At 46.7% G+C, this 68924-nt stretch overlaps 16 protein-coding genes across 16 annotated transcripts in view; 9 read left to right on the top strand and 7 right to left on the bottom strand.

Moving 5' to 3' along the window:
- H6S33_003799 (uncharacterized protein) overlaps positions 1-529 on the top strand; it is a gene marked incomplete at both ends in the record, with an annotated part of 1513 nt that extends 984 nt beyond the window's left edge. Inside the window, one exon of the mRNA XM_044835555.1 lies at positions 1-529. This exon is cut by the window's left edge and continues 189 nt beyond it. Within this exon, the coding sequence (XP_044691333.1) occupies positions 1-529 (529 nt within the window).
- A 2913-nt stretch (positions 530-3442) lies between these two features.
- Positions 3443-5124, top strand: H6S33_003798 (uncharacterized protein; the record flags this gene model as incomplete). Its single annotated transcript, XM_044835554.1, has 2 exons — positions 3443-3595; positions 3700-5124. The coding sequence occupies 2 exons, from the start codon at positions 3443-3445 to the stop codon at positions 5122-5124; spliced, it is 1578 nt and encodes a 525-aa protein (XP_044691332.1).
- A 7632-nt stretch (positions 5125-12756) lies between these two features.
- On the bottom strand, positions 12757-13884 carry H6S33_003797 (uncharacterized protein; the record flags this gene model as incomplete). Its single annotated transcript, XM_044835553.1, has 1 exon — positions 12757-13884. The coding sequence occupies one exon, from the start codon at positions 13882-13884 to the stop codon at positions 12757-12759; it is 1128 nt and encodes a 375-aa protein (XP_044691331.1).
- Positions 13885-16083: 2199 nt separating this feature from the next.
- On the top strand, positions 16084-16477 carry H6S33_003796 (uncharacterized protein; the record flags this gene model as incomplete). Its single annotated transcript, XM_044835552.1, has 2 exons — positions 16084-16128; positions 16238-16477. The coding sequence occupies 2 exons, from the start codon at positions 16084-16086 to the stop codon at positions 16475-16477; spliced, it is 285 nt and encodes a 94-aa protein (XP_044691330.1).
- A 2366-nt stretch (positions 16478-18843) lies between these two features.
- H6S33_003795 (uncharacterized protein) lies at positions 18844-20478 on the bottom strand (the record flags this gene model as incomplete). Its single annotated transcript, XM_044835551.1, has 1 exon — positions 18844-20478. One exon carries the CDS (start codon positions 20476-20478, stop codon positions 18844-18846), a length of 1635 nt encoding a protein of 544 aa, XP_044691329.1.
- A 467-nt stretch (positions 20479-20945) lies between these two features.
- H6S33_003794 (uncharacterized protein) lies at positions 20946-21861 on the bottom strand (the record flags this gene model as incomplete). Its single annotated transcript, XM_044835550.1, has 7 exons — positions 20946-20974; positions 21023-21113; positions 21189-21255; positions 21321-21411; positions 21492-21507; positions 21658-21703; positions 21833-21861. 7 exons carry the CDS (start codon positions 21859-21861, stop codon positions 20946-20948), a joined length of 369 nt encoding a protein of 122 aa, XP_044691328.1.
- A 1953-nt stretch (positions 21862-23814) lies between these two features.
- On the bottom strand, positions 23815-26589 carry H6S33_003793 (uncharacterized protein; the record flags this gene model as incomplete). The annotated part of the gene is made up of 4 exons (XM_044835549.1): positions 23815-24656; positions 24745-26047; positions 26104-26338; positions 26390-26589. 4 exons carry the CDS (start codon positions 26587-26589, stop codon positions 23815-23817), a joined length of 2580 nt encoding a protein of 859 aa, XP_044691327.1.
- A 1124-nt stretch (positions 26590-27713) lies between these two features.
- H6S33_003792 (uncharacterized protein) lies at positions 27714-28130 on the bottom strand (the record flags this gene model as incomplete). The annotated part of the gene is made up of 1 exon (XM_044835548.1): positions 27714-28130. The coding sequence occupies one exon, from the start codon at positions 28128-28130 to the stop codon at positions 27714-27716; it is 417 nt and encodes a 138-aa protein (XP_044691326.1).
- Positions 28131-29648: 1518 nt separating this feature from the next.
- H6S33_003791 (uncharacterized protein) lies at positions 29649-34278 on the bottom strand (the record flags this gene model as incomplete). Its single annotated transcript, XM_044835547.1, has 7 exons — positions 29649-31091; positions 31144-31622; positions 31672-32224; positions 32280-32555; positions 32610-33742; positions 33803-34109; positions 34180-34278. The coding sequence occupies 7 exons, from the start codon at positions 34276-34278 to the stop codon at positions 29649-29651; spliced, it is 4290 nt and encodes a 1429-aa protein (XP_044691325.1).
- A 609-nt stretch (positions 34279-34887) lies between these two features.
- On the top strand, positions 34888-36488 carry H6S33_003790 (uncharacterized protein; the record flags this gene model as incomplete). The annotated part of the gene is made up of 6 exons (XM_044835546.1): positions 34888-34918; positions 34981-35040; positions 35103-35154; positions 35207-35260; positions 35312-36256; positions 36314-36488. The coding sequence occupies 6 exons, from the start codon at positions 34888-34890 to the stop codon at positions 36486-36488; spliced, it is 1317 nt and encodes a 438-aa protein (XP_044691324.1).
- A 4592-nt stretch (positions 36489-41080) lies between these two features.
- H6S33_003789 (uncharacterized protein) lies at positions 41081-42813 on the top strand (the record flags this gene model as incomplete). The annotated part of the gene is made up of 7 exons (XM_044835544.1): positions 41081-41252; positions 41309-41316; positions 41372-41675; positions 41731-41885; positions 41942-42146; positions 42209-42628; positions 42686-42813. 7 exons carry the CDS (start codon positions 41081-41083, stop codon positions 42811-42813), a joined length of 1392 nt encoding a protein of 463 aa, XP_044691323.1.
- A 2728-nt stretch (positions 42814-45541) lies between these two features.
- Positions 45542-51207, top strand: H6S33_003788 (uncharacterized protein; the record flags this gene model as incomplete). The annotated part of the gene is made up of 9 exons (XM_044835543.1): positions 45542-45949; positions 46092-46140; positions 46265-47125; positions 47206-47306; positions 47363-48205; positions 48259-48422; positions 48493-48628; positions 48659-50067; positions 50127-51207. 9 exons carry the CDS (start codon positions 45542-45544, stop codon positions 51205-51207), a joined length of 5052 nt encoding a protein of 1683 aa, XP_044691322.1.
- Positions 51208-57256: 6049 nt separating this feature from the next.
- On the bottom strand, positions 57257-58211 carry H6S33_003787 (uncharacterized protein; the record flags this gene model as incomplete). Its single annotated transcript, XM_044835542.1, has 4 exons — positions 57257-57309; positions 57373-57465; positions 57524-57871; positions 57935-58211. The coding sequence occupies 4 exons, from the start codon at positions 58209-58211 to the stop codon at positions 57257-57259; spliced, it is 771 nt and encodes a 256-aa protein (XP_044691321.1).
- Positions 58212-59684: 1473 nt separating this feature from the next.
- Positions 59685-61604, top strand: H6S33_003786 (uncharacterized protein; the record flags this gene model as incomplete). Its single annotated transcript, XM_044835541.1, has 4 exons — positions 59685-60010; positions 60078-60525; positions 60588-61241; positions 61293-61604. The coding sequence occupies 4 exons, from the start codon at positions 59685-59687 to the stop codon at positions 61602-61604; spliced, it is 1740 nt and encodes a 579-aa protein (XP_044691320.1).
- Positions 61605-63597: 1993 nt separating this feature from the next.
- H6S33_003785 (uncharacterized protein) lies at positions 63598-66026 on the top strand (the record flags this gene model as incomplete). The annotated part of the gene is made up of 5 exons (XM_044835540.1): positions 63598-63846; positions 63905-64091; positions 64232-64714; positions 65003-65739; positions 65802-66026. 5 exons carry the CDS (start codon positions 63598-63600, stop codon positions 66024-66026), a joined length of 1881 nt encoding a protein of 626 aa, XP_044691319.1.
- A 491-nt stretch (positions 66027-66517) lies between these two features.
- Positions 66518-68032, top strand: H6S33_003784 (uncharacterized protein; the record flags this gene model as incomplete). The annotated part of the gene is made up of 3 exons (XM_044835539.1): positions 66518-66919; positions 67021-67475; positions 67549-68032. The coding sequence occupies 3 exons, from the start codon at positions 66518-66520 to the stop codon at positions 68030-68032; spliced, it is 1341 nt and encodes a 446-aa protein (XP_044691318.1).
- Positions 68033-68924: the final 892 nt, after the last annotated feature.

Raw genomic sequence — 68924 nt, 5'->3', positions numbered from 1 at the left:
GCCCACTACCACCCTATCTGACCTTCAAACTCGCACCTTTGATGCCCTCCGAAAACAGAACGTCACACCTGTAGTCAACAAAAGCACAAGGCTCGTTCTCTGCGCCGCCCGTCGCTCATTTAGTAAAGGCCGCGGAGGAGGTGACGACAGAGGGCTATATCTTGGTCTCGTAAAGTGTTTGATCAGCCGGCCGCAATTCCTCTCCGTAACGTTGACAGATGCGGAGCCGGCATCGCTGCTATTGCAGAAGGAGATGTTAAGCATGTTTGGGAATGATGATGTCTTACTAGGGTCAAAGGAGGATGTGTTGATCCCAATTGTGCTAGACCTGAGAGGGCTGCCGGTGGATTCAACCGGTATCGTATGTGGTGTAGCTGGAAAGCTGGTCGGTGGGACATCAGGAACCTACTTCGATAAGAACGAGGCCGTCGAAATGAGTTATCTGAGTACCGCAAGAGCGGGTACTGTCATTGTTGCTGAAGAGGACCTTTCGAGAGCTGTTGAGGCATTGGGGTTGTCGCTATCTTGATCTAATCCACCTAACCATATACTGGTATCACAGACAGCATATACTCAACAAAAAAAAAGTTTCAGTTTTGCATTCGTTCTGGACTACAAAAGAGTTACATTTCGGGGGCGGCGGAGTCGTTTTTTTCTTTTATTATACCTTTTTTCTCTTTTCTACTAGTATTACTTTTTTATTGTGTTTTATTTACTTGATGGGAATGGAGAATCTAGAAAAATTGGGTGGGCGGCTAGCTTTGTTTTTTATTGCAGGTGTCATTTTTTTATTTTTATTTTACTCCATTTTATTGCGGAAAAGTGGGTTTTTTCTTTCTCTCTACTCTACGTTTTAACTTGAGGCAATGAAGGAGGGATGGTTGGGGAAGGACGACATGGCAGGAAAGGACACGATGGGTGGGATGGGACAGATGGATGGCTGGGGCTGGAGGACAACATCAGATTTTTTTTTCACGATCGAGTGGGTTTCCTTTGTTCAATGAGAGGACTCTTTGGAGCACATGACACGGTGTTTTTGGTTACATGACCTTTTTTTTCTCTCTCTATTTATCTGTTATAGTTTCAGTTTCATAGTAGCTAGGATAATGTTGGGATAGGAGGCCCTTCCTTCACATTTCCTTGTTTGACGCTTTCTTATTTTTCTCCTCTTGGGATCTGAGGGAGGTGGGGCGGTGTGATACTGCAGCTTTGAAGGCCAAAGAGGATTTGGGGGGGGTCTGCGGAGATAATGCAATCATCTGTTCTGTTTAGCAATTGCAATTGCCTGCCTGCCTTCGAAGCAAGAGTACATTTCGTTATTCGCAATTCTCACGAGCAAAGGCGGAACCACGGTGCGGGAATGACGAGCACGTACGTTATATTAAGGATGTTATTATTGTGCCTACCCTGGTTTACACGAGGCAGGTAGGCATGTAAGGTAAGGTAAGGTAGGCAGGCAAGGACAAGGACAGGACAGAAAGATAGGACAGACAGCTTACAGCTACAGTGGCTCGAGCACCCTATCTATCTACTCTATCTGTCGATATTTTTTTTTTCCCACGATCACGAGCATGGCATGAAAGTGAGTAGAGCATAGAGACTAAGGATAGAGGAGCCACCGCATAGCAAGCACATGATTTTATGCTCTAGAGTAACAAACTATTTGTGCTCTTCTACTCAGTCCCCTTTGCACGCGCACACACGGCAACAATTAACTCTGGAAAAGAGCAGCAGTTAGACGCGCGTATCATACTGTATGTACCTGCTCTACCTAGCTCTGGGAACTCTAGAGTAGGTAGAGTACTTTACGTACAAAACTCTAGTTTCTCTGACTTGCACCTGCCTGCTGCTGCCACTTGCTGTAGGTACATACCGCATATGCCTAGAATAGAGCAGAACACATGCCAGAGTATTTGCATGCTCTAATCTATGAAACCACCCTGCTGCTATGCCTCTAGCTATGAAGCACTGCAAGCAAGCACTGCACGCAAGCAAGCAATGTGTTGTTAATTCCTTTTTCCGTGCAGACCTGCAGAACGGCGGCGGTGGTGGGCGGGGAGGAAGGAAGGAAGGGGAAAGCTAGAGTAGCTTGACGATGATGATGAAGCAGAAGAACAGCAGAACATAGCAGCAGCCAGCAGAGGTAGAGTAGAGTATGATGATGGGGCCAGGTCAGGAAATGTCTCGATGGAAGATTAAATGCACAGGATCGGAGCGTTGAATCGGTTATTAGGATCTCCAGCTGTCGGCGGAGACGAAGAGAGCAGCCGTATGCGTGGGGATGTTATAGTTGCGACCCTGGTTATAGCGGAGGCAAGCTCATTCGACAATGCCTGGTGGGAGATAGTCTACTTTTACACACGATGGGTTTGGAAAAAGCAAAGGGAGGCCCTTCCTTGCCTAGGTCGGGGACGGGAGGGAGTGGAGGGAGTGGATGGATGGATGGATGGATGGATGGATGCGTATTTCTAGTGTTATGGGTACATAGGGAAAGGGTCCATTTCAGGATGCTTAGTATCGTGATTGGATGGAGGGCAGCATCAGGGTCAGGGTCCGCACCCGGAGAGCCCCGGTATCGAGTGTGGGAAACAACCACGGGCATGAGAGAGAGACAAGAGGACAAGAGAGAGAGCAACGAGAGGTGTTACTGAATGCTTGGCATGCCCTAGGCAATCGCTAAATTTTCAGTGAGCTTCATCGAGAAGTGTAGGAGGGATTAATAAGACTTACTTACGTACATACATGATACATCGACAGAAATACGTCAAACCACGAGCAGCAGCCTTATGGAAATGGAGTGGGGACTCAAGTGCCTATGAGAGTTGCTGAACAGAATTAAAGAACAGATCACACTGGTATCAAAGCGTAGTATCGCCCTGTCAATCAATCAGTCAACCTCAACGACAGAACAACGAACCATCCATCCATCCATCCATCCATCCATCATCCATCACCAGAACTCACTCACCACAGAAACAGGTCCAGTTACGAGTAATCTCTCTCTCTCTCTCTCTCTCTCTGTCTCTCTCTCTCCCCTCTCTCGCTCTCCCCTCTCTCGCTCTCACTAGGCACCCCTACATACCATACTTCATACCATACCTCTTTCTGAGGCATACGCCTACTAGGCTCTCTACATACCATACCGGACTTTTCGCTTCATCGCCTCCAGGTCACGTCACGTCGCCTCATAGGTAGCCGACAAATCTCAACAACCCACACCATTACATACAACCCCCCAAATCAGTATCCACCACCCCCTCCACAAACGTTGGACCAAGAAATTTCATAATCATCACACAGATCATCCACGTCGACTTGCTTGTCCTCCTCTGTCACGACCCCTCACCAAAAAAAAAACACACCCCGACCCCCGACCCCCGACCCCTCAAGGACCTCAATCTCGGCCTTCCCCCACACTCTCTCAACCCCCCTCTTTCCTGCGATGGCTGCCGCTGTCGCTGTTTCAATCGCCCGCGCTTCTTTCCGCGGTGGTCTCCTTCGTCCAGACCCCACAGCCGTGCCTCTAGATGAGATCACCCTCTTCCACACCCTGCTAAACAAGGCTCTCACCATCTGCTCCCCATCAAACATCCAGGTTGATACACACAAGCACCTACTACCCTAACCCCCCTCTCTTCGCTTCGGGGTGGTTTTTTTTCTGTCATATCAAGACTAACCGGGTCATCACTCTTCCTCAAGAACTGTAAACGATGGATTCTACGCTACGTGACGTCGCGAGCTAGGGTCGTCCTGCTCGGGAAGTACTTGGTCGCCCTCTCACCATCACTCACCAAGCCTCCTTCAGGACCGAGTCCGAGCCCGAGGAGACAGAGGCTGCATATGCTGTACCTTGTCAACGATATACTACATCATACGACTCGCAATGAGCCGTCCCCAACATTTCCGGAGGAGATTAAAAGTTTTCTCAAAGACCTCTTCACCGCAGCGATCGCCCCTGGAGCCGTAAAGCAACTTGCCAAGGTGGAGCGACTCCTCAACCTATGGAAAACCCAGTCGTACTACCCCGCGCCATTCACGGCCGAGCTTCTCACTGCCGTTCGCGACGCAGCAGCAGGGAACAAGTCCTTGTCCTCTCCACGCGAGAAACCAGCGACAGAGCGCCCACTGCTCCTTCCGCCGTTTCATGGAGACCCGTCGCTTCCCTTTTACGATCTTCCGGCAGCTAACATCCTCCCGCACCTCAAACCTAATGCGCCAACCCCCATAAACCCGCGCCTCGTCAAGCCGATCCAGTTTTCGACCCTCACCCCAAGTGGACCCCTTGCGACAGCAGTCAAGGACTTCCTTGCCTCTGTTGAAGGGATATTTTCCGGCGCGGATATTGGCGCTGGGGATCCAGATGCAGTGGGCGGGTTATTTGGCAGCGCCGGGGAGGGTGAAGGCTACTACGGGTGGAGTCGCAGCTTCTGCGAAAACATGAGAATGAAGAAGCGCGCGGCAGCGGAGGGCAAGAGTAGCCGGTCAGAGGGCAGGGCTAGCAGGAGTCGCAGACGAGGAAGCTACTCTGATAGCGAGCACAGCGGCTCATACTCGCGATCTCGTTCTCGATCGCGATCGCGATCAGGTGGCCGAAGGAGGTATCGCGAGTCGAGAAGTAGATCTCCCTCATCGCGCTCCCGCAGCCGGTCCCCGGCGCGTCCCTCATTTGGGCAATCGCAGCCGCCCCTACACGGCATCCCTCCCCCTCCACCACAGCCGCATCTTAATTACCCACCCGAACTCGCCCAGCAACAACATTACCCACCTCCGCAGGGCTACCCTCACCCTCCCCCACCCCCTCCTATGCCGCAAATGCCGTACGGATACCCCCAGGGACAGTTTTGGCCGCCCCCGCCTCCGCCGCCACCAGGTTTCCAGCAGATGATGCACCAGCAATTTCAACAGGGGTACGGATATCCGTGGCCTCAGCAGCAGCAGCAGCAAGGGTTCCCGCCGTTCCCTCCTCCTCAACCACCGGTACAGCAGCAGCAGCAGCAGCACGTCCAGACTGATGGGGAGCAACAGCAGCAGGGGCAGCATCAGCAAAGCGGACAGGGGGGATATGAGGATTATAGGAGCGTTAAGGGAAGGGAGATAGGGACGCGGAGAGGGTGGAAAACCTGATGTGAACATGCGCACCACGTGCAGGGCGGGAGTGCGTGGAGAGCAGCAGCAGGTACGGGTATGGGAGTTGAGGCTGGTTGGGAACTTGCCTGCCTACTACCTGTCTGTCTTGTTTGCCCGGTCGTGGACGGGAATCTCCCCATCGCAAACCGGCAGACGAGACAGTGGGGTAAAGGTGGGAGAATTTAAAAAAAAATAAAATAAAAAAAGAGAAACGGGAGCAGACATTGATGCGCTCGGTAATTACTTATCACTTTTTTTTTTTTTGTCTATCTCTGTTTCGGTATATCTCTGTGTGTGGGTTGTGTGTCGTTTTTTTGATATGCTTGTTTGTATGCGCCATTCCATTTAATTATTCTCCTCTCTTTTATCAGTGTACTGTACTCTATCTACTCCTCAGCTGCAGGTTAACTAAAAAAAAAAAAAAAAAGAAATCTGTCGGATTGTTTTTTTATCTTTTTTTGTTTTCTATCGTTGTTTGCTACCTCTCTCCACATATCTACAGTACCTACAGGGATCAGAATTCAAGTCCATTGTTTTGACGATCTGCGCATGCTCGCCTTGTCCGTCCGTCGCTGCTACCTTTTCGTTCGCTTGCAGACATCCTTTTCGTTTCTTTTTCGCCCCGTCACTTTTGTGGTAGAGCAGAGAGAGACAGATAGGGATCTATCTGCCTTCCTTCCTGTCTATCTACTCGCCCTACCCTATTCCCGGGGGCGGGGTAAATGAAAAAACGAAAAAAAAAAAGGTGTTGCCATTAACAAAAGTGAAAGTGTAAATAAAACCCAAATTGCAAAACACCATGGAATATCATCGTGATCATCCCGCTCGCTGGCGGTGAAGAGTAAGAGTAATATCCTGAAACCCGCCCGCCGTGCGCGTGTACGATAGCAATGATATCATACCTACATACCTCCAACCTCCACGTTTTGCGATTTTACCCGTGACTGACTGGCCGTTTAAGGGGCCGGGCTGGGCTGGGCTGGGATCGCAGGGTGGAAAAAAGGTAGAGCTACATAGAGGGTAGAGGAGAGTAGGTAGGGCGGTGGCGAATCTTTGCTTTTGCTTTTGCTATTGCTTTTTGGGGAGGCTCATCTAATCTTAAATTCTTTTTTTTTTTTCCCCTTCCGATATTAGGATGTGCTCCTACATAGTGAAATCCTCGAGTAGTATGGTGGGTATGATATCATTGCACATTATTGGGGGGTATGTAGACTCGTAGAGAGAGCGTTCGTCGTCGTCGGTCGGATATATCACATCCATCTCGCTGTCAGACTAACCTGGGTAAAACCGAAAAAAAAAAAAAAAGAAAAGGCAGAAAGAAAGAAAGCAAAGAAGAAAAAGGAATTCTTTCAGCTGCCTGCACTGTCACTGACTGACTGCGCGTGTCTGTCGGAAAAAGGGAAAGGGAGAAGGGAGAAGGGGTGGTTGTTTGAGCTAGTAGGCAAATTAGTAGAGTCAGTAGACAGTCAGTACAAGCTACCGGGAGATACTTCTACCGCGACGCAACGCGGGTAAGGTGGGAAGAAAGAGTAGTAGTACAGGCAAGACAGACAGGGCGCGACAGGGCAAGACAAGACAGGGCAAGAAGGCAGAAAAGAGCAGGAGAGGCACGGTAAATTAAAATTCGCAATGCGGAGTACATCTCCCATGATATCATAGTGTAGCAGCGCCTATTCTCACCTCACTTACCTACTACTCTAACTACCCATCCATGTAAGTACTACATTTGTAGCCACAAAGAGTCGGTACCTAACCCGGGTATATCACGACGACGACGACGACGAGCCGGGAATAACGGTAGTTCTCCTCTCCTCCTCCGCCCATATATCAGCAGAGCAGCAGCAGCAGCACCCGAAACGAACGAGCAATGTTACCAAGTAAAAGCCAGTCATTCATGTAGAGTGTGTATGCGTACCAGGATGGGGATCCGCGTCGAGAGTATATGTGATATCGCTCCCCCCCCGGCCCCGACAAATAACGGGCGCCGGGCGTGAAAAGAAGAGATGGAAGAGGAAGAGGAGTAAAGGGAAGGCTGTGAATGTAATGACGTCTACATATTTTTATCCCCCGGTCCAATGTGACATTTGGATATATCTTCACTTTCTGTCTGTCACCCCCGGGACCCCTCTCTCTTCAAACACTACCCATGACCATAAGGCTACGGCAGTCCCCGGTACGTAGAGCCACATGGGGATGCAAAAAAGTGATACCTTAGACATATGTAGACGACATATCTAGGTAGAGTAGTAGATTAGATAGTATGATACCTCGCAGTAGTAGTTAGTAGTACATGTAGTCACATAGCAGATTTGCATGCGGCGAGGAACGGGCGAGGAACGAGAAAGGAAGCCAGCCACCCGCGGAACCTCTTTCATCTCCTCCATCAAATCATCACCTCTCCCACTCACTTCCCTTCCCACGTGTCCAAACAAAACAGCTCTCTCTCTCTCTCCTTCTCTTTGTTTATTTATGATATAAACTTCCCATGGCCCTCCCTCACCCTTGTTACATACCCAGATGAGACCATTCGTCTATCGTCCCGTTATACGTACGTACGTACGCAGCGCCGACACTCACAAAAGCAGCGTAGCGTTGTGACCGACCGTCTTCTTCCGAGATGCTGTGTTGCAATTGCTGTGTCTGCTGTATGCTGTGTCTGCTGTGTGCGCAGAGTATGATTGATGCTGCAGTGCAACCCTGGGCTCGCTGTAGGAATTTAAGCTTTTTCGTGCCACCCATCAAAGGTGGGGTTGGATTCGCTGTTATATGGTGCGGTCGGCCTGTAAGGTGTACCACAATCCGGGTTGGTTATTCCAGAACTTTGAGGTAATGAATTAAGCTGAGAAAACTTGGAGAGCCTATTTGTAGTATAATAAGAGTTCCCAAGTTTTTATCTGTCCATAATGTTCATAGTTATTGTGGAATAAATACCTATATTTCCGTGTTGAAATCGGGATTTGGAACGTGCTCAGATATACACATCCATGCTCAGATGTACACATTTCCCGGGTGAATTACTTTTTAGCCATAACCCCACCTCACAACCTCCTACTAGTTCATACTACTTTTTTAAAGTCAACAGATATCACCTTCAAGGATGGGCCGCATTTCTAAAGCACAAAAATCCCGCCAGGAAAAAGCTAAGAAGGGAGGTAGAGGCAGGAAAAAGACAGTCATTCCAGATACTCCTATCAAAACTCCATGGAGACCCAAAACTACCCTTTGGCGCCTAAAAAAACATGCTGCCAACGCACAAAAAACCTTATTTGCCAACGCTTTCCAGAAACTTGTCATTGTAACGGCAGCTAGACGGATTGGCTATGTGAGTTGTCTGGGTACAAGGGAGAAGGATTATGCAGTGTGGTTGGGTTTAGTGAAGTGGGTTTCTATTATGTTCTATTTGTTTCTGTTACGCGAGGGTATGAGTCAGCATTGGGATAGGGTATGGATATATAAGGGGGGCGTTGTTTCGTGATTTCTTGTTTCTCTTTCTTTCTCTTTTCTCTTTATGCAACCTCTGTACTTTACAGTCACGAATACTATTTGGTTCGCGCTACGTCATAGGGTTTACCCGGTATACTAGACCAGGTACAACCATCCATAGTCCATAGTCCACAGTCTCCGTTCTTGCCTTAGGTGTACCCTTCGGCCCCATAGTCCATAGTCCACGAACTTCCTACGTCCACGTCTTCGCTTCGGTTGTATTCCTTGGCTTCATAGTTCCTACGCCCATAGTCCCCGTTAGAGTCATGGACAGAAATACAAGACCATTTTCTCCATTATTATATTCCCTAAGCAATTCAACTAGGCCCTCTACTGGTAATAGGAGTACAAGAGCAGTAGCTGGCAGTGAATTAGGTTCAAATACTCCGGCGGAAATACCAGGGGTAGATGTAACAAGAGAGGGGGGGGCATATCAACACCTTAATATCAAATTAAATCCAGAGGAACCTGAAGAGCCTGAGGGAGATTTTGAGGATATTGAGGATGATGTTGAGGCCTTATATATTGGAGAATATGGCAAAGCGGAGCTTGAGAGTGCGGTATTCAACTGGCCTAATGTCCAATCGGTACCAGTTAAGTGTATGATATTAAATCAAGGTAATTCAAATATTTCAAACATCAGTGATTTTTGTGAGAGTTTTTGAGATACTGATATATATTACTTCAATTTCTTATAGCTATTCGGGATATACTTAGAGTACTTAACTCTAAGCATCACCCTAACGGGCAGGACTATATTTGCATCAACAGGTTTTGTTTTTCATGAACTGGCAGCTCACTACACTCAAAAAAGATAACCATAATAAAAATTTAAAAAAAAAATATACAAGGAAGGAGTGTGTTATGAATGTAGCAATATGCTATCAAAAGGGTCGGAAGGTACAGGAGAGAATATTGAGACTGGAGAAAGAGTGGGTGAGGCATCGGAAAATGCCAATTAGTGGTCAGGGAAAAAACTCGAAAATGTTATGCATGTTAGAAGATGAGGGGACTATAATTGCAGTGCAGGAGTTTTTAGCTACTGCAGGACCAGGTAAAAATACTATCATTATATTCATTTACGCATGCTAATTATTGACAATAGATTTAAGGGCTGACATGCTTGTCAAAGCGGTTTCTGAATATTGGAAATCTACACAAATTGATATCAAAAAAGACTCGGAATTGGCTCTGCTATCTAGTTCCTTAAAGGAGATTGAACAGTACAGTACTACTCCTACTCTCTTTCGAAAGAAGCTCAGTATCTCGTCTACCACTGCAAAAGATTGGCTTCATCGACTTGGATATCGTTGGGGAGAGGTCAAAAAGGGTATCTATAAGGATGGACATGAGAGACCGGATGTGGTGAATTATAGGCAGGAGGTATTCCTTAAAACATATGAAGAGCTGTCATCGGTAATGCCTTATCCTGTCAGACATGAAAATGGAGATGTGGAGGTGCATATACCAATTATTCCTGAAGGGCATAAACTCATTATTCCAGTCACTCATGATGAGTGTACATGCAATGCCAACGATGGCCCTCATTATCAATGGGTAAGAGGCGATCATATACCATTGAGAAGCAAATCTAGGGGACAGGGTATACATATTTCCGAATTTGTTACTCCATGGGGGAGATTAAGGGTAGATGAGAAAAATATGTCAGATGGGGACCTTATCAAATATGGCTTGCATAAGAGAGAGGCAACCGAAATTATTCAATGTGGAGGAGCTATATGGTGGGATCAGGAAAAAATAGTGCAGCAGACATTAACAGCTATAACTATTTTCGAAGCAGCGCATCCCGGTTGCTGTGCATTATTCCTCTTTGATAATGCAACTAGTCATAGTGCATTTGCTTCAGATGCATTGAGGGGGACAAAAATGAATAAAGGGCCAGGGGGGTCACAACCACATATGAGAGACGGGTGGTATATGGATAAAAACGGAGTCAGAATGGTTCAGAAGATGTGTTATGGACAGAGGGAGAGAAAAATCCCGAAATCATTATGGGGAGAACCTAAAGGTTTAGAAGTCATTTTAAAAGAAAGAGGCTTATGGCCCAAAGAGGGCCTATATCTGGACTGCACTCAACGGAGTAATGTCCCCAAAGAGCAGAGAAAACACTCTGAAGCAGTAGCCAATTGCTGTGCCCGCAAACTCATATCTCAACAACCAGATTTTCTGTCACAAAAAGGTAGAGTTCAAGAAGTAGTAGAGGGTAGAGGACACAGAGTTTTATTCTACCCTAGATTCCATTGCGAACTCAATTGGATTGAGTACTTCTGGGCTAGGGTAAAGCTGTATACCCGAAATAATTGTGGTTATGATATAAAGTCTCTTAGAGAAATTGTACCCCTAGCACTCACATGGGCATCAGATTTGATACCCAAATGGTGGAGCAAATCGTTGAGAATTATGGATACATATAGGGTGGGAGTTATATATGGTACTGAAGAGTTCAGAGTGAAAGCTTATAAGAGTCACAGGAGGGTTACTAGTAGTAAAATATAATTTCTTGTAGTCTTACTATAGGTGCAAAAAATATCAAAAAATAAACTTGGAGCAATTTGATGAACGGTACCTCTAATTACATACTAAACTCTCTAAGAATCCCTACTGAAAATCCGGAATCATTTGGATCTATATTCATAATGCTAGTACAGTTTAAAAAATCTTCCGTAATGGTACCAAAATGATCAAAAATTAAACTCAAGGAATTTCTTGCTCGAAAGTCTCTATTTTAGCGGACACACCACAAGAACCCACGTTTAAAATCTGGCGAATTTAGGAGCATTATTCATAAAGTTAAAAAATATTTTGTATTTCATGTATTGATGGTCGTTGACCACTTGAAAGTCTTGGCGTTCCAACCCGTTGTCATGGCGGTACACCTTTAAGACCAGCCGCACCATATCTCGAGCGTGATTGGGGAGGGGGCTGCGATCCGATTCGCAAGACACATGGTACAATACAATACATATGTCGAGTACCTAGAGTATAATCCAGTACATAATAGACTGTTTTTTATTTTTTTTATTTATTTTGTTTTCTGCGATAAGGCAACCCCGTATCGCCAAGCAAAATGCACCACGGGAGTGCGGGAAGGGGAAAGGGGGGGATCTTTCTTTCTTCCCTCTCTACACTTCTCCCTACCTCCTCGGGTGGTGGTGCAAAAACATCGAGATTCTTTCTAAAGATCGGATTTGTGTCGTAGATTCGCAGCAGAAGCTGCTGTTGCTGTTGTCGTGTGTTGTGGGCGGGTAATGATAATGCAACGATTCGCCGCGTGGTGATTTGGCCCCGGGTGCATGTAATGTACGTGCGGGGAGGAAAGAAAGGGAGATAGAAGTGAGATCTATTAAAATTCCCGATGAAAGATGACGAATACGATTGATGGGTTTGGTTCGTGATGGTAGACAGATAGGAAGGAAGGAATACTTAGCTTCCGTGTGTACTCTGCCTGCTCGGTGTAATTCTTAATCATGGGGTATCACTCGCTGCAATCGTAGGTTGGTTGTGTGAGTGATTTGTCGTCAGTCGGTTGACCTACAGGGTCCGCTTGTCATAACAGGGATTTGATTGGCTTGAGAGTAACCACAGAAGTACAAGTAACTGTAACTTACCTTTGACGAGCTGCCTTGTACTCCCTATTGCCACTTATCCTATTCACTTATATAATTATCCTCATCGTGAGGCGGGTACATATGTACGCCCTCACGTAATTGCAGGAAAGTACCAGCGATCGAGATGGGCGTAAACGTACCGATGTGATTTAAATCGATTTATCTTGAATGAACGATTTTATCAAGTGCTACAAAAATTCGTTAATCTAATCTAATAACTAGCATTTCTAATAATGCCTCAATAGCCAGCAACGCAAACAGAACGCAAAAGCAACGCAAAAGCACGCAACATAGGAAATATCAAACGAGTGTGATAGGTAAGCAAGAAACAGAAACAGAAACAGCACATTCGAACAGCGCAAACACAAACAAAAACACGCATTACATAGAAAATGAACCAGGAAATGAATGTGGGGGTAATGATCAAACAGCACTTACGAAACCACAGAACACAACATCTAAGATCGCCGCCGATCTCCCTCTCTACCAATCTGGTAATAGCCTAGAATCTCTTGACCTACTCGTCCGGGTCCGAGCTATACCATGAAGGCTTAACACCCGCCAGACGGAGTTGGCGCTCTCTCCGGCGCTTCTCCTTCTGCTCCTGTCGGGATAATTCGTCCTCTTCCTCCGCCTCGGGAGTTGTCGCTGGGGGTTCCACCACTTTCTCTACTTCCTGTACTAGGGCCTTGCCTTTCTTGGCCGGCACCTTTGGCTTTACCGGAAATTTCGGCTTCCTCACAGCTTTCGGCTTCTCCGGAGATTCCGCTTCTGCTGTAACTTTCCCTTTCCCTTTAGTCGGGGCTTTCGGCTTCACCGGGGATCTCGGTTTCTTTGGCAATACCTTCTTCGGGGATTCTTCTTTCTCCTCCTCCTCCTCTACCTCTTCGTCATACTCCTCGGGGGCTTTCTCGACAACCTTTAGCTTCCTGGTAGGTTTAGACTTCTTAGGCGACTCCTCCTTTTTGGTAACTTTACGCTTAGTCGGAGATTTCGGTGCCTTGGGGGGTTTCACTTCCTTCGCAGGCTCCTCCCAAACCGATAACATCATCTTCCTACGAATTCCCTTCTTCTCGTCTAGTCCCCATAGTACGACATACGCCCCTATGAGTCCCGCCCTCTCACACGGTATCAAATGGTAACTCGGCTCCTCCGCGGTCCCAACATTCCCCGACAGCTCATACACACTCCCACCCCCCTCCCCTGTCTCTCTCTTTGTGGGGGAGGACCTTCGGGTTGACACCCATGGGTCTGTATAGCGGTCGATTGGGGCGGGGGTCCTGGAGGACCTGCGGACCGGGCTAGGATTGCCGACCGCTTTGGTGTTTTTGCGAGGAGGCTTTGTTGCGAGGGTGCGGCGGCCGCGGGGAACGGGGGAGTCGGGGACGGGCTGGCTGGTGCTTGGTGAGGCTGGGGTTTTGCGGGCGGGGGTGCCGGGTCTACTAGGAGTTGCTTTCCTGGTGGGTGTAGCTCTCGCAGGACTTTTCCTGGTGGGTGTACCTCTCGCAGGACTTTTCCTGGTTGGAGTGCCTGGGTCGACAGCGGCGGTGTTGGAGAGGGTAGTTTTGCCACGAGGTGACTTGGTGGGGTCGCGGGAGCCTGTGGCTGCTTCGTTCTCTCTATGGGATCTTGTGTTATTAGACATCTTGATCCTGTTTGCAAGTTGGGTTTGTATTGTGAGAGCTAGATAAGTTGCGATTGTTTAAGTATTGAGTATTGAGTTTTGAGTATTGAGTATTGAGTATTGAGTATTAAGTATTGAGTATGAGTATTGAGTATTGAGCTTGTATGCTTTGCAATATCCGGATGATGATGTGGTAAGAAATTCTGAGCAGCGGAGCAGAAATGGCCTTTATACGAACAGGCCATGAAAGCCATATTTCAAGGTACGAAATGATGAAAACGCGAAGGAGTGCTTGAAAATGCCATGATGGTAGATGTTTCTGCGTTGAAAGCGGTCTTGGCCCTTGAGAATGGATGTAGTCATGAAATTCGGCTATTCCCGTAGGAGAGATGATGTTGAGAAAGACAGAGACTAGCTCTCTAAGTAGAAATGTGTTCGGTTGCGGTTTAGAAGCCAAGACGCCCAACACGAGTGATGGGCTGAGACCGAGTGATATTCCGAGACGCAAATTCGCCAAACGCGTGACACGCAGCCTAACGATCGGGAAAGCCCAAATCACTTCGCTACCTTGAAGGCGCGCGTAGTTTCATGTTCATGCAGTCCTAGGATCGGTCTTTCCGGCCGCGGCGTTGTACAATTAATGAAGTAATCAATCAATCAATCAATCAACCAATCTGGCCGCGGCGGTTGGTATGTATCTCGCTTATTACATGTACTCCCCATGACCGAACCTCCCAGGAGATGAGCCTATCTCAGGCCCACTACCGCATTAATTCGAATTCGAATAGACGACCGGTCACACAAGGCGTTGAAACTCCCGTATTTTGGTTATTTGTCTTGAATACGCCCCCGGCCTAATCTCCCCCTCATACTGGCTTGAAAAAAGGCAACTTCGACGTCTTGTGTGACCGGCCGTCTATTCGAATTAATGCGGTAAGAGTTGGTAATCGTGGCCAGGAGAACATTGATATCAGTTTTACCTCGAAAATACTGACGCAGAGGATATCTCGATCGAAAGAGTGTCTTACATGCTCGTAAACCCCATAACTATACAACTACTTGAACCCATCCGCAGCATAAATTGTCGATTGACGGCGATATCAGCGATTTCAAATTCCCGATGTTCTGAAACTCTCCCAAAATATTAGAAGTGGTCTGTAAATTTGTAACCCTCTTTAAAAGTTAAAATCTGTAGAACTTCTGTGCCGAGTCATAAAATCTCACTCGGAATTCGCCCAAATAGAGCTAATCAGCCAAATGGGGGGAGAAAGACGATTCTATGCCCTGGGCTCGCCTTAAACTTTGAACAGGCTTATTTGACTTATTTCCGTGCTCTCCTTTTCCAGTAAACGAAATTGCTGTATCCCGTTGTTTTTATCGGGGGGAGCGGGGTGGTGGGTGCAAGAACTGATGAGTCGCCATGAAGTAAGAGAGGAGAGGGTCTTTCCTTATAATTACGGTGTATAACTAATTAGAGGACAGCTTGCTCTAAAGACAAAACGTACAGGTGCGTAAAGTAATGTTGACAACAACGTTGTTGTCCACAACAAGCTCAACCAGTTAGCGGATGTGCATCCAACCCAGTGGACACTTTGGATGCTACAAGGTGCAGTGAATAAGCTCACAGTCCAAAAAATCTGGATGCTTATATACAAGGCGAGTCGACTGCAGCTGTGCAGCAATTAGCGGTCAGGTTTGACGCTTGTTTCGATAACTCGGCTAGCCACATGTAGACAATTCGCCATATGAGGTTGAGTTAGCCGCTAGCGGAAGGAATCTTTATTATCTCTCCTAAAATCATTTGGTTTCCAGTGTCAATGATCATATCTACCACCCACGAACCTAACTACATGTAGTACTAAGCCTAACATACCCAAAACCTATCAACCTGCTGTGTCTCTTAACAAGAACGAAATCCTTATCCCGCGGGCCTATACATCCAGATCGGGCAAGCAAGGTTCCAGTTCAACTGGCTTCCTCCAAAAGCGGTTAGTCCACCCGCCGATCAGGGCCAGGGTGTGGGCTGGTTGCTGGTGACGTCACACCATTCGTGTTCCTTTATAACACTTGAATTCTGCACCCACGACAGCTCATTCTCTGCAAGTCAAGTCAAGCCATCGTCTAGTTAGATTCCACAGCTCCATCGTCTATTCATCCATCCATCTACTCACCACCCAAACAGCCAAACCCAAACAACCAATCCAACCCGAATCAACCACAATGGGTCTCGCCTCCGCCCTCCTCCTCATCATCATAACCATCATCGTACGTCCCGTCCCGTCCCATCCCCTTCCCTCATCTCCCCTCTCTCCCCAGCCAATCCAATCCAATCATTCCAATACAGTAAAAAAAGAAAACTAACAAACCACCCCAGTTCCCCCCGCTCGGCGTCTTCGCCGTCGCCGGCTGCGGCATGGACCTGCTCATCAACATCGTGCTCACAATCCTCGGCTACCTGCCGGGCCACCTGCACGCCTTCTACCTCGAGTGGGTGTACTACGAGCGCAAGGAGCAGAACCTGGCGGGCCGGCTCATGGAGGCGCCTGCGCCGTTTGTGTTTTCAGAGAGGATCCAGGGGACGAGTTATGGTACTATTGTGAGGGAGCCGGTTTAAAGTACTAGCTATGCAGTTAGTTGAAGGAGGAGGAGAAGGAGGAGGATGAGGAGGGGGGAGAAGGGGAGGGGGATAATGAAAGTATATTTGGCAGGGCGCATGGGACTGGGTTTTTTTTTTGCGTGGGTTGCTTGTGTGTTTTTTTCTGTATTTTTTCAGTTGGACTTGTTTTCTGCTTTCTTGGGTGCGTCAGCTGGGTGTTTGTAACAATGCAAATCAATCAATGGTTTAATATCTTTACTACATATATCTACTTGTTTATGAGAATCAATTAACTCACAGAGCTCTTTCTTTTACATGTTGAGAATTAACTAAGAGCTCTTGTTGAGAATTAACTGCATAGCTAACCATACAGCTAGGAGCTCTTAAACATCCAACGTCTACCCATACCAATCCAGCCAAGCGCGGGGCAATAAAAACCAGTTCCCGAAACCCCAAAAGTGATTGGTCCAGAGCCTTCCACTGCCCGCCTTGACGCGCGTCATGGAATGCTCTCCAACCCATATTCCAGAAACCCTAACCCAACCCAACCCAGCTATATCCACCACCATCCATCCACATCTCTACCCCCGCCTCCACTTCCACCCCCACCCCCATAGCCTCCCAAACACCCATAACAAACAGCCTTCCCAAGCCTCACTACAAGACCCAAAAACCTCGTCAAAAAAGACACATCCAGAGCCCCGAAACCACGATACTAGAATTCTTAAGCCCGGTTTGAAATCCGCCGGTCTGGATTGGAATCTGGGCCGGAGTATTTGAAACTAGGCTAGAGATCCTGCCAGGTCCGCCGTGAGAGGAGCAATGAGAGCTAGAGTACCAGAGTAGATTGTCTATTAGGTTTTCAATACTCTAGTCTCTAGTCGATATCTACTAGTAGTTACAAGTAGGAATGATGATATTAAGGCCCACCGCCCCCCCCCCGGCCAGCTAGGCGCTAGATGGTCAATGCACTAAATATTAATCTATTAATCTATTAATCAATCAATTAATTACCAAAAAAAAAAAAAAAAAAAAAACGATCGAGATGCCTAGAGTACTCAATTAATTATGTACAACCAGATCAAGCATGCCCTTCCTTCCATTATTAAGTCCCATAACCCTTTCTCCCTCGATCCTGCATATCCATATTGTATAATTTGTATTTTACACATGTAGAACGACTAGACTCTAGTAGCTAGCAGCAGCTACATGTAGTATTTCAAAGCAGATGTAAGGGGCACCGCGAAATATGAAGAATCCCTCAACCCACTCCAATTCGTTAATTTCGGCAGTACGTGCCGATCACTCTCACGATACGTGGTACGTTCTTCTCCCTATACCGCGCGGTACCTACATGTATTTCATATGTGTGTGTGTGTGTGTTTGGGGACTGTGTTAAGATTAGGATATTCGAGAGTGATGATGTGGAGTGTCGAGTGATAAGTTTCACAACAGCACTAGCCCCTTTCCACCCACCACCACCACGCACTCCACACCAACAACTCCACACCCCCTGCTGCGGGAAGCAGAAAGTGCGACACGACAAGCGAGATGTGGGGTGCATGCATGCAGGACAGGAAAGAACAGCCACTGATTTGATTGTCAGCGGTTTTGGTTATTGGAGTGTCTAGCTAGACGTACATACAGTACATACATGCAATTGAGGACGAGCGAGAGCGAGAAGCGAATTAAGGAAAGAATGTGTGATTGCTAGCAAGTAGTGAGGAGGAAGGGTGTGAGTGAGCCCGATAAATAAGATAATTATTCAACAGTCAAAAAAAAAAAAAAAAAAAGACTCAAAAGAGAGACCAACACAAACACAACAGAATAGTTAAGCAGTAAGCAGTAAAAGTTACATCAAAACCCAGTAGTAGTAGTAAGTAAGCGCAGCAGAAGCAGCAGTAATAGTCCAACAGAAAAAACGCGATGCAAAAAACAAAAAAAGGACGCCGTCATGGCATTCGTGCAAGAGCGATATGAAAGAAAGAAAGCAAAAGTCTAGACAAAACAAAAAACTCCAGATAATTTTACCCCCCCACTCCAAGAAAGAAAGGAAATCCTAGAAATACAGCCTTAACCTAGAGTAAAAAGAGCACAAAAGCCCCCCGCCCGACCGCCGCCGCAGCCCCGCCAACCCACCATTGCCGGTTTCCCTGCCTACCCTTGCCCGCACATGACTATTCCCGCATTCCGACATATATCCCAGCTGCCCCGTAAACTACAAGAACCTTCCATGCATAGTAAAAAAGAGAGAAAAAAAAAGGAAAATCAAATAATGCACCGGGGTTGAGTACTCAGTAAAAGGAAAACAATGAAGGAAAGGGTCTTTAGATGTCCAAGTGAAAATGGAAAGTAAAAAAATCGCTATTAGTGATATAGCCCAGTTATGTCTCCGAGACATCACCCAAACTATCAACCCTCTGCACCACCCGAATCGGGAACCTTATACCTGGCCCCGAGCGCTTCGATATCTTCCTCTGCATGCCCATCTCATTAACACTGATCGGCCTGATCGGCGGCGGACTCCTCAATTCCCGAAGACCGCTCGGAGATCCCTGAATACTGTCCCTCCTACTCGCGCTCCTAAAGTCCCGCAGCCCCGGCGACCCCTGCGTACTATCCCTCCTATTCAACCCCGTCTTCAGATCCCGGAGGCCAGGAGAGCCCTGGGCGCTCTCCCGCCGACTCAGGGTCGAGTCACTGCGGAGCAGCTGTTTCAAGCCCAGAACCGTGCCACGCCCCGCTGCGCCACCCTCGCGGTACTTCTGCACATACTCCTCCACCAGGTCGAGCGCTGTGGAACCGTTCTCATCCTTGAGTGTTGTGTCGGCCCCGTTCTCGATCAGTATCCGGGCCATGTCCTCGTAGCCATTTACGGCTGCGAGGTGGAGGGCCGTTTGTTTCCGTTTTCCTTGGTGGTTGACGTTTGCGCCGTTTTCGAGGAGCATCTTGAGGATGTCGTTCTTGATGCTCTCCATCGCGAGGGACGCTGCCCGGATGTCTTGGACCGGCTCCGTGTTGCTTCGGCGAGGCGGGAGACGCTCAAAGGACCGGTGGCGTGATAACCTGCTGGAGTTGGCTCTCTTTACCTCGACTGGGTCTGAGCCGGCTGCCACGCAGAGGAGCGGAGTGTTGTTATCTACATCCCGGAAATTAATGACTGTTGCGGCGCCCAGCCGGAGCATCCTAAAGACCGCTTCTGTGTTATTACTCTTTGCCGCAATGTGCAGCGGTGTCTCTCCCCGCTGGTTTGGTATCGTAAAGTCCGCACCCTTCTCTAGCAGATACTTCATCATCTCGGGGGGACATTTGTCCGAGCTAGCGAGGTGGAGAGCTGTGTCCCCAGCTCTATTCTGCGCCTTGTGGTTCGCGCCGTGGTCGAGCAGGAGTACCAGGATGGACTCGTCTTCATTCTGTATGGCGAGATGTACTGCATAGTTGCCCGCTTCGTTGTCTCTCTGGATGTTGACGTTAGCCCCTTTGTCGATAAGGAGCTTCACGATCATTTCCTTCTCACCCTCCACCGCAAAATGCAGTGCTGTCGACCTCGACTGAGCCTTCGTATCCAGCTCCGCCCCCCTTTCCAGCAACACCCTCACCGCCGCCTCCTGCCCCTCCAGTGCCGCACAATGAAGCGCGGTCTCTCGATCCCCCCAGTAGCTCTTCGCCTCTATATTCGCCCCCTTCGCCAACAACCTGCGTATTATCCCATCGTGCCCGTTTGCTGCAGCGTGCAGCAGCGGCGTCCACCCGTTGCAGTCGAGAGCTCCAACATAACTTCCATTCTCCAGCAGCGCCCCGGCAAGCCGCTCATACCCCCTCTCCGCCGCCCAGTGGAGCACCCTTTTCCGCCGGCCGAGGTCCACGGGGACGGCCTTCTTGTCGAGGAGTGGTTGGACCAGCTCGGCGAGCCGTCGGTTTGCCCGCAGTAACGCGTTGAGGTGGGAGCATTCGGGTAGCAGGCTGAGTTGTTCGCCGATGTGAATGAGCAGCTCGTTGGGGAGTTGGAGGAGAGACATATTTGTGTTTCTGTTTATTTCTGTGCTTTCTTCTGTTTCCGTTTACATGGAGGCGTCGTTGGGAGGTTTTGTTTGTTTGTTGACGGCCGGCGTTCACAAAGACATGGAGTCGAGAGAGTGAGAGAGTAAAAAAAAAAAAAGAAAGTGATCAAGGAGAGAGAGAGCAATGAAATGAAAAAAAAAGACCCTAGCAAATTCCCTAGCTAGTAAGTATGGGCTTTTTTGGGGAATTTGAAGGTCGAGTGCGGCGTCCCTCCCCCCGGGCTGACATGCTTAAATGAAATTCACGTTCCCTCTCGTCCGTGCTAGACGGCACATGAAACACCTGAACTTACCGTATTGGGGCTTCCAAAATTATGAAACCAAATGGGGAATGTATGGGGGGAAGGGGAGGGAAGGGGGGGCGTTTGTGACATTGTAAAAAAGAGTATGGCAGGCAACGGTCCGTGTCCGCAATGACATAAGGATCAGCGACTATCATGCAGAGAGAAGGGAGCTTTTGAACATCAGCCAGCTACAGGTACGAGAATAGATTATGACATACATATGCACTGCTGCTGCTGCAGTTGCAAATTGGTTTTTTGTGGCTTTGAGAAAAGACGGCCTCGAAACGCGCGGTAGGTAGAATAGCTAAGCTGAACGAACGCATTTCAACTGTCTGTCAGTCTGCTGTCTGTTCTGTCTGTCTGTCTGTCTGTCTGGATACTCACAGATCGGGCGAAGAATCCAGAAGAGGGTGAGATCTCTTGGCAGCTGAACTGAAAATAGGTTGAGTAACTAGCCACATCGATGTAAGTTGAGGTCGGTGACACCTGTGGACAGGGCAGGGGTGAAAACCACACAGCTCAGCTGCGCCAAGGCCGAGTGATATTCTCCGATAGAAAAGACGGCGATGCATGGTACCATCCAGCTCCATCCATCCATCACTCCCTCCTGAGGTGGCAAGCAAGCATGCAAGCACACACAACTCTGGAGCCGAGAAAGCCATAAAGCTGGGCCAAACAAACAGAAACCCAGGAAACATCCCCTCTAGCGGCCATATGTTATTGATTGGGAATAGCGAGGAGGAAGGAGAAGGGGGCTTTGCTTTTTCCCCAACCCAACCCCAAAGGCCGGAAAAGGGGGAGAGGAGGGAGCAGATGGTGAAATTGTTTTGTTTGTGCGCATCCGAAAAAGTACCTGCATAACATCAAGACACCCAACATCAAGTTCCCAGTTCAGTGTACTTTAACGAATTGTAACACCACTGTGTGTATTGGTGGAAACAATCACTTGACACCAATGGTAAAGAGCATTATCAATCTCGTGCGCAGCTATAATTTGCACAGTGTTGTAGCAGTATGTACATACCTACTCGAGCAGGTCAAAACCAAGAGACATCATCTTCGTGTATCGCTGTCACTTGTCTGCCCAAGAAACGATGCAGGACCGATGTCCGGCACGTACGGGATCATCCGGGCCCAAGGGAAATAAGGAGATCCCCTCGGCCTCTCCATGAACGTTTTTCGAGAAGCTTTACTCCTTCTCGTAGGGCTCTGGGAACCAGGGAGTAGTGAGCAACTGAGCAGCAGGCCTTTGCTTCGGGGCTCCCATCTGAACAGAGCAGGTCATGCACTTTTTCGGGTAGGGCAGACTTACTAGCAGAGTGCTCAGATACACACGTTCCCAGCAGCCAGTTCTTACCTAGGCAGTCAAGGCACGCCCAGACAGCAATTGTTAATATGGGTGTATTACGTAACCAAAGGAGGAAAAAGAAGAAGAGCTTTAATTACATGTAATGTATGATAGATAAACTGGATTGATGATAAGAGAGGAGTCCCCTAACCGAGAAGATATACCAACTAGCCTGGTATATCTGTTCTACTCTCTACATGTAGCTATGAATACAGTGTTGCTAACATGTATTGACTAACCCTTATCGGTAGTCTCGTAATCTATCCTTACAAAGAGGGAATATTCGGCTGCCAGGACTCTGCGAATTGAAGTTGCGGGATTAGTACTCCCACCATGGCCAGACATACATACCAGCGGTCCTGTCCCATCCCCCAACAAGGCCTCCCAACACTCAATAAGAAAGAAACAAAAAAAAAACCCCCATCATACAATCCCGACTCTCCCCTATTAAATAACCCAACCCAACCCAACCAGCACCCATATTGCAGCGTCCTTATTCTTTCCACCCGTCTCATGATCCCAGTCCTGTGCAACGCACCGACTCGCAATCCCGCCAGCATGGCTGCATACATTCCACACCTTATTTCAACTCTCCTGGCCCTTCTTCGGAGTTGGGTGACCGGACATTCTGGCTTAAGAACCAAGAGGATACATTCCTTCACGGCTTCGGTCGCCCGATGCTAATAGAATGTTCCCATCCATCCGCTCTCAGGAATGTTTTTCGACGCTATCTTACCAGCATAGCAAGATGTTTATTATTATGGATATGTTCAAGAATGCAAACCTGGTCACAGAGAAACACTCCACTCCCAGAAGTAAACCTCGGCCGCCATGGCCTAGTGCAGTTGTCTCTATGTAGTGGACATCAAAGACAGTCTTATAATTATCTCTCCGACGGGTTGAACCTAATCCTCCTCCCAAATCCGCGTTGGGTGAGTTTATTGTCCGGTACAGATTCCTTTTTCATAATGGCACTCGATCGTGGCAAGTGAGAAAGTTAATGGTTTCATCTCTACATGTACTTCAACTATTCTGTGGTGTGCCCACAACTTCGGTTGGTACATGTAATCTTAATTGTTAGGTTCTTCTACATACTTTGTGTTCAATTCATGCATTGATTGCTTGATCAATCAACATGCCATTGCGTAGTAACCATGGCTTCGGGGCTCTGATCTACTATGCAACTTAAGATTTGTAAGTTACTTTTATGGGTACTGATTGATACCATATATGGATTGAAGGTGTGTAATTCAGACCATGCAAAACATGGAATCAACCGGACCCGACAAAAAATCACCCTACCGATAGTTACTATATCTTCTTTGTCCAGCCTCAAATCCAAAAGAGAATGGCCTGTAAGAAGATAAAAATCGCCTTTTGAGCCTTCAATTGTATGAACAATACATACACAACCTCAACAGCGAGATAATTGAAACAACTAAACTTGATTCCCATTCCCTCGAAATAGCTGCTTAGCACGCATGCCGCACCCCCGGACTGAAACAATTCGAAACAGTACATACAACCATGTGAATCACAGTCAGAAGGTCCGGAAAAATCAAAGAAAAAGCATGGGTAGAATAAAATGATAACTTCTGCAAGGAAATCCCACTAGTGCCTCATAGGTATCTTCCTCTGAACATGATCGACCCGTATCTTCAACTAATTCTGTGCTCTCGGGGTATTATTTTCATCTGTATTCAAGCTTAATCTTGCAATGCCTTTCTTGTCATTTTCAAGAAGCAACGACAGGTTGTCCCAAGTAGCTTCGTGCTTGGCTAATTCAGCAAAGCAGGCATCCTCAAGGCTCATTGCAGCAGTACTTATTGAGAGCATTCCAGCGATAAGTCCAGTACTGCCGTCGATTACTGTTTTCGAAATCGAATGTGTCCACACGATTGTTCCTTGGCTTTTCAGTTTTGAAAAATTAAACCTGTACTCTTCGACATCATGATATTCGGGATTCATGATTTTCGTAACATCACTGAGAGACGTAGCCTTATCAATCAAATCAACTTGTTCGACTGTTGTAAACCCCTGTGAATATGGGTTGTGCCGACTGGACCCAAAATCAGGAGACATAGGTTGCTCGCTCTCGTCACGCATTATCTTAGTGTAATCAAAGAGATCCCCAAAAATTATTATTGCCTTTGCAATACGCTTTACTTCCTGGAGATTATATCCTCCTTTCTTTCCAATATGTACCGATATCGTGATGACATCCTCGATATCATCATGGAATGTTCGTAAAGATCTCAAAATTTTGGGCAATGTTAGTTTTCTCCACTGAATGCATCGTTGCTTCTCGATACCCAGTCCTAGATAGCCGTGGCCTTCGAAGAAATTCTCATTCTCGAGCATCCTGTCCTTCATTTCTGCATCCGCTGAAAATATAGCTGAACCAAATGAGCTAGGCTTATTTGTCACTATCGACTGTACCTTAACACTTGGTAGCTCGTTGAAAATGGCGGAGATGTCTTCGTAGACCTGATAACCAGAACGACCTACCCCTTTTGTTAATACCAGTCCAACCTCCAAACCAAGGGTGAGTTTATCCCCTTCCTAGATAGATATTATATTAATTTCACAAACATTTAAGCTTCCTCGCACAAACGGGATAACCTACGTATTGAATCTGTTCTAAGTTGTTTTCCAAGGACTCTTCGTCTTTCTCAACTGAATCATCGCTCTCGCTCAAATCACTTTCGGATTTTTCGGACATGACCTCCCAATTACTTATGGATCTCCACTCCACCCCTCCCTCAGGCTCAACGCGAAAAATGATGCTCAACCATTGCTCGGGGTCCCAGCGTAACGAAAGAATACCTTCGCTTTCATGTTTAATCTTTCTCTGTTTAAACATAGGACTGGTACCACCATAACCACCACTAATCACAGGGCATATCGGGATCTGTTTGTCATGATCAATACGGGAGCTCCCATGTTCTGATAGTACTGATGTCTGCTCATCCTGCGCTCCAAAAACAGTCAATTTCATCGGTACGTGACTGGAGCTTTGCAAAAATTTGTATGCTTTATGTTGAACGATTTGATCCAGTGTAGAGTTCTTCTCATATTCGTCCACAGGTAATAAGGAGTCATCGAGCCTTTTGGTAGGGGTTGCCCCCGGAGCTTTATAGGCAGGAACGTATACACGTAAAGTAATAAAGGATTTTAAGATTGTTTCGAATCTTACTCCCCCTGGAAGAGTCTCTGAGGTTCTTGAGTAGATATCGCAGCGAACATCCACGTGAGTACGTTCAGGGAAGTTTGATGCAAGTTTGATCGCTCCAGTGAAGCTCTCTGTATTCTCGTCCCACTCAAGATATGTAGGATAGAGGCCCCAAGTGGTCTTCTTTCTCAGAGAATCATAGTTCTGATGTGGATCCCAGAGCAAAGGTTTTATTGCAACCTTTTCCCCAGAGATGATACCAACCGTCTGCTCAATTGGGACCACGATCTGACGCATGAAACGGCAAAATCTATACGCTTCCCAGCCTCCACAGTTCTCAAAGTCAAATTTGTAACAGCTTTCCGGAAGAAATTCGTCTGACCTTTCAATGGTCGTTTGGATCGAGCGAAGGGAGGTACAGGTGTTCAAAAATTGTTCTTCAAACCCTGTCCAAATCGGCTCAACATTCAAAGAAAGACCTCGGTGGTGTAAATCCAAAAGTAATTTTTCCTTTCTGCAGATGTATGGACGAGTTTTAGAGGATTCTCTAGCTTCGCCGACAAGTATTTGTTCCGCAGCCTTGTACAATTTCCAAATATCCTCGGCCTTAGAGTCGGTAAGTGCCTTCCAAACAGACTCATATCGCACGGGATAAGCGGCCGACCCAATCGTAAAAAAAGCTTTCTCAATTGAGATTTCTCCTTTCAAAGGATAATAGAAAACCTTAAAAATGTCAATAAGTAGATCATGGTAAACCAGTGATAAAGAAAGGGACATACCAGGGGTCTTGACAGATCACTGGGGGCTTCGATGACCGCATGTACCCCAGGCGGGCCGATAATACTCTTAAGCTTGAACGATCTCATCGGAGGCTTTGGAGCCCAATGATTAAACCCGTCAACTAGTTTCATCAACTTGGATCTCAGGCTTTCGCCCCCTCTGTCGTAATGAATGCTGTCGATGTCTTCAACGAAGGTACAGAGCTCCTCGACTAGTAATTTGTGTTTGATAGACCTATGAGGTGAGTTATAATGAACGAAAAGAAAGATATATAAATCAACCTACCCGCATTCTGAAAACGGCAATGCATCGATAGAGTTGATCAATACCCTCATGATACTCTCCGGGGCGAATGTTGGGGGAGAAAGTGCTGAATTAAAGCTAAATACGGGTTCTGGATAAGAGGGTCCACAATATGATGGTTTTGAGCCATTGAAGCGAACTCCTGTAGCAGGCTTGCATACATAGTCGTCCTTAATTGGCATTTATGCGACGATGGCTTGTTGGGATAGTTAAAGAGATCAGCTAAAATAGAAATCTAAAGTTTTGGCGTAGAGAATTTAACGGATGTGAAGGAAGGACCGGCTATAAAACGAAAGCGAGGTATAAAAGCTAGATTTTGACGCTTGTTGGCTTCCGTCGAGACTGCATGCGTTTTTGGATAGGTGTAAAAGAACAACATACGCAGTAGAGAAAGTTGTGTAAGGCAGAAGTGTCCATTAAGTGCAGATTTTTACAAGTCCCAACGTCAACCGCCCCGGCGGGCATGCACAGAATATATGAGCCAATAAAACCAACCTTCCTGAGCATTACATCTCACTCGATTTTGCCTTCACCAATAATCACTCGACGATCCACCAATCCACACATACCATATTCCAACTCCACCCCTAGCACACCATAACAAACCTCTCCGATATAATACACCCCATCTGCCGCATGAATTATAAACACCAAATATACCTATATATACCCACACGGGCAGCTACCTTCACTTTAAACCAGGTTCATCTCACCACTATGCATCAATTAATTCCTGCCTGCATTCAATTGCAAGTGCATGAATCAAGGAGTCATAGGTGAGAAAATTAACTACTATGAGTGTCGAGTATCCGAAACCTCGGCAACTTGTCACACACCCAAGGCCTCTGTCACCGTCACTCGAGTATCGTAACTGTGAAACTGTTACTTAACTGTCTCAAAGTGCATTGTGTACCCTGCTTGGCAGTTTCTTGGGAGAAACTGCAGCCGCGAGGCATCTGCTCTAGTGATGTGTACCGAGATCAGTCTAAGATAAAAACGATCTCGCATATAATAAAAAAAGGGAAAGAAAGTTTAATAATTTCAAAGAAGCGCCAGTTAATACAAAAAAGAAACCCGCCTTTGTACAGTACACTCGGCGGCTGCTAATCCTATCCTCCCTCAATGATCCCGACCACAGAGAAGAGAAAAAATAAAAGCACCCAAGCCATTAATCATTAAACAACCCAGCTTAGCCCAAGCCTATCGATACCCGCTTAGTCGCGATTTGTACACAGTGCTCCAATCCAGTAAACATTTTTTTTTCTTTTTCGAGTTTCTTTGTTTGATAGTCTCTCTAGTCCATTGACTACAGAATATGCCCCAACATCACAACACCCAATGCAATCGCGAACGCACCCATTGAGCCTCCAACCTTCCCAAGCTCGCCAGCTCCGTTTCCATTGCCGGCCAACTCACTGGTAGCAGTCGTACTCGCGGATGCCGACGCCGCAGCGGTGCTCGATCCAACAACAACCACCGTTGTCGCTGTAGTGGAGAGGTTTCCGGAACCGGTAGCAGATGCACTGTGGACGCTAGTGATGAAGGAAGTTACGACGGTTGTGTTGCGGCCAGCGGTAGTATTTGCTGCTGCTGCTGTAGTCTCAGGGAGAGCGGTGGTGGGGGAGGTGGATGTAGTGGTATTGGACCAGGTAGTAGTTGCATTTTGAGCCTGGGCTACAGAGAGGGTGGCCACGAGGGACAGAATGAGGGGGAATAACTGCATCTTGAAGATTGATGGTTATTCGATGGATTGTTTGAGTGGGCAGTTTAAGAAATCGACTCGAGGGATGGATGTAGTTTTTGTTGTATATGTGGTATGTGGACGTAGAATGATACTGCAACGTTGTCTGTAATCGCAAGTGCTAGCTGCCTGGACTAATAGAAAGAGAGTAGACAATCCCGATTGATCAACAAGCAAAAAAACCGTAAGAAGAGAAACAAAAAAAATCGACTGAAAACCCTTGGGGGCCTGCTTATGTAGATATACATGTAGAGAGTCCACATCTCAGGCGGACAGGGAGGGGCGCACACAAACATGCCCCCTCAAAGCAGGGGACATCCCTTCCCTGGATCGCTTGCCACAGGGAACACCGCGCGTTCACCGCAACTTCCTATTTACCGTTTCTGAAACACCACCGAAGGGGGCGATTGGGCAGGTATGACCATAGTATGTACTCTTTCGTAGAGGTATTTATCCGGGGGAGGAGGGGGGGGTAAGGCAACAGAGGGACCTAATCTGCAGCCCACCTAGGTATCTTTTCCGGATCCCCGCCTCTAACTCGTATCGTAGCCGCTGAGAACAGCCAGAATATGTGCTAGAATCAAGCTGCGAACAAACCAGATCGAGAAGCACGATCCCGAGAATTAACAGAGAAAGTAAAACCCGAAAACAAAAAAACAGGATTGCAGAGTCCGGCATTCTGAACCTACATGTTGCCTGTCAGCTACCTAGTCTCCCCTCAACACTCTGTTCGCGCCCCCTCCTAGCTACATGTACTTGGCTGGTACATGGTCACTCATGTTGTTGCAAGTTTCACGATCATTGATTGCCTCAATCCCATCCCTCGACATCCCTGTCTGCTAGCCGTCATCCGTTTATGTAGGTACGTAGAGTACATCGTGTAGGGCACTCTACTCTGCTCTAGTCCAGGACCCTGCATACGCGTCCTACTAACTGTCGACCAATACTTCTTCTCCGTGGGAGGGCGACCGCTACAAATGCACTCAACTCACTCCGTCAAAGATCAGCCTCGTAAAAGAAGGTTTCAAGAACATGCAGTGGTGTTTCGCTACCACCATTCGTTCACAGCCCCGCGCAGTCATCTCATCTCAGCTTTCTGAAGCTCTGCATTGCTAGTCTATCCAGAGAACGGAGCGGAGTACCTACATGTATGCAGGGCATAGTACCTTTCGTAAGCAAGCAAGGAATCCCTGCACATTATTACTCCAGCCAGGACCCTGGTCGCGAAGTTATCATTTGCCGTATTACGCGGCTAAGTCAACGAGTCGAGTGATGTGGTATGAAGATTCCCTATGCACGTACAAATGTAGTAGCACTAGCCATAGAGCTGGCAACTACAAAAATCATTTTTCATTTAATCTGGGATATAATGCCTATATGAATTTCGCCCTTAATACGCCCAAAATTATTCCCATTAATTAGGTAATTACACCATATTAATTAGGAAGAATATTTGGCCGCATTAGAGGCTCGTTTTCGCTATATAGGTACATCTAGCTACTACTGCGGTTCTCCAACCGGAACTGGCATCGTACTCCTGTTCCCCGCATTTCCTCTATCGCCCCTATCACCTCTTCCTCTTCCCCTCCCTCCCCTCCCCCTTCCTCTGGGTCCTCCTCCTCCTCCTCCTCCTCCGCGGGCGTTCAATGCAGCCGGCGGTGGAACATTATTATAGGTTCCCCTACCAGCCTGAGGTTGCCCGTCCTGCTCATCTTTTCCGCCTTGCTGACCGCGATGTTGGAAGCCTTGTTGTCCATTAGAACCGTTTGGCTGAGGCTGGTTTTGTTGTTGCGGCCTTTGCATGATAACTGGGGGACCGCCCCGCATAGTCATACTTGTTGGTCCCCTCGGAGATCCTCCGTGGCCGCCTCTACCACTGACTCCATCGGGAGTGTGGTTGCCACTGCGGTTGCCACGGCCCCCGCGGCCTCCGCGGCTGTTTCCGCCTCCTTGAACAGCACTACTGAATGAGCCCATCAATTGCCCTGGAACCTGTGCTGGTTTGAGGCCTTCTGTGGGGAGAATACGGCCGTTGGAGTTGGATGCGAGTGCAGAGATGGGCTCGGGTATAGGAGTGGGGTTCTTTTCAGCGCTGGCCTTTGAAAAGGCGATAAGCTGACGGTTTGTTAAGTTCAGCACGGATGAAGTGGGTACTGTCATCCCGCGGAAGGGGGAGCACCGTTCACCCAGAGTGGTGCCGGACATAAAAGTAGCATCGAAAACAACATCTAGTAGCATGGCTCTGGAAGTGCGTGTCAATCCAACAACGGTACCACGGGTTGCAATCGGGACCTTTCCAGAGTCTTGAACATAGACTACACGGTCACCAATGGCGAACCATTGGTTTTGAAGCATGTGTTCTGCGTCGCTAGGCTTAAGAAGAGCCCTTCTGGGAACATTATAAATGCGTTTGAAATCACCTTCCTGGTTGGCGGCGAGGTATGCATCAGCTGCTTGTTCAATCTCCTTAACAACTTCCGGCTCCAGCTGTTGCGCTTCTAGCGGGACCTTCTCAAAGGATCTTGTTTGGATAGTCTTCAACCAGTCAATAATCTCCTTGACTTTTGCTTTGCTCTCAGAGGGGTCAAAGAAGTCGGTATCAGTGTATATATCCCCATGGGGATTTTTCATCACCCCTTGGAAGAAAGCTGGAAATTTCCCTATATATTCTCGGAGGAGGTCAATTGCCTTCGTCGAAAATTCCCATCCTGATTCTCCGCGGCGGGAGTATCCAAGTACTTTAAGCTTTTTAGCTTCAAATTTGAGGTTGAGGCCAAGGTTGCAGCGTTGATCATCGACTGTAACAGAGAACGATGACGTGATTTTACTCAGAACAAGAGGGTTGAGGCCAAGCTGGCGGGCAACGGTGTAGGAAGGAAGGTAGCGAGTTGTATGTTCCGCCTTGAGCGCGATTTGTTGGCCGAAATCGGGCTCTTTTCCTTTCTGGTATACGTTAATAACTATTATCTTATCATAGGGATCTTTTGGTCTTTACCATAATATAAATCCAAATGTCAACTTTGTTCTCTGGATGATGTCTAAAAACCTCTAACGGCCTTCCAAAATTGAATTCTCCCAAGAAAAAGGCTCTTGAACCCTCCGGGAACTCTTCAGTAATCGGAAGGGGTTTTTTTTCTATGAACCTCGTATCTTCATTCACAACCTCGTCCACAACTGCCTGCGCAGCGTAATCTGTCTCGATCCCGGGGACTACTGCATACTCCTTGACCATAGCACCATCCTCGGTTCTCTTCAGCCCCTTGAGGATACTGGTATGAACGACTACTTCAACTGGGCCAATAATAATGCCCATTCGCTTACTATAGGCGTTCTCCATTCTCTCTGCTTTTTTCTTCCATGCCTCGATTTCATACGGGCCATGAGGAATAGGCATGATTTGGCCATCCGAGAGTTGGTACTTGAATAACTCATCTGAAATTGCAGTGACCTTGGCCTCCTGCAAAAATGGATATCCTGAAATATCATTAATAAGATTCGTCAAAGATTGCAAGATAGTACATACCAACAAATACTTTCTTGCCCAGTTTTTGCTTCGCAGCCTCCAACTTCCCACCCTCATACGCGTTCTCCAACCTCAATACCATACTCTCATTCCTGCTATCTTGCTGGAAAACATTGACTCCGTGAAACTCCAAATTCGCGGTATGTTTTAAAACCTTCAAACTTGGGAACCCAGCAAGTGATTCCAGTCCGATGTTGGCGCCCTCACATAATCCCACAATAATATCCAAACCATCCAGCGTAGGTAGTTCAAATACATTGAGCACGCAGCGACAATGCGGGATATCTGGAAAGATGCCGGGCATGCTACTCGGGTACAACTCATCAATACTTGGAGAATAGGAGAACTTCAGTGTAATACCGAAGCTGTTACGCTCCTTCTCACGTGCGGTTAGTCTATGTTCTACACTTCGCATAGCGGGAATGAGGCGGGTTTCGTCAATGAAAGGGATCTTGACGACAGCCTCCCATTCCATTTTTTTGCCGTTCATATCAAGCTCAAAATCACGAGGGTAGAAATCGATGATGGGCGATTTCTCATCGGTCATCAACAGCTAGAGAGCGAACTATGTTAGTTCAATTTACTGAGGACAATGGAATGTCTCTTACATGATAGGCCTCTGGTACAATTGATTTTGATCTGTCGGGAAGAACCCCCATCAATTGTTCATAAGGTTTGAACGGTTTTCCGAGCTTAAAATTCAGGTTTGCGCCAAGTCCTCTATGAATATCGGAAATCTTTGGAGAATAGTGGTAGCGGTAGAACCACGGCCAAGATGCTACACCTCTGTAATAGTAGTAAAGCACCCACTGCAGACCTTCGATGTAATTCTCTGTCAAATCTCTCATCTCTTTTTTGTCTTCAAGACCAAAGCCAAGTTTTTCCTGAAATACAATTTTAGTTATTTTAGGGATAATGGGGAAGCTATATGTACTCACCTTGTAATAATCATCCTTCCACTTATAAAACAAAGCGTCATATTTCTTCTGCATCACCTCCTTCGCGTCATCTGTCGATACATCTACTACCGATGCTTTGTCATATGTCTTAAATACTCTTAAAAGAGCAATTTGACCTTCCTCCTCTTCGTCATCAGACTCTTCTTCGTTGGGGTAGTGGCTTAACTGCAGGTGTAATTCCTGCTGCTCGTTTTCGACTCTTTCACACTTCAACCTTAATGATGCAGCAAGTTCCTCCACAAACTTCCTATCAGCTGCAGAATAGTTTGCAGGGACATTGAACACCTTCGGGCCCTTCCCCTTCCGCTTATTTTCGAGCCATTTCTTAATCTTTTTATACATATCCTTTTGTTCAGTCGTAATGACAAGCTTCCCTTTTTTCTGTTTCTTGGACTGTTCAAGTGCTTCCAGGTGACCTCTTTGCTTACCCTTTAGCCAGTTCGCATCAGAAACCTCCGCTTCAAAAAAGTCTTTTTCGTACACCGAAAGCTCCTGCAACAGCAGCGACAACCGCTCCAAATTAATGACGCCATGCTCGTTGATGTATCCAGTGCTCTTCTTTAAGATCTCTTTATAAACCTTGAATTGAAGGGCAAGTGCGCCTTCGTTGATGTGTAGATTAGGTAAGTTGGGCAAAAAATCGTTGCCAACGAAAAATGCTAGTAGAATGAAATCATCTATGATCCGCTCCATATCATACGGGAAACTCAAAACGCCTGGTTCTTTTAACTCCTGGAATTCGTGTTCGAGGTATTCGCGAACAACGCTGAGATGCATTAGGAAGAAATTCTGATGCTCGAGTTCCTTCGACTTTGCCTTGGTCCGGCCGAAGGTTACTTCTTCTCTGAGAAGACAGAAATGAGGATCATGGGACAAGAGCCCCAACATGATGAGATCCGCATCGAGCCCGTATAAACAGTGACGAACGTTTGGGTTATAGTCAGGTTGCGCCTTTGCCAGGCGGATGTACTCCATAATCTTATGTTCTCCTTCTCCGGGAACCTCATGACCAGAGAGGATTACATCCACACATTGCCAGTCGATATCTTCCGATACCTTTTTGCTAATAAAATATTTAAGTTGTGTAGTCAGCCGGGCCATAAACTCGGTACCTATGACATCGTTAGCCGCGGAGCTCGAAGAGCCTTATGATTATTAACCCCGCCACTAACCTGGGGTAATGCAGTTGCTATCAAAGGCAGCCTCCTTGGGCATCTCTACTCCTTCGTTGATTGCCTTAAGTCTCGCATTTTCTGCGTCCAAAGCTGTTCTGAACCGTCGGGCACGTTGCTGATTCATCTTCGCACGAGGGGCAACCCCATCAATGGCCATGAAGAATACCTTCTTGGGCTTAATTTTTACGAACAAATGCTCGATATAGTTGAAGATGGCAATGAACATCTTCTCCTCTGTCATACGGAATGTCGGACTATCGGAGTCACTGTGCGTACAGTTGTGGATAATACCGTTCATATCCAACTATTGCCACCAAGCGCAAATTAGCGTTAAGCTCGACCATCTCGCAAAGCAAAGGGAGCTTATTTCATACGTAAAGACAGTCAAACTCAGGAATACGATTCTCAGCAATAAGCTGAGATATCGTAGGATAGCGCTCAGACATCCATCTGAAGAACTTTGGAACACCCATCGTGAGAATATAGATGGTGCGAAAAGGCAATAGTAGCTAAAACAAAGCAGGTGTGAAGTGGCGGACGGGTGGTGAACTATAATCCCTCCTTCCCTAGAAAAGATAACAAAGAAACAGAGCAAATTCAAGAAAAAAAGCAGTAGCGAACTCAGATCCCAAAGAGTTATGGTACACCGTCGGAGGCGTGTTATTTGAGTCACTGAGTGTATGTATGTAGGTATTCGTGACGTTGCGTTTCTTCGGAGGAGCAAACAGTCTCGCCGCACACTGCCACATGATCTATCAAAAAAGTGAGCTACTTGAAATCAGGCATAAATGTATAAGATATACTTGAACATAAATCTCCCGTATCTTTATTTTGATTCAGAGGCTATCTATTCAATAAACGAGGTAATCCATGTATTTTCTAGTAGATTGCCATTTCAGGCTACGTCTGGGTGATTCTTCGTGCAACCAACTGAGAGACGCGACGTGAATTCCAAAACTTACTTGCCTTCCTGGCCCTCGCGCTCAACCTCACCATCATCGCATTAACAACGCAAGACGATTACTCGACTTTCGAGCCACGACCCGTAACGAAGATACGACTACTATATACCCATTTCCAACATGTCGGCAAACATGGATGAAGATATCGACAGTACGCTCACTTGTCCTCAAAGCTCAACATTTAGCAATTTGGCTAACGTTTATGGACACTAGTGGACCCTACACTCCGTGATACAGAGGAACAGATTGTAGTAGACAAGATCATCAACGAGGGTAGGCTCTTACATTTATGGTACTATTATACTGCGGGGACTGATCTTACATGCGCACGATAGAGTACAAGATCTGGAAGAAGAATGCCCCATTTCTCTACGACCTGATCCTGAGGTTTGTTCGAATCCAAACACGAACACCGAGCACAGCTATTAACCTACTATAGTTCAGCGCTTGAATGGCCAACACTGACTACTCAATGGTTCCCCGATAAACAGACGTAAGAACCCCCCGCACAATTAACAAAAATAGTTCTGACAGCTCTTTATAGACACCCGGGCAAGAACTACTCTACTCATCGTCTCCTCATCGGTACCCATACATCTGGCAATGATACAAACTACCTCCAAATCGCCGAAGTCCAACTCCCCAACCCAGTTCCAGCTCCAGGTCAAGACCCAAGTCGGTACGATGAGGATAAAGAAGAAATCGGTGGTTACGGTGGTGGCGCCGAATGTCGCCTCCACATCCAGCAAAAAATGGTTCACGAGGGTGAAGTTAACAAGGCTCGATACATGCCCCAAAAGCCCGACCTTATTGCAACTATGTGCGCCGATGGAAAGGTGTTGATATTTGACAAGACAAAGCACCCATTGATGCCTGCAAATACCCGGACATGTCTCCCACAAATGACGCTCATTGGGCATGAGAGAGAAGGTTACGGTCTGAACTGGAATCCCCACAAAGAGGGGCATCTTATCACTGGTTCCGAAGACGCAACAGTGAGGCTATGGGATACGACTAGCTATACCAAAACCAACACCCAACTCTCCCCCGTCCACGTATACACACATCACTCTGCGATTGTAAATGACGTTTCTTATCACCCTTGCCATGATGCTCTCTTTGGTTCAGTATCGGACGACCACACACTCCAAATTGTTGATGTTCGCTCGCCAGATACCACTTCCGCGGCCCACAAAGTTGTTGCACATACGGATGCTGTCAACTGTATTGCTTTCAACCCAGCATCAGACTATGTTGTCGCTACTGCATCTGCCGACAAGACTGTTGCGCTATGGGATCTCCGGAGCTTGAAGCTCAAGCTCCACAGTTTGGCGGGTCATAACGCGGAAGTGAACGGACTGAGCTGGCATCCACATGAGGAACCTATTCTGGCGTCTAGCAGCGCTGATCGGCGCATCTGTTTCTGGGACTTGGCGAGAATTGGGGAAGAGCAAAGTGCTGAAGACGCCGAGGATGGTCCCCCAGAATTGTATGTTCAATCGCCTACCAAGAGTCTTTATTGATATTCTAACAAGTTGTTATTCAGGTTATTTATGCACGGAGGCCACACCAACCGTGTTTCAGACTTCGCTTGGAACCCCAATGACCCATGGGTTATGGTCTCGGCGGCTGAGGACAATCTCATTCAATGCTGGAAAGTGTCGAATGCGATTGTTGGCAAGGATCAAGACGATATTGCTGCAGATGAGCTAGAGGCGTAGATTTAAAGAGCGCTTTGACTAGTGATGGAATTAATTCTGAGAACACGGGAAGGATATGGGTTCTCCTTTTCTCTTTAGCTTCTGTATTTTATGACATTAAACTTTTTGCGATGGTGGGTACAAAATATGGGGGATTGCTGTTTCTGTAGGCCATAATGAATACCCGGAAAACAGAGTAAAACAGTAACCTCAGAAATTATGTTCATGAGATCTCACTCAAGCTTGGTCTGATGTGTCGGGCCCCCCACGGATGAAGCTTTCCCCCCACAGATACCCTAATGTGGTTTAGACGCGCAATACCTACTACATGTAGCTATGGTGCATTGAGTGTCGTCGCTTTAGAGCCCATAGCTTCACGTCAGGATCACTCGCATGGGGGTCTCGCAATATAAATGACATTGGTACAACAGCGCTCCCGAAAGTGTAGGTACAAGAAATATATATAAATTAAAACCTCCCCGCGCTGCGCAAGTACTACATACTCGTGGTGCGTGGCCTTGTTTCGGCGTCCTGACCATAGCAACAATTGCAAGGCTCGGAATTAATTCCCACGGGGGGTGAATACGTGCAGGTGCTATGTAGCTGTAGAGGACGTACGTATTCTTCGCAATCAAACAAGCACCGGCGTCCGGAGATTCGTGCAGAGCCTCGTTTCAGAAGTCTCTAAACAAGGCTCAATATATTCTAAAGAAGCAAATAATTATTGTGTAAGTATTATTTTGTTTTTTTGGCGGGGGTGGTGGTGGGTATGCTACCTACTCGGGACGATATTCTCAGTTGAGTTGAGTGAGGTTCGGTAAAAGCCGATTTGTGGAGTCGGTAGTCTGCAGAACCCATGTTTGGTTACATCAAGTCCACCACACCCACACAGGTGTCCGCCACGGCGTCCTCAAACAAGGCAGCACTGCACAGGATCACAAGAATGCACTCGCTGCCTACAATTATCATTCCACTTTTCTCGCCTGTAAAGTCATATGCAACCCCACAGTCGTTGAGTAGAGCACATAAATTGTACCAGCATACATGTATGTACAATAATACATACACGCCATCCATCTTCAGGGCTCAGCACTTGGGGGAACCTTAAGCTTGTATTTTCATTATTTGTGCTATTGATTGCTTGATGCCTTACTCGTTACCGAGTGAAACGACGTGGAGTGATTCACGGGGATCATCCGACGAACCCCTATCCACGCTCGTTCTCTGCCCTTTTTGGTTCAGGAACCGCCAAAGCATGCCAGGGCAGGGTAGTATATTCACCTAACCCACACCCACATTACAAATGGATACCTCCTACCTATATGTACTTTACAGATGCATCCTAACGTGAGATTTCATTCCCTTGTTTCCTCGCCCCAGTGGGCACATGTATCTTATCTACTGGCTGGCTATATACACAATTAATGCTGGCTGGCTGGCTGAGTCCATTTCGCCGCGTTGGTTGCTTGTATTTACATAACATCCCTCCAAATGTCCACCATGGATTCTTCCGGAAGAAAGCCCCAAATGTCAGCTCACCACCCGCACCATTTCGGATGTTGTTCGCGTGCTCTCCTCACGCTAGATGTCCACTCACACAGGCTGTAACCCCCTATGTACCCCAGAATACGCCGCGCGTGAGGACTCAAACGCTGAAAATCACTTTGAAATCCCTCCCCTGTGATTCGCTAGTGTTGCAAAGATCCTTTTTCTATAATCTGATCTTTAGATATGAAGACGAGCTTGCTGTGAGCTTAACAGGAGCTGTGGGAACACTTAAAGGCAACACAGCTCCTAAACTCTTTCATCCTTCTCCACCTCCCCACAAAAACCAAACAAATCTCATCTATTTACTCGTCAATTGCTCTTAGTGCAGCTTTTCTGACCTCTGAATAAATACATTCCCAGCAACTCACTCTCTACCAAACAATAAAAGATGTCGCTTCCATTCCAGACTGTGCGCATGTTCTCCAAGCGCGCTTCCACTTCCTCAACTTCTCCTAAGGCCTTTGTCATGTATGGCTATATCGTCGTAAGTTTCCATTTAATTCCTGCTCCTTTTATCTCCTTTTATCTCTGCTACTACTCCATGTAGCTTCCTACTCTTTATTCAAAGCTTGCCCGAGCTCTATCTGAGCTTTACCGCTGCGGTTGCTACCTCCCTTCACTCTGCCCACCCATGCTAACAATCTCTCTCGTTTCCAGGCTGGCCTCACTCTGCCATTCGCCATTCCCGCTTCCAGGAGGAATAGTCTCGATGGGTTAGTTCTCGCTGAACCTTTAAACAGCTACTCATCCTCCGAGCTTCTTACTGACATCTCCACTGTAGTGCCCATAACGACAAGAAAGAGCTTAGTCTCCACCACTGTTGCCGTTAAGCTTCCTCCACCGCTGCCATACCCGCATATTTCCAAACATCTATTAGAATATGGGTCCCGACACTGCATCATCTCGTCGGTTCTATCTTTTCCTATTTGTTTCGTTGATAATTAATCCTGGGATGTCTTATTTGCTGGTTCGGTTGGTTGCTTGCTTGGGTACGGAGTATTTGTGGATTCCTTGCTTGCTTTCTGTTGATCGTGGGGCGCTCTTATCACTGGCCATGGCGTTTTATTTTATTTTTCTTTACTGGACGACTTCTGTCTCCCGTAAGCTCCTATTTCTTTTTTTTTCGATGGGTAGATGCTGTAACTGTTAACTGTTGTGCTGTTCCGAAGCTTTAACCAAGCTCAGGAGAGTTGTATCCTTATATTTCTTTTCTTTTTCTGTATGAAAGTTCCGGGGCTCTTGAGCAGGGAGGAGAGCTGGGTTGTATTTTTTTCTTTACCCTCTATTATTTCTAGGTTTTACCCCTGTAAAGTGTCAAAAACAATCTGGATAAGATAGTGTAGTCGTTTGACTCGATAGATAGATGAACTAATACCTTTTTCTTGCTGAACTCATTTCTCCAGGTCATAGTCACACACACATAGGTTGTAATAAAGTTAGGCAGCCGCGCGCAGGGCGAGTAGGTATGCGTAAATAAGTTGTTGACCAGATCGACACGATTCAAGCCCCCAAAACTCGGGGCAACAAGCTCCTATATCTGGTTGAGCTCTACACACCCCACCGTTCGGCAATCCACGAGCCGCCTCGCATGTCGGATAGACGGGACAACTTTCATCCGCCGTCGCGGGCGGGGGGGAGGGTGTGAGACGGGTGGTGGGCCCAGACCGTAGCGTGGCCTCGTTACTTTACACCCCTGGTTTGTAAGAAGCTTGGTATCAAAACGAGGTCTGGAGCTAGTGTTTTCGCTGATGCTGACATTGCGAAGCTCTCGTTGTGGGGAAATCCTCAGGATGCTATGATCTTCAGCATCTTATATGGTGAGTCAACATTCCAAAAAGAGAAGGAGGAGCGTAATATCTCGTACGGTATGGTTAGTCAACATTCCGAAGCAATGAAGCTGATCAAGATTTCTTGTACGCTCAACGGTTGCGATCAACCATCGTGCGATTATTCAAGATATGTTTCTTGCCGTATAGCCATCTGTATAGTGGGTTTGGATATTCCGGAGTCCGGGTTTTTTTTCTTCTCGTGTTTCAACACGAACGCTATTTCAAAGCCTGAGGATTCTATTTGCCGGAGGGGTTTACAGATGTTACAAGGGTGGTGATGATGGCGGATATCGACGGTTGATCACATATCATTTATTTGGGTTTGGGGCGATCTGTGGAGCTCGAAACTCTGGTTTATATGGTTTGCAAATCAAAGCAACGGTAGCTTACATAGTTGTGTGTTCTGTTTCTAAAGAGCCGATTCGAGAATCGTCTTAATCGTGTGATCCGAACTTACTGCCCTTTTGTAGGACAGTATCCAATGCCATTGCGTGAAAATAAAGTGTACATGTAGGTAGTATTATCGCGGCTTACAGCTTTCTCAAAAGCAAATAAACATATAAACGCCAATTATAGGGCAACCAGAGACTAGAATACGAATTGATAGATGTTTGCCAGAAGATGTCCAAAGAATCTAACAAAGATTCCTAGGGATACCGTGTCATACTATCAATCACAAGTTGTCACTCGACCAAGTCATTACAAACTTTCGGGCTCTAGGCATTTTCCAAGAAGGGGTTTACTCGGCCGAAGCTTGATCCGTTACCAATAGATGCTCAATGTACTGCTCGATCCCAAATCGTATGTATACTATTATAGTGGGGTCCTCGGAGGACGCTCGTATTCAGAGTACCATCCCGGTATATCGGACGAAATGCTCGTGATCATGGAAAAACGTGACTATCACGGGGAAAAACTAAATCTTCGGCCGATAGGGAAAAAAAGGCACTAAGAATCTCGGGAAAAACAAAAGAAACTGCTGATCAGCGACATTCGCATTGACCCTAAGTGCAATCATCTCAGCCGCAATATGGCTTCTTTCTAGGGTGGGGAAAATAAAAATAGTTATACACTTTTTGAAAAGTTCAGCATGTCTAAATTGTAAAGGGCATAGGTATGGATGTGAGTATAAGTATTCGCAACTTCCGCCTAACTTTTGGAAGGGCATACACATCCAACACCAGAACAAACACCAAAACAACCAACAAACACAAATACCACTCCAAATCATTGACAATGGCACCAATAACTGCGATCCAGAATAAAATTAAGTCTGCGGATCTTTCGATAACTCCAGGGAAGGGAGGCTTGATGTCTTTCCCAGGAATCACCGCTGAGAGCTCTCGCAAGCTCAGCGAACTCTTGCAAAGGAACCAAGATGATTACCATGGATTCTTCAATGATAGAGGTGTGTATTGTATTAACGTTTACCCGGACCTACTGCACAATACTGACGTTAGCCAGGATTTCATGTTTGTCCCTTGCTGAAGCGTTTGGTATTGGAGATATCGCTACTAACACCACCAGAACCACATGTCCGACGACCTCCTGGCTACCTACGACTTTGGGGCCACTCCAGCTGATTTGGACACTATATACAATCGTGTAAAGCAGGTGCAGCGTGCACCCCCAGAGCTCCACTCGGAGGTCGTCGTGGACCTATCGGACGAAAGCCAATGGCACAAGCATCTTGGCGACAAGGACCGTTGGTCTGATTTTCTTACGTTTTTCCAGACGGAGATGGAGGAGATTGGCATGCCAGCTATGTTAAACAAGAGACTCTTTGCGGGGACGGAGGCTTCAGATGACCTTCTGGCCCGTTGTTTTTCCGGTGAGTGCCCATTGTGGGGTATTTGACGAGCATTGGTAATGACTGCGGGGCATAGGTTTATATCATCCAATCATCCGTATTGGGTACGGGTTGGAATTCGATATTCCTGGACTAGTTCCGGTAGGACTTGCTACTGCGGCATGTAGTGATGACTGGACAGCAGTTTTCCTGAAAGGGGCATTAGCGGATGCCATAGATATTGACAGTAAGGTACGGTCTCCTGATATCACCCCAAATCTTGAGGCATTGTGATTTATTTCTTGAAGGAGTTCGGCAAGCCATATTTGGATATCCTCAACGAGGTCCAAAATGATCCGATTTTCCGCAATCCAGGCACCGATAGGCAGCTGTATAACTATTTCTCAACTATTCTCCACGATGCAATGGACCCAATTCTTTCATATGCCAAACAGTACCGAGTACCTGTTGACCAGATCGACGAGAAAACTGCCGAATCACTCAACATAGCGGGTAAGCTTCCGGTTGAGCCCGTTAGCTGCATATATATCGAGCTAACTTTTGATGTCCCCAAGCTCTTATGCTCGGCGGTGCCATGCGGAAGGACAAGGAGGTCAAAGTGGATTTCTTCTTGATTCACTGTGTGACGACGGCCATCTTCATATCGGTCTTCAATGCCCAGGATTGGATAACTTCAGAGAGCAAGGCCCGTCTCCTAGAATGGAAGACTCGTTTCGACATACTCACTTATGTTGCAATTGGTGCACCGGTACTCCACACGGACGAGATTAAAAATTATGAACCAAAGGTCTCACAGGACGGCGTTGGAAACCCATGGCTTGATATTATTGAACGTTCAATCCACGTAGAAGACGATGGCCATACCATTAAGACCATCAGGGCCCTGGCGCATGGTGAGAGGCTCGCTGCAAGATATGGAGAGAAGTTGAATTTGCCCGTTGTGGGTAACATGTGGAGGAAGATCGCTGCTATGAGTTAGTTCCGTTAGTTCTATTAAAGATATTAATTGAGATTTGCTGACACATATACAGGTATCGATAGCGCTGAAGGGTTGGGTGACTGCCATGGGGGTCCTCGTGCATGGGTAAGAGGTGCTGGATTTGATCAGGCATGGGAAGTTTTCGGGCCCAGGGAGCCCCGCTCAAAGCTTAAGGATTGAGTGTGATGTTATGTGTACCTCAGCCTCTGCTCATTTACATCTATATGTATTTTTTGATATTTAAATGGCGACAGCCAAGCTATCCTGCCTATATATTTATTCTTCCACATTACATCGCATGAACTGTGTATCCTGAATCAGAATGTGGTAAAATGCACAATGATTTAGAGGGAAAAGCAGCGAACTGATAAGCCGAAAGCTAAATCTACATAAGTTCTAATAGTGCGAGTACCGAGGAGCACGATAGCCGACGCGGGGAATTTATAAATGAATCAAAATGTCTCGGGGGGGGGGGGGCAAAGTCCGAAATCGAGACAGGGTACTGAAGAACGTGTCTTTATTTTTCTAGACATAGGATTGGTGTCGGGAAGCAGGCCAAATAAATGTATAAAATACCGGTCGGGAATGAAGGCTGAAGCACCACAGAGTATGTACGTGTATGTTGTGTATGTAGGAATTGTTCCTTTGTATGGTTCGCTTAATTAACATGATTTTTTGTGGATTTTATTTTCATCCTGCGCGGCTCGGATAAAATCCACGACAAACATTAATTGGTTTCAAAGGGTTGTACTCGAATAGGCGTGCATGATTAATAGTCGGGGGCGAAGAGTGAGGTTGAAATAAGAGGTTGGAGAGGTGAAGTCGGGATGGCGACCTGACGTCGGTCATATCTTGTTTGCGTCCAACCTCCTTGCTTCTGCTTCTGCTGCTGCTGCTCGTCAGCGCTGATGGGGTGGGCAGGTTAGGTGTGTGTGGATGGATGTCTCAGATCGCCGGCGCCCTGCACAGGATCCCATGGTGACCGAAACGGGCGAGGACTTTTGGGAGCCAAGCGGAGAGCAATTGGGACATTGGGTCAGTTTCTCGACGGCGGACGGCGGACGGCCGACGTCTCGAAATACCACATCCTAAGGATACATGTATCTGGGGGGTGATGGAGGGGAGGGGGGGAGGGGAGGCTGCGGCCGCGGGCGGGGGGGCGTGTGGATGTGGTTAATTGTGCTGGTTGTGAAAATCTGGTCTGGTTCAAAATCTAGAATTTTAGAGCAAGATCGCTTGCGGCGGTCAGAAAGCGGAATAGTGCTAGCTGAATCTGGGAGTCCAGCAACGTCCACCGACCGAATATGGGATGGCCATTGGTCCATTGACGCATGTGGAATTTACTGCTGGGACTCTGCTCTTGTTCGTTCGCCAGCTGTTTAGCAAACATGTATGGATGTACCTCATGTACAGCGCTGTACAGTACTGTGAATTGTTTTTTCCAATTGCTTTCCTCTCCGCAGTCTACTTTTCGGATCAGTATTAATTGCTGTAGTGATGCTGTGGATTGGGGGGGGGGGCTCTTCACACTAAACCTTAGCGGCGGGTATACATTTAAGTACTCGACAAACCGAATCATCTGTAAAAGTACATACATCATCGCCCCCCCGAAGGGAAAAAAAAGATTTACGCAATCGTGAAGTTGTTGATCTTTATTCACTCCGGGAATACATCACTACACAATGTTAGCTATATGTTGTCGGTATCATGTGCGTGTGTATCGGTACATGCCATGTATGGTGATGGATGTATGATAGATGATGGTATGATACATGAATGCGTGCCTTGGGTGCTACCAATCTTTTTTCTTTCGCGCGTGTTGCAGCTGTGGTGTTTCTCCCTCCTCTCTCCTCGACTGCCCTATCTACATCTTCCTTTTGTTCTGCGCGCTTTCTCCCAGTCACTCACTTTCGTTTTAAGATACATGATAGTACCTGTCTATATCACTTAATAAATCAATAGGAAGTGGACGCGGCTAGCGCAAGACGCCCGCGCTGTACTCCCTCTCTATCAACCCATTACACTCACTTACATACATCCAATTCCTCACAGACATACATAATCATATCCTACCCCCGCTGTTGCTAGTGAGTGCTAGAGTAGGTACTGCCTCTGTCCCCCCCATTGCCCCCCAAGGGTGGTTTTATAAGGGATCTCGCCGCGCATCCGCTTTCTACTTGCTGTTGCTGCTGCTGTTGCCTCAGTTTCTACCCTACCCACTTGTACCTACATAATTCTCTCTCCACCCTTTCTCTCTCTCTCTACCCTACATACATCATTTTTTTTGTTTCGTCGAACCATCAAACCATTCTCCCCCGGGCGGCTGTCAGCAAGGAAAAGCCATATCTTCCACGAACGGCCCACCCCTCCACCCACCCACCTCATAACCACACACATACATACATAACAGCCACACACATGATCCCTGACGGACGAAGGCTATTGTAGTATTTCCTCAGTCTGATCTCTTCCCCGATTTTGTCCCCGTTCCCTTTCTTCCTTTCTTTTCTTCTACCCCGTCGTTCCCTCCCACCCCCCCCAAACTCGCCATCCACTCCCACTTTCCCGACCGTCTCTACGGTCAGGTAGCTCTTTCACTTGCTAGAGTGCATGAGGAACAAAAATATCCCACCCAAAAATTTATCTACGATATTAGACGGTATATTGTAGCTGTTCCGTTTCCCCGTTGTGTGTTCATACATATGCTTGGCTTGGATGAACATCGGCAGTCCTGCAATAATACGCTTGCAACTAGCATACATACCTGTTGTAGCTCCCTCCAGACCCCAATCCATATAAGAAACCGACACACCCCACATCTACATCCGCCTCCGCCCCCATCGAACCCAACAGTTATCTACCTCAAAGCCATTCCCACCACGGAATAAACAAACCAACACCTTGCGTAATGCCGGCTGCTGCTACGTCGTCGTCGTCTTCAGCGGCGGCCTCGTCGGCACGTCCGTCACCTCGCGCACCCTCGACTAGAATGAAAGCTGGCGGTCCTGGAGGTGGAGGAACTATCCCGACCACTCACCCTGGACCCGGCGGCTATCAATCCGCTCCACTGAGCTCTCGAAAGGCACAGGCCTTGGATATGTCTACGGTGGAGAGGAGGGGTTCTGCAACTAAAGAAGGACCAAAGAAATTTCGACCTCATGGCCTCTTGGAGGCACCGACTTACAGACCAACCCTCGAGCAATGGAAGGACCCAATCGAATACATCAAAAGCATCTCGGAAGAAGGGAAAAAATATGGGATTTGCAAAATTATTCCACCGGAAAGTTGGAACCCAGACTTCGCCGTGGACACAGAGGTTTGTAGCACGTTCTATTGTTTTGCGTCTGTCGTCGCTTATTTGGCTCAACGACTTTGTTTTATAAACATTTGAATCATTAGATTTGTTTCGCTGGATAGAGATTGGATGGACTCTGCTAACATTGTGTGTGTGTGACTAGCGATTTCATTTTCGCACTAGAAGACAGGAGCTCAACTCCGTAGAAGGAGGTAATCATAGCCCACAATTTCTAAAAAAAGATTCCCCATGAATCAGATCCAACAACGAATTTTTTTCATTTTTTTTTCCCCATTTAACTGACATCATATTCCTCTGGATTTTCGCGTACTGTAGGCACTAGAGCAAACCTAAATTATCTTGATCAGCTGTCCAAGTATCATAAGCAGCATGGCACAAATTTAAACAGGTTTCCATCTGTCGATAAGCGGCCCCTCGACTTGTATCGCTTGAAAAAGGCTGTTGAAATCAGAGGAGGTTTTAACCAGGTGTGCAAGCATAAAAAATGGGCCGAGATTGGAAGAGATTTGGGATATTCGGGAAAGATTATGTCCAGCTTGTCAACCTCGCTGAAAAATTCATACCAACGTTATCTTCATCCTTACGAAGAATGGGTCAAATCAGCAAAGCCAGGAGTGCAGCAGCAAATTGAGGCCGAGCTGAGGGGCGCGATAACTCCTTCGCCAGCTGGATCACCGATCAAAAAATTCCCATTGGACAAGTCAATAAATTCTCCGATGGGTAGTATGCCGCCAGAGTCGCCGGCAATCAGGGCTTCGAATACCCTTGCTGGATCTTTGAGAGGCACTCCTGATAAATCTGATACCGACATGACAGATGCAACGCCAGTTCGCGGCTCAACTCCCGCAATGAATGGTGGCTTTACTCCTGTCAATACCGGGGGTGGATTCACACCTGTTAACGTCGGATCTTCCAATTTCACGCCACTAACCATGGTTAACGGAAACAGAAGAGAAGGGGACTCAGGCCTAACGCCGACTAGCAATTCTAGAAGGATTGAGAATGGCACTACACCTAGCAAAAGAAACACGCCCGAAGGATCAACTATAGGATCTGTTCTCAAGCGTGGTCTTAGCCAGGAAAATGGTGTCATTGACAGCAAGGACTCGGCCAAAGGCATGGATTGTGACGATAATTCAGAGAACGGCGAACGACGAAGCAAACGGTTGAAGAAAGGTAAGAAGAATCCCTGGGTTTCTTCTATGAAGTTGGTTGTTGTAGCACTTAACCGAGATCGATTGCTGATCTTCCGCCAGAACCGGCTCCGATGGTAGCTGGATCACACATGACGCTGCACAGACCCTCATCAACGCCCAGAACCTTGAACGGTGATCGTAACAATAGTAATCCAGGAGAGGTAATATTTTATTCCCTTTCTAGTACTTTTTACCGCCGTACCTAATATTTGTATAGAAGTGCGAAAAGTGTGGACGTGGTGATGACATGGTCAATCTGCTCCTTTGCGACAGCTGCGATCATGGCTATCATACCTACTGCTTGGACCCTGTGCTTAAAAGCGTTCCCGACCGGGACTGGTATTGCAACCGCTGCTTGGTTGGGACCGGGGATTATGGTTTTGCTGATGGCGAAATTTATTCCTTGCGACAATTTCAAGAAAAAGCGAACAACTTTAAAACTCATTACTTCCAATCAAGAATGCCGTTCGATCCCGTCCTTAATAAACCACGAATGGTTACCGAGGATGATGTAGAACGAGAGTTTTGGAGATTGGTGGAAAGTGTGCATGAGACGGTAGAGGTTGAATATGGCGCAGACATACATTCAACCACACATGGAAGTGGATTTCCGACCATTGAAAAACAGCCGATTAATCCATACTCCACCGATCCATGGAATCTGAACAACCTACCCCTTCATCCCGAATCCCTATTTAGACATATTAAATCCGATGTTTCTGGGATGACCGTGCCTTGGCTATATGTTGGTATGTGCTTCTCAACGTTCTGTTGGCACAATGAAGACCACTACACATATTCCTCGAACTATCAGCATTTCGGAGCTACCAAGACATGGTACGGAATTCCGGGCGCGGACGCGGAAAAGTTCGAAAACGCTATGAGAGAGGCTGTACCAGAGCTGTTCGAGCAGCAACCGGACCTTTTGTTTCAATTGGTCACTCTGCTAACTCCGAAGCAGTTGATGAAGGCTGGGGTGACTGTTTATGCGTTGGATCAAAGGGCGGGACAATTTGTCGTGACATTCCCGCAAGCATATCATGCAGGCTTCAACCACGGTGTATGTTGCCCCCCTCTCACTAATCGGCGTTTGTATTTGCTGACTCTCTGCAGTTTAACTTCAATGAGGCAGTTAATTTTGCGCCTTCGGATTGGGAACCGTTTGGTCAAGAGGGTGTTAATAGATACCGAGAGTTTCGGAAAGCACCTGTTTTTTCACACGATGAATTACTACTTACTGCTGCTGCAAGAGACACTAGTATTCGAACGTCGCTTTGGTTTGCCGCCCTTTTTTGTATCTTGAAACGAAAGGAAAAACTGTTTGCTAATCAATCTCTTGCTAATTAGGCTTTCACCTGCTCTTGAACGGGTAAAGAATAGAGAGTTTGCTGAACGTCGTGGCTTACTTGAACAAGTTCCTGACATCAAACAATCTATTCTACCCGAGGATGAGGAGTTAAGCGAAGATCAATACCAATGTGGGGTATGTAAAGTTTATTGTTACCTTTCACAGGTCACGTGCTCATGCACTACCAATGTCACTTGTCCGTCTCACTACCGAGATATTTGTGATTGTGAGGTATCGAACCTCACTTTACGACTTAAAATGACGAACGAAACCCTTGAGGAACTCGTACAAAAGGTCCATGACAAGGCGAATATGCCAACCGCCTGGGCTGCCAAGTTGCAGAAGACAATGCTGGAAACACCAAGACCTGCACTGAAGGGTTTGAAGTCACTATTGTCTGAGGGTGAGCGGATTCCATGCTACATTCCGGAATTGGCTCCCTTGAAGACCTTTGTGGAACGTGCACAGGAATGGGTCGATGAAGCGACTCCATATATCTCACGCAAGCAGCAGAACCGCAGAAAAAATGAGAAAGCATGGAGGAAGGGGAGCTCTAAGCAGGCTGAAATGGAAGAAAAAGAGCGCGAACATAGGAAGTTGGAAAGCATTTTGAAACTTTTGGAAAATGCTGAGACTATAGGCTTTGAATGCCCTGAAATTGATCAGCTCCGCGAAAGAGCTGATGCAATCCGGGAGTTTCAGTTAAACGCCAGGAACGCTTTGGCTACTCCTGGGGCTCTATCGACAGCTGACTATGAAGGACTAGTCGAGACTGGGAAAAGTTTCAATGTTGACTTGGCTGAGACAGATTTGTTGGAGAAGATTGTTCGGCAATTGAAATGGGTGGATCTAGCAAGGGAATCCCGTGGAAGATTTATGGACCTCAATGAAACAGCGGATATGATCAAACAGGGGCTTGACCTGGGAATTCCAGACAATAACGAACAGATGATGTTTCTAAAAAGCCAGAAAGAGGGTGGAGACATGTGGGAGGCCAAGGCCAAGGAGCTGATGAGAGCTGATGTCGTGCATTTTCAGCAACTAGAGGCTCTTTCGAGTCAAGCTTCAACATTACCAGTTTCTAGGGAAACATTAGCACAAGTCGACCAGATTCTCAATAAACAACGGGAGGCTCATAGGCAGATCATTTCGCTATATGATCAGAGCAAAGAGCCAGACCTATCAAAAAGACCACATTATAAAGATGTTAGAGAGGTATTGGATTCTTTATTGGAGCTCCACAGCAAGCCTGTCGGAACAATTGATTTAGAAAAAGAGCAAAAACGCCATGAAGACTGGATGAGGAGAGGGAAAAAGCTATTCGGGAAAGCAAATGCACCACTGCATATTCTGGGCCAGCACATGTCTTATGTGGAAGGGCGTAATGAGCACTGTTTCGCGCTGGACGACCGACCAAGAACTCCAGTGGAACCATCTAGTAGAGAACCTAGCCCGGAACCAAAAAGCGGTGGCCCTTTTGAGAATTCTAGGGGTGGACGACCCCGGGAGGTCTTTTGTATCTGCAGGCAGCCTGAAGCCGGAATGATGATTGAGTGTGAAGTTTGTCATGAGTGGTATGTCAATCATGTTTTCTGTGATGTTTAATGAACACAGCCATCTAACATTGGAAAAGGTATCACGGGAAGTGTCTGAAGATAGCCAGAGGCAAGGTCAAGGAAGACGATAAATATACTTGTCCTATCTGTGACTATCGTGTGAAGATACCTCGCGATGCAGCTCGGCCTAAGCTCGAAGACCTCATCGAGTGGCACAGCGAAATTCCGGGCCTTCCGTTCATTCCCGATGAGCTAGAATGCCTCAACAATATCATCAAAGCAGCATCCGATTTCCGAGAATATGTTCGTCCATATACGACATCAGCACTCGGACTTACTTCTGCTGAGGTCCCGACTATGCGATTTTATCTGAGGAAGATTGAAGGTGCAGAGATTCTCTTGGCACACGAAACGAATTTCTTCCGGACCGAGTTGCATAGATGGATGCCAATTGCGCCCGAACCTCCCCCAAACATCGAGGTTTCTATGTCCACCCGCAAGCCTCGTCCGACGAAGCAGCAGAAGTTAATGGCTCAGATGGGTATCACAAACCCTGACGATCTCCCGCCTCAACTTAGGACCAAATCTCATTCTTTTTCCAAAAAGAAGTCCATTGACGGTAACTCAAAACCACCCCCAATAATAAAACCTGCTCCGTCAAAATCGGCAACTATGCCGTCTTCACCGGATACCCCTACCACGATCAACCCGGGCCAGACCCATTCAGGTCATGGATCCCAGCGATCTCCTGGAGAGCCCCATTTCGATTATGGGAACTCAAGATTTGGATCGACGTCGCAGAGTTCGCCGACTTTTAGTCAGCCTGGATATCACCAAACTCCCGGAAGACTCGGGTCTCCTGTTTTAATGAACAACCCTGGTCGTGGTCCCACTTTGGATCCGGCCCTCTTCAACCCCAGCGCTAGTTACCATCGATCGAGGAATGAGTCTAGTAGCAGTCCTCAATACAATAATGCTCCTTCTAACCGGGATATGAACAACATGTTTGAGGCCCTGACGAATCATGATGCTACCGAATTATATGTCAAGGAGCCTGCACCTACATCGTCAGTAAGCTATGAGGCTCTTGCCGCTGAAGCTTTGAACACCGCAGGTGATAGCATGGAGTCAAGTCTTGAGCAATTCCTTACACAGTGAAGCGAGGATGCTTCCCTGTACAATGTGTATTGTTAACTTCCCTACTGTGCAGTCATTTTCAAATGAAGAATCTGTAACAAATGTTTCTCAAGTGTATGTTACTATTTCTCCACTTCATTTTTTCTATTCTTGTACTTTACAATTGGTTCGCTCTTAAACTTTCCTTACTTTCTTATATCTCCTTACTTTCCTTTCCTTTTCTCCTTTTCTAATGAGGTGTTAACTAAGTATGTTGGGTTGCATGCATTTCTCCCTTACGTTTTTTTTGTCTTTTTTTTTTTTTTACAGTTGTAACTTTGGGAAGGGGTTTTCATCTCTTGTCTCAACTTTTGTTGCTTTCAATTCGCGTTATTTTCAAAAGAGAACCAAAAATTCGGGTCTGGTTTTTCTCTTTCCATTTCCTATTTTCCTCTATTTCTTGGTATTATGGGTTTACGGATTTGGATTTGGATTTGGGCGCCCCGTTTATTGCTTGCAGTTAGGTGGGATCTGGGGTTGAGATTTTATTTGTCAATTTTTTTTCAAGAATTCTTATATTTCTGATATGTTCAAGAAAACAGTTAGAAAACTCGCGGACCTGAAGCCCTCAACATAATGTGACTGTCAATTGTTTGGTTTATTTTTTATTATCTTTTCCTTTGGAATCTTGGTTAACGGAGCTTTTTTGCCTTGTACTGTCTCGTTATATGTTTCTTGGATGCGATTGGGAAGGGGTGGGGTGGGCTGGGGCTGGGAAAACAAAAGCCAGGGTCGATCGGTAGGGAGTTATCTTTTTTTCTCTAAAATTGTGAACTCTTTCCTTTTGTTTTTGCAGTTTCAGTTGATCGACTGTGGAATGGGTTATAGGGAAGTAGTATGGTAACAAAGAATAAATGTGCTTTTGAATAAGTTCTTGTGATGATGATGGGATAGAGGTATTCAGGGTGTGGTTTGGGGGAAGGGGGAGGAGGTTCATGTAGATAAGTTGGAATGATTCATGATCAAAGTGTAAAGGATCGGGCTCTGGCTGTTGTGTATGTAAATAACGGAGCTGCAGTCTGTGAATGTCTTCTGTGAGTAGTTAATGTCTGAGAATATCAGTATAAAGGCACCAGCCAAATCTCAAAGCAGACAGGAATGGGGGTCTTGATCCATTAACTACGTTCCGAGGAGGAGGTAAGATGGGTTCTATACAACAGCACCGCGGGATTTAGTGTGAGACGTTCAAACAAGCATCTTAGAGGAGGTGAGGCACCCCTCACATGAGCTTATCTTTGACGTGGTTTTGTAACTGATCGATTCCCGCTTTCGTAGAGTGCCGGTCTGAAAGTACTGGTCAGATCGAGGGGGGGGGGGGGGGGGACGAGTGAAATTTCGTGACTGACAAATAAAACCAGGTAAAGACCGATTGAAAAGTAGAGGGACGAAACATAGCCTGATGGAAACGTGAAAGAGAAAGAAAGAAAGAAAGGAAGAAAGAAAGAAAGGAGCTCTTGATTCTATATCTATCGTCCCAGTTACAATAGGACAGAAGATCTGACATGGGGAATGGATAGGCTCCACGTAGTTGCATCATGATCACCCAAGAGGGTCGCGTCATTATCAGCTTCGCAATAGATCTTCATTCCTTGCATTCGTATATAGCCCCCGACGACAGACTTGTGGCCTTTTATTAGTCATTTGGATATCGCTGATTTCTAACCCAAGTGAATCATTACTGCAGTGGCTACATACATACGTATATGCTGATAATCATGAACATTCGAGAACTTGGAGGCTTTGTTTTTGTTTTATGCAATGTGTATAATTATGATATCGTGTAGACGGGGCCACTAAAGCCTGCGATTCACCATCCTGTGTCTTTAGTATTTTGGCCGGTGCCGATTTTCATTTTCTGTCATATATGCACTGAAAACTGTGAGTTTGTATGGCGAATTAGGAATTTTGAATGACGGAGAAGTTAACGACTAAAACACTGTTATTACCTAAATAGAATGCCAGTTTTCAGTGTAATTAGTGATAGAACTGGACTCAGGTGAACAATTGCCAATTGCTTCGCGGAAAATCATCCCGTGGTATGCTCTTATAATAGCTAGGCGCGCATCCTCAGTTATCCGAAATCCAACCTCCACTTCCTGAGGTTTGTCGTTTATTTAGTGGAAATTTGCACAAGCGCGTCTAAGCTATTTCAAACATGGCATATATGTGCATCATATTCATGATATTTCCATGTATTACGCAATTCTAAAATATCCATTAGTATGTGTAAAGCTACCATACGCCAGAGACCTCAAGGCTAGACAAGTAGGATTTCAAACTTCACTCAGTGAGCGAATATGAAGCTGTGGTTTCCATTTTATTTAGCGCGCATTTTTCTTTCTTGAAGTCCTCAGGTAGAGAAAGGGAAAAAAAAACTGGCGGGCCTAGAGTTATGCAATCCGAAAAGTCAAATATCACAATTGCGCGGTATGTCACTGCTCTATATTCATGATCAGTTTCTTGATATTTCTTCCCCAATCGAGTGCACGTGGTGGGGCGAGCTAGCGCTAGTAGCAACCACCATCATATACGATCACTCGGAAGATAGGTGTCAACCAACGGAATTACATTCCCTGCAAGTCTAATTCAAAACTGAATGGGTAGCAGACGCATACCTGAGAGTCGTAATATTGGACAGAATGTGATTGCCTGGGTTAGGGCAGGAGTGGACTCCATACGATGGCATCCCATCGTTCGAAATGAGCATCGTGATTCAACTTGCGACGCCTGTGGAAAATGTTATGAGGGGTAAGGGGGTCTTGGCCACGTGGAAAACCGACCAAAGAGAGATGTCTAAACACGTCAACCTATTCGGATACAGTCTTTGGCATAGTACTAGTGTCTACCATTGGACCGCCAAGCACGCCATTTAGAGTCCCTCATAAATTACAGATCAGTTCGTGATGAGGGACTGAGTGAGCTAAGTACGGGCAACGAACGTCAATTGGTAACGCAGTCGTACAGCACGATAGCGGTACCAGAGAACGGATAACTTCGGCTCGTAGTAGAAGCCGGTGTAGGAAGATCGAGTAAACCATTATGTAGATAGGCGGCGGGATGAAATCCACGAGTCTAAGTTGACCATGTGGATTGGAGCAAGTCTAGCGCTGCCAATTATCTGACTTCATTCCATTATCTCATCTTATTGAGAAATTGCAATCGCTATCCCATAGATGAACCTAGAACATTGGGGGAAAATGAATAAGTGATATATCACCATAGTGTCTTAGAGAATGAATAAGTAAAACTATGTATTTAGAAACGCTCGAGTGCGATACGGTGCAGCAGAGAAGGACACTTGTCATTACATAAGGCAAACAACTGAAAAGTCAGCTAATATGTAGATAAAGAATAGCTAACTAGAAGAAGGAAAAGTATACGTCGATCATTATTATCAATGTATCGTTACCAACGCGCCAACAACCAAGGTCAGAAGCCTCGCCCGGGGACCGGCGAACACAAGAGCAAAACCTGTTTTGTTTACTTGACATGGTAAACGATGGCAAAAGGGTGAATTGCCGTAAGTGTGTGGTCCACAGGGCATTACTTCTCGAAACCTCGCCTCGAGGCAGCTCAAGACACAGGGTCGATTCTACAAGAGTCACGAGAATGCTCAAGGAAAGCCTTCTTGCTCGCCTCTAGCTGCACGAAGTTCATTGGACCATGCTGTAATTAGCAAACTTATACTTGGCATATGGAGTTCTCATCTAGCTACTGTTACTGCTGAAATACGTGCAGCTGATGACCTATAAGAATATCCATATTAGATATTTCTGATTACATAAAGTTAGGTTACTAGTAGTTTCTAGGAAAATATATCATTGCAATTCTTGTCCTATAATATTTCGTATTTGGCTCGAATGCTTCGAACACCTCGAGGCATCGTCTTGCTTTGCTCGAGTAGGGCAATACATAGCTATCAAGGCAGAGAGGCACCTCGATGCATTTGCCTCTGCTCACCTCGAGTGGAACACACTAGTTGTATACATACATCAAAATTCATGATGTGGACAGACTCGACTTTTCAGTAGCCAGTACAGTATCATAATCCTAACGTCGACAGAATGCCTCAGGATCACTTGACCGTCAGAAGCAAAAGATCGAGGCAAAGATCTATATTGGAGCTGAAAGTGCAACTAAAAAAGAAAAGAAAAGAATCAAGGTAAGCCTAAGTATGATTACTCCGCATCAGAAACCGAAATTTGCGCGATTCCCGCTATACCAATCACTAGTATCACGACATTCTTGCAACGAGTGACCCTCTATGAGCAAAAAAGAAAACCCTCCAATGCCACCGCAACGCAGCACCCTTACTGAAAATGTATAGTTTTTCCAACTGGTAAGTTCCATTTATCTCCAAAATCGCCTTCGAAAACAAGAGTTTAGCTAAATTAAGTGCACCAATTATGGTACGCATTATGCATGTGAGTTCGCGGTACCAGCATAACTACCAAAAAGGAATCATGCAGCTTCGGCTCCGTTTCATCTAGCCGAACCCCGGGCCACACAAATCAGAATCAGGTCCCAATATGCTCATGCGGCAAGCTCACATGGGGCACGACCTTCAGCCGTGATCCAACGTTTTTAATCGGCCATAGCCCACAATGCACAAAACGGCGCACACACATGTGGAGGGGGGGATTCCACACCCACGTTTCTTCCTCGGCCCACTGCATGATGTGAGGGGAGGTCTGGACCAACTGTTTCACTTGAGGCGGAGGGGAAGATATTGCAGACTGTGCCTCAGGGTGTTTATGGTGGTTTTCTTTTTGTAACCATAGTCAAAATATTGATGTGGGTAATGTTGACTCATCGCAATTTGCAGCTTGTTTAATTTATCCAGACCGGTTGTTATTAATAGTATACGAGCCAGAATTTGTCAGTATGAGCCAGTATTTGTCAGTATGAGCCGATATCGAAGAGTTTAAATAGAGGGCATTATCCCCCGAGCTTCCAAAGGACAATCAATTGCGATTGCGATCACTTTGAGGTTGGGTCCGATACACTGACATTTGAGTAGTTAGTATGGCGTTGGAGTTTGTATTATCAATCTGAACGGACAAGGCAGGTTTTGGCCTTGTATTCTGATACGACCTCTTTCTCACTAACACTTCCACCTCTGGCACAAATCAATATAACGCTGTTCCATTCTTCTTGTAGGCCTGTTGGATCTCATGACTTCAGGGACAGGCTGTCAAGTATTCTCATTTCCGGAGTTTATATTGTGACCTAAAAGCTACTGGACTATCCCTCAAGTCATGGGACTCTATAGACCTACAAGATGAATGGACGGCGTTTCACTGAATTGTGGTTGGGATGGCAGTGGTGGCACGAAGAGAGTCGAATTAGGTGCCTAGTTGAACCTGTCTTAGTAGTTGATTGGTATAGCTCTGTCGTACTAGCTGCTCATTTGTCAGTATTAAGGCTCGATCTCAACATGATTTCGATTGGTTTAATACGATCTTTGTAGTGCAAGAAAAATCCGTGTATCACTATTTGAGTAGTATCGCTATAAATTTGCTCCAAAGACCTGTGTTAAAGAGTTTGTGTCTACGTTTCCAATAGAGTCTTTTATCCACACTCACTCGAAGGTTGAAAGATGGGTATCGAGGCAAAACGACCGGGGGTTGTATGTACAAGCCAAATGGAGGAAAGAATATGCAGTAGTTCAATCTGGAGGAACCAATAAACTGACGGGACTCATTCTTCTCTCAGCGTAATTCTGAGAAATTAGACAGATCATATTTCCTCAGCTCACTAAAATCCAGGGTTAGGTCTTTTCATGCAAAGATCCTGGTCGTTTTGCCTCGATTCCCATCTTTCAACCTTCGAGTGAGTGTGGATAAAAGACTCTAATACTTGTAGTTTGGTTAGAATTTGTTGTAAGCTTGATTCCAAAACAGGCATAGCCGAATGTTTCAAATGCTTTACATATGACGTAACCGGACATGATTTCGTAATTTAAAGTAGAAAAAAGAAAAACCCAATCCTGAAACAAAATGAAAATAGCGTATATTTACATGTAACCTATTTATTTCTTAGAGATATCCTTGCCGGTGTAGTTTTTGTACTGGGATCGGATGACTATAATTTGCGAGTTATTAGAGATGGCCGAAATTGGGAAAGGTCATGTACGGGTATTCTTACAGTTGCCAATCTGCTCATCCTTAGCTTGCTCGAAAGCGCTCTCATTGTTTTGAGGACCCTGCTTGAGGATATGCTCCTGGAAAAGGTCAACAGCTAAAGCGAGGACCTTGTTAGTAACTACTTCCTCAAGATATTGGAATAAAGCGCATACCCTTATCAACGGTGTCTTCCTTCTTTTCTGACTCTGGGCCACCACCAATCATGCCGTGGAGCTTGTCGCCCCAACCGCCGGAGCTTTGCTGCTGCTGCTGCTGCTGAGGCTTGCTACCACCCATCAATCCACCGATCATGCCACCCAAGCCAGAGCCAGAGCCAGAGCCGGATGAAGAGTGTCCTTGCTGCTGGCCGTAAGATGATTGTTGCTGCTGTTGGGGCTTGGCGCTACCGCCCATCAGTCCTCCGATCATGCCGCCGAGGCCTGAACCAGAGCCAGAACCCGAGGAGGAATGACCTTGCTGCTGGCCGTATGACTGCTGGCCCTGTTGGCCGTACGACCCGCCTTGCTGGCCGTACGATCCGCCTTGCTGGCCGTATGACCCGCCCTGTTGGCCGTATGACTGACCTTGCTGGCCGTACGACTGATCTTGGTGGCCGTACGACGAGGGAGGTTGATGCTGCTGCGACTGCTTTGGGCTGCCACCACCCATCAATCCGCCGATCATACCACCGAGGCCGGAGCCGGAGCCTGAGCCAGATGAAGAGTGGCCCTGCTGCTGATCGTATGGCTGTTGTTGCTGGCCATATTCCTGCTGTTGGCCATGTGACTGCTGGCCATATGATTGCTGGCCGCGTTGGTCATTGTTGTCGGCACCACCAGCGAGATTCTTAAGGAGATCCATTTCTATGAGAGAGCTTTGGGCTACTAAAAGTGGGATGTGTTGATAAAGTAGGATGGATATACGGGTCTGGAGCTTTAGATTGATAGATGCGGGGAAGATGATGAGGGGAAGTCGGGAAACACATGCATTTATAAACACACCGGAGGATCGATGTAGGCTTGGAAGCTGTGCCGTGTGCATCCACAAACAACTCCCCGATTAACCACATCCGCGTATCGTGCCCATCACGGTGGGTGGCAACTTGCCTCAATTGAAGGACTTGTAGGATGCGCCGTGACAAATATCCAATAAGGAAGCTACTATTTAGAACTTGACAGACATGCCCAGCAAGTCTAGCCCCAGATTATGCATTCCTTGTAAGATTGCATCACGCTTTCGTAGGTTTATAAACCTAACCCTGCAGCATATCAAGATCTTGGGATGGCGCTACTGCGTTACTTGGATACAAATTCATGCAGGGTGACGAGTTAGTTCAGCCCCACGTGTTCAACCAATCAACCTCAGGGGCTGTACAGTACAGCCTCAACGCCAAATTCCCACGATATTTAGAAGTAGACCATACTAGCAGAAGAAACAAACGATTAACAGGGGATATGTGCACGTTGTAGTACTAAATTGAGCGATTAAAAATTCTAGATTCGTGGCAAATTTTAAGGACAATTTGTTGAGATGAGCACGATGTCTAATTAGGAGTGAGTGATAAATCATGATGTTGGAGTTGTTTTGTTTTGGTAGTTGCAGCCAACGCAATGTAGGTACACAAGTGAAAATTGACTAGCCAATCTAGTTGGAACTACCGATTATTAGAGATCGATTGATTGTTATGTAGGTATTTGCACTTCCGGGAAGATGTCAAAGAGGTAAGTATTTCGAAGGGATCGTTTGTAAGTGGTTGATCGATGAGAACCTGCGGCAGACCCAGCATTGAATTTACTTGCTAAATCCATTAATTATTCTGTTAAATCTGAATTGAAATTATAAAAATAAATATTTAATGGAAAGAGTGGAATCAAATGCGCAAAAATGATTTCCTTTTACTAACCCCGTTCATTGCGAACAGTATTTCCCCATCTTAGCTACAAGCTATTGTAGCTTCTTAAGTGTGACATCGGTACTCGGCACTCTTTAACCATTGTCAGGATAGTAACAATTTCGTATCCCTTAAACCGTCACCAAAGTGCTGACCCACCAAAAAAAAAGAAAATTTGGTGTGGCTTTACTAACAGATCTTATCTTTCTTATCAAATAATAGATCTCCCATACAAATTCAACCCCTCTATCACCGGGGTCAGCAATTGATGGGTTAAGGGATAACACCGTGACAAAAACAAATTATTATGTATGTACCATTGAAATAACCCTAACCCTGCGGCTCTTACGAACACATCTTCAGGGATGCAAAGAACGCGGGGTCGGCTGGTTCAGTCACTAGGGCTCTATGATTTTTGTTTCACCTTGTTTGTGACGTCCGCAATGAAGTTGCCCCTCCATTACCCCTCACAGCTCCACAAACTTCTCTACCGTACGACGGCAACCAAATTTGCATCGAGATTCTACTCGAGATCTACAGTAACACCGATTAGAGGATTTTCCACATCCCAATTTCTTTCGCGGAACAAGGATTTAAATATGGCGCCGAAGGAAAAGGCCGTGAAGGAGAAAGGCAAGGGAATGCTGAATCTAAAGGTCCCGAAGGGTACCAAAGATTGGGAGGGCAAGGATATGATCATCCGCGATAAGATATTTGGAACTATCACGGATGTGTTCAAACGCCATGGAGCGGTCACTATAGATACCCCGTAGGCTTCGCCCCTCCTTCCGAACCATTGCAATAAACGGTAAAAGCTGACATGACCAACAACTCAGTGTATTTGAGCTCCGTGAAGTCCTCATAGGAAAATACGGTGAAGATTCAAAGCTCATCTACGACCTTGCCGACCAAGGTGGTGAAATTTGCTCTCTCCGCTACGATCTTACAGTTCCATTCGCGAGATGGCTCGCTATGAACCCGTCAATCCAGTCAATTAAGAGATACCACATCGCAAAGGTTTACCGCCGCGACCAGCCTGCGATGACAAAGGGCCGTATGAGAGAGTTCTACCAGTGTGATTTCGACATTGCTGGTGTATACGACCCTATGCTTCCCGATGCGGAGATCTTAAGAATCACTACCGAGATTTTGGATGGGCTCAACTTAGGAACGTATACTATCAAAATAAACCATAGACAGATCCTTGATGGGCTGTTCCAAATCTGTGGTGTACCCACAGATAAGATCAGGACAATCTCGAGTGCCGTCGACAAGCTCGATAAGGTATGTTATCATGAGTGGTGCTCATGTCTCGGGATGGCATCTAGCTGACAAGATTTTAATAGTCTCCATGGGAAGAGGTACGAAAAGAGATGGTCGATGAGAAGGGTCTTGACCCCGCTGTCGCCGATAAGATTGGAGAATACGTTCTCAAGAAGGGTGGGCGCAACCTCCTCGATGAGCTCCTCAAAGACGGAACTCTCACTTCAAATGAGTCATTCGCTGCTGGTCTGAAGGATATGGGCCTGCTTTTTGACTACCTTGAGATCTTTGACGTCATGCCTAAGCTCTCCTTTGACCTCTCTCTTGCCCGTGGTCTTGACTACTACACCGGTATCATCTACGAAGTTGTCACCGAGGCCTCTGCACCCCCCGCCAAAGGCCACAAATCCAAGAAGCCTGTTAAGTCCGTTGATCCTAACGACCCAGATGCCGACCGTTCTAACGATGATTCGATCGGTGTTGGATCGATTGCTGCAGGTGGAAGATACGATGAGTTGGTTGGCATGTTCGCCAACTCTGCTAAGGGACGGGTACCATGTGTTGGTATCTCGTTTGGTGTGGACAGAATATTCTCAATTACCAAGGCGAAGATGTTGGCGGAGGTGAGAGCAAACGAGGTGGACGTGTTTGTGATGGCTTTCGGAGGAAAAGGCTTTACGGGACTGGTGAAGGAGAGAATGGAGGTCTGCAGAATGCTTTGGGATGCAGGAGTGAAGGTATTTATTTATAGATTGGCCGCTTAGAAGATCTATCACTAACTTGAGTAGGCCGAGTTTTCGTATAAAGTCAAGCCAAAACTTCCCCAACAATTCGCCGCCGCAGATAAGAACGGCGTGCCATTCGCAATTGTACTGGGCGAGGATGAAATGAAGGAAGGAAAAGTAAAGATCAAGGAGATGGGTCTCCCCGAAGGACACCCTGACAAGAACGGAGTTGATGTCGAGTTAGTCAACTTGGTGGACGAGATGAAGAAGAGAATTGCTACAAAGAAGGAGCAGGAGGAGAGTGGCAAGGTTAGCGTGTTGGCGGACGGTGTAGCAAAGGTTGTGCTGGAGGGAGAAAAGCCTACTGCAGTATAATCTAGAGATGTCCCTCTGAAGCTCGTATTTCTCTTACGCTTTTATTTTTGTAAATATATATACCTTTTCATACACCCCGCTTTTCAGGTTCCAGTTTCCTTTCGTCTCCCCGGCCAGCTAGGCTCAAATTACACCGGATCTCAGTATTACAGTGAATTTCTTCTAGGATGCCGTTTGCGACCCTTTACTTCCATTATTATGGTACTTTTAATACGTCCCCTAACTCAGTGAATTCTTGATTGGATAATACTCCGTTCATCCATCCAAGCATTTGGCCTCTGGACATCTATAAACTATCATGTTCAAGCGATCCCGAGATGATTATTCGTCCTGGTATGCTAGATAGCAGAAGGCAGATACTGGAGAGTAAAACCTCAGATTCTTGCTACATCTTTTCTTGGCGTTCCTACATGTAGCTATAGGTTTAAAGCTTGGACCTGCCGCTTGCTCTGGTTGTATCATGATAAATCACTCGGACGTTGATTGCAATTTTAGTTTTAATCTCACATGGTGCAAAGCAGAATTTGAATAAATTCAAATAAATTCAAATAAATTCACTTAATAAATGAATGAAGAGAAGTCGAAATATCACAGCAATATGTCAGAGCGATTGAGGATAATATTCATTCATCAAACTCCATAGATACATGTATATAAGTACCGGTATGAAGCACAAGCTAGGGCAGTCTTTGGGTCTTCCTGGCGGCTTAGGCCTAGCATTATTGTTTCGTTATATATAGACCAAGATAGTTCTTATGTAACTGATATCATTGAATCTGTTTATAATTATCGCCCGTTACTACTTATGAGCGCTGATTCAGGTTTGGTCCTTATATCACATCCAACCTACTTGAGTGCTCGATTTCTTTTTTAACCGACTCATACCTCATTATTCCGGCAAACATTATTTGGAATATTGTACACATATATATGGGGTATTTTACAATTTGTAAAGGCATTAGGTTCAAGAAGGGTCAGTACAATGGCAGGAGCAATAATCACGAGAAAGTTTACCTTTCCTCGACTTCAAGTGCGATCATTCAAGAACCGGGTGTATCCCATAGTCCGGCGATGCTGCCCCCCTTGTAATACGGGAATTAAATTTGTATGGGAGATCTATTATTTGATAAGAGAGATAACAGGATCTGTTAGTAAAGCCACACATAATTTGCTTTTTTTGGGGGGGGGCGGGCAGCCGAAGGGATAATAAGTAAGAGCGTGGGACTTTGCTGAAATCCACAACGCTTAAACCGGAAGGTAAGGCGCCTTACAATAAGCAGACTTGAAAGGATGATTATGGTTGACCTATTGTAGAGAATATCACTCATATCGCAAAATCTCCATATCCGACCAGGGATTATTCTCTCACCTGTTGGCTGAGCGGCGCTTGTCAGCTTCAGAAGCTTCCTTTAGTAGTAGTCTAGCTTGGTTTTTTTTGGCGGTGGTTAAGCCTTAATTCCCATCCAGCAAGCTCAAGTAGGTAATCACCCAGAATATATCCTGAGGCTCTCACACGACTAGACAGTCGGATATCTCCCGAAGCTCATAGCACGGCTGCTCTACTAAAAACCGGAAAAACTCCGTGCCCCACAGTTGATCCTGCAGGTTTGGTTCGCGGAAGCTGCCAGGGGTCTCCCTATTTGGGTCATTACCGTAACAACCGGGCTTGCCAAGGCGATAGATAGCGAATCGTTCTGATTCGTCCATAATCTAACTATTCTCAGGAGCCGGACCCTGTGCTACAGCGAGAGGGAAAATTATTGTAGAAACAGGGGTCTAAAAACAGGGTCTAAGTGGGTGACTCGGCCAATGGGACTCTTCCCATACTTCTACAATAATTTTACCACACGCTGTAGGGCAATAGTACTAGAGTAACACACTTAAGCTGGAGTGTACTGAAGGACTTGTTGGCCCTTTTTCTTTTGCGGCCCTCCTCACCTTTTAATCTACATACCCCCCTCTCTCTCCCTATTCTCCTTTCCTCACCGTCAAGATGGAGAACTGGAACCAAAAAATGGAGTCCGAAAAACCACTAATGCCTTCTACCAGCCGCGATATCCCACAGCCATCCAGTCGCAAACTCAGACTACTCGAGAAAACGCGACGCCTCGTTCTATTTTCTGGAATAGCAGCGTTCGGTACATGGGCTGTTGTCGGGTATTCTACGAGCTGGACAGGACCAGCTCCTCACAGAAATTGTCACTTTGAGGCAGATAAGGGCAAGAATTTCAAATGGGAAGATGTTAGTCGCTTCCTCTCCTTTTTGAGTTTGTTTCTTGCTAATATGTCTGCCCGCATAGGTGACTCCAACTGCACACCTAGAATACCGCCCGTGTTGGGACGGCTACGAGTGCGCAAGACTTGAAGTCCCGCTCGACTGGGAGAACCCGGATAATGGGTTGAAGGCAGCAGTTGCGATCGTCAAAGTGCCTGCAAAGGTGGATGAAAGAAGCGAGGAATGGGGAGGTCCAGTGTTGATTAATCCTGGTAAGTAAATATGATTGGTAATATTAATGCGCATCAGATGAATGGCGGAGATAATATGGCCTTGTGTTACAATGGACTGGGATGCATAGGCTAGATGTGGAGCGCATTCAAGATATGGCAAAACTAACAATGTGATCCAGGCGGTCCCGGTGGCTCTGGCACAAACTTTGCAATTGGCCGTGGAAAGGAGCTCCAGACTATCCTTGGTCCTCAATTTTCTATTGTTGGCTTTGACCCTCGTGGAATCAACAACACTACCCCGTCTATGTCCTGCTTCAACACCCATATGGAACAGTCAATCTGGGGAATCAAGTCCGGTGGAAGAGTTCTTGGGTCCACCGACTCGGGCGAGGAGGTTGGCGAGGCATACGCACGAAGCATGACTATTGGAGCTGTGTGCAATATTACCATGGGAGGAGAGGGGCTTGCAGGCGTAGGGAAATATGTAGGAACGCCGGTGGTAGCAAGGGACATGTTGGAGATTACTGAGAGGGAGTGGGACAGAGTTGGAAAAGATGGAAGTAAGAAAGGACTCAGGTATTGGGGCTTCAGTTATGGAAGTGTTCTAGGGACTACTTTTGCCAGTATGTTTCCGGATAGGATTGAGAGGTTGGCTGTTGATGGTAGGATCCACGCATTCATTTTGGACACATTAAAACCCCGTAAACCAGTGCAACAGGCCGAACACAAAAACCTAGATGTAACATGGACCCCATCACTACTTAGAAAACAGCCAAACATACGAGAATCACATAGTCATGTGGGTCTCTGATTGCTCTGTGGTCTGTAAGTTTTGGATGGGAATTCGAGCTTTTATGTTCAACCTGTTGCACTGATTTCATAAGGTTTCAATGATTGCCTAAGTAATCGCCATTTTTAAACGCCAAGCTTACGGAAATCTTCGGGATTAGGTATCTGCGATGTAGAAGACTACTACAAATCCGGGTGGATGACCAACTTGCAAGACGCAGAAAAGGTTGTCTCATCCTTCTACAACTATTGCTCCCTTGCTGGCCCACTTCGCTGTGGCTTCCACACCGGCACCACTGCCGATGATGTGTCCACTCGTCTCTCCACGCTCATGGCCCGACTTCGGCGCCAGCCTCTCACAGTCCCCGATGCTCCCAAAGGCCCCGAAATCGTCACATACTCTGATGTCAAAACGATGTTCTTCACCGCTCTCTATAAGCCCCTCACTAGCTTCCCAAAAATCGCCAAAATCCTAGCCGATATCGAGGCAGGTGACGGGAAGAGCTTCATCGAGTACCAAAAGAAGCAATTCTCATGCAACTGTGGCGATGGTGGACCTGAGCGTCCACCAGGGCCAGATTTCGATGCGATTTGGGCGATTGCGTGCAGCGATGGCGAACAGGTTGACGATTCGCTGGATGAGATGTATGAGTACCTGCACATGCTGCAGGATCAGAGCCCGACATCAGGTGGCAGTTGGGCTGTCGTTAGGATGGGATGTGCAGGGTGGAAAATAAGGCCACAGGGATTGGTTTACAACGGCCCGATTAGTGGAAATACTAGCTGGCCGTTGCTATTTTTGGGTAACTCTGCGGATCCGGTGACGCCAGTGCGAAATGCACACAAAATGGCGAAGGCTTTTGAAGGCTCTGTTGTATTAGAGCAGAACTCTGAAGGGGTTCGTTTTCCTTATTACCCTTACTTTTGTTGTTCACTCCCAGTTACTAACCGTGTTTGCAGCATTGTTCAATCTCAACGCCCTCCGTGTGTAATGTCAAATATCTCCGTGACTACTTTGTTGATGGAAAGCTTCCACCGAAGGGTACGGTCTGCGAGGCTGATGTCAGGCCCTTTTTTGACGGTGAAAAGGCTATCAGAGCCATGTCGGAGGAGGACCGCATTCTTTTCGACGCAGTCTCTGAGCTTGGGAAGGGATGGAGTGTTGCCCCCAATTTCATGATTTGATTGTTTCTTTGATTTTTGAGCCATGATACCTACCATTTGTGTTTTGTTAGCGATGAGTGCAGATTATGAATTTGATTGATAAAGATATTATCCATTTGAAGCAAGGAGACTGACAGGTATATTTATGTGAACCTTGAGTGCGTGATATCCTGTGAAGCAACTCAGCGCAGTCGCACGTGACAGGGATCCGTTTTGGGAGATGGGCATGCACAGCACTGACCTCACCTCATTGGAAAAAAAAAAAAAAGAAACCCCACCCTCGAGAGAAATAAAAAGCCGCATACGCATATTTATAACAACGCATAGATCATACCCTACCTACGCATAATAACACAAATAAACACTTATCTCCCCGATACCTCTATCTCCATCTCTCAAAGTGCGTGAAGTGAGCGAGTGAGCGTCAGTCATACTTGGCCCTATATCATCATCATCAACACCAACCATCCCGCTCACCCAAAAACTACAAACGCACTCCTACAGCAGTCCAAATGTCCGGCCCAAACCCTCTTCGCCCCTACTACATCCCCCCACCGCCCGTGGCCTTCGATACCAGCCCGCTTCCCCCGCCGTCGCTCCCACCGTCTATCCACAATGCCTCCTCGTCATTCAACCTATTGACAGACCTGCAGGACTACACAGATTATCTTGATAGTCCGAGTCCTAACGAGGTCCTGAAGAACTTCTTTACGCAGGCGGCCACCCAGTATGGTCTGAATCTCGTTGCGCAGCCCTTTGAGAATAGTAAAACGCTGCTGCAATGTAGGGTTGTGCCGAGGCGTGAGGGTGGGGTTGTGGGTGCGAAGGGAAAAGGCAGGAAGAAGGAGAGTTCGTGGAGAAAAGGACGGGCATATGACAGTGCGGATGAGGATAATGGGAGTGATGATGACGATGTATGTTCTACGATCTATAATTACAGCTTTAATCTACAACCTGCAGTCGGTCTAGATGCACATTCCACTATATGCAGTGCTGATTGAAACGGCGCAAACAGGCAGCCTCTACAGACTCCGAGCCTAACTACTTTGCGTCCGATGATATCCCGCCGACGCCCAAGAAGCTCCGCCGTTCCCCGTCCCGCGGCCGTAAGATGACCGACCGCGCTGGCTATGTCGTTGAGACCACAACCGACCCCGATACAGTACACCCATGGCAGATTGAGCTCCCACACCCCGACAGCAGCATCAGCGACATGCTCAAAGCGCTGTGGGCCAAAGAGGGCGCATGGGGTATATGGAAGGGGCAAAACAGCTCTTTCCTGTATGGGATTCTCGAGCGCACGATCGAATCGTGGACCGGCAGCTTTTTGAGCGCCGTACTGAGCCTGCCCGATCCAGGCCTGACAGAGATCGCGGATAGTGCGTATCCTCTGGCTAGCCTGGGCGTTGCTGTTGCGGCGGCGGCAATTTCGGCGGTGGTGTTGGCGCCGTTGGATATCGTGAGGACAAGGTAGGTTTATGGCTCCTGGTGGAGTAAGTTCGTGGGGTTTAATGTGCTAATATGAGGTTGAATTGGATTATAGATTGGTGATAACACCCGCCACCGAGCAGCCCCGCAATATCTTGCCCTGCCTGCGTCTCCTCCCCTCGTACTTCATCCCTCCGTCCCTCATCCTCCCTACTACACTCAACGCAACCATCCCATCCTTCATCTCCCTCGGCACGCCATACTTCCTACGCATACGTTTCGGCTGCGATCCGATCCTGACGCCGACGCTGTTCAGCATCCTGACGTTCTTCAGCAGCACCGCGGAGCTCGCAGTACGATTGCCCCTGGAGACGGTTTTGAGGCGGGGACAGGTCGCAGCTGTGAAGCCGCAAAGAACCATTGTACCGGTAGGTAGGTATGCTGGTGTGTTTGGGACGATGTGGTGCGTGGCGAAGGAAGAAGAGGGCGTAGAGGCATTGTGGAGAGGGTGGAGGTTGGGTCTCTGGACTAATGTCGGCGTGTTGGGGTTGGGATTGGTTGGCGTTAGTGTCGCGGGCAGGGAGGATAGCGAGTTTTAATGTGGTGTGATGAGTGGTGTCTTGTGGTTTGGTGCGCCGTAAAAGCGTGAGTGATGGCCCATGATGTGGGCAAAAAGGGCGTTTTTCATGACGTTATGCTTGGGGTGGAGTTGTTTCTTGTTGTCTTTTTTCCCATTGGACTTCTTGTATATAGCTTTCTTCTTCCTTCTTTCCTTGTTTTCTTGGAAACTACAAATGTAGTTTTGCGTAGGCACATTCCTCTCACTCCTCTTTCTTGAATTCCTTTTTGTTCTGTTTTGGTATGTGTGGTGGGCGGGTACAATATTATTCTAGTAGATACGGTATGGTACGGGTAGTTGTATAGGTATAAAGACCGTAGGCAGCAGGCACAGCGGACAAAATTCAAAGGTTGGTTCTAGAATGGTTTTAGGGCAGCGGTGTGACGGTATGGTCTACAAGCATCTCATTACTATATCTGTCACATTTCTGGTGAGAGTGCCGGCGCAATCTTATTTTCGCACAATTACACACTCCGCATGCATTGTGGTTGGTAGGAAGATAATAGTGTTGGTAAGAATGTTTTGATTTTACTGATCAGAAGGCAAGGAAGTGAAAGAGAGAGAAAGAGAAATTAGGTACAGCAACACACCCGCCGGGATGAGCCCCTTTGGGACGAGGATTACACCTCTTTTCCTGCTCCTAACAATGATCAATACACCTAATTCATCAAATCGTTGATATCATTACTCATGTTGACTGGCCGAATGGATGAATTTTGTGGGTTACGGGGATGCGCTTCAATTGATATCTTATGAAGTGGTAGATGATGTAGAACGGGCGAGCGCTCCCCCACTTTCGCTTTACGAACAAATCCATCAAAAATGGTTTGATCTCGAATTGGCGGGGTTGGATATCTGGGTAGATCTTTGTC

The sequence above is a fragment of the Morchella sextelata genome (assembly GCF_020137385.1).
Source record: "Morchella sextelata strain SCLS chromosome Unknown scls_16, whole genome shotgun sequence".
Classification (NCBI taxonomy): domain Eukaryota; kingdom Fungi; phylum Ascomycota; class Pezizomycetes; order Pezizales; family Morchellaceae; genus Morchella; species Morchella sextelata.
The sequence above is the reverse complement of the archived record's forward strand: the minus strand, read 5'-3'. Positions and strand labels throughout refer to the sequence as shown.